Source organism: Bos javanicus, chromosome 27, assembly GCF_032452875.1.
Source record: "Bos javanicus breed banteng chromosome 27, ARS-OSU_banteng_1.0, whole genome shotgun sequence".
NCBI lineage: Eukaryota > Metazoa > Chordata > Mammalia > Artiodactyla > Bovidae > Bos > Bos javanicus.
The window spans coordinates 6,289,652-6,360,510 of NC_083894.1; the positions used below are offsets into that span (position 1 = coordinate 6,289,652).

Consider the following 70,859-nt stretch of genomic DNA (forward strand, 5'->3'; position numbering starts at 1 on the left):
TCAGATTGGCTTCTTTCTCTTGTGTGTGCTGTTACTTCACTCGTGTCCGACTCTGAGCGACCCCATGGACCGTAGCCCGCCAGGCTCCTCTGTCCATGGGATTCTCCAGGCAAGAACACTGGAGTGGGTTGCCATGCCCTCCTCCAGAGGATCTTCCTAACCCAGGGATCAAGCCTGAGTTTCATGTCTCTTGCATTGGCGGGCAGGTTCTTTACCATTATTGCCACCTGGGAAGCCCGGCTCTGCTCTTAACAATTATCTCAACAAACCCTTAAGCCTACAACTGATAAGGGCAGGGCCTCAGCTGGCTGGGAGATGGAAAGGCCACGTGTCGCTTTTCAGAGCTCGTGCTGCCGCCCATGCAGGGTGTTTGTGTGCATGACTGAAAGCAACGGATTAAAAATCAACCAACTAAACTTGTACATAAATGGATGAAGGATGGCGGGGCAAGAGCGCCACCTACTGAGCCCACGCCACCCTGCAGGTGCGGGGAGCCAGCCTGCGGCTTTAGTGAAATCCCCTATCCGCTGCCCCTGCTACCCAGGGTTGGGGATTATGTGATGCTAGCGCTTGCTCTTAAAACACGGATGTATAGTATGCTTAACTCCATAACACACATCTAGTAACAGCCCCACACAGCACGTCTTCATTACAAAAGTCAGCAAGATCTATGGCCATTTAATGCATTAACATGTCAGGGGATGCTCATCTCTGCACAGAACGGGCTTTTTGCAACTTAGAATTATGGCTAAACCTTGTCATGAACTAAGTGAGAGGAGAAAGCAGTTGGCCATTTATTTCAAACCCAAGTCAAAACGAAGCCAGATTAAGCTTTTTAGCTGATAGTTATTTAAAATAAATGACTTGAAATCCTAAAAGTTTGTATAACCTTACAAAATGCGACTTGGACCTTTGTCCACCTAACTCCATTACTCAGATTAATCACATTGCTTCCTGACCGCTGAGAAAAAAAATCTTGACCTCCAAATTCTTCAGACGTTTGAGAAGGGAAAGTGGGGTCTGAGTATCTAAGGAAATATTTATCCCTTGATTTGCAATGGCTGTGATTTAAAGCAAACACGGGACCTGCCACCAGAACCAATCTCGTTTCCTCTGGTGTTCCTAGAAGTCCAGGGGCTTTCAGAGGGGCAGGCTGGGACCGAACATTTCGGGAATTCCTGTTTTGTTTGTCAGTCGTTCATAAGGGTCAGTTGATCATTTCTAATGATCACCCTATGAGCCTACAAAGCCTGAGAAGGGTCTCTGCCCTCACCCCACAGGACTCTTGCAGGAGGCTGACCTTGTGACCCCACGAGGTCATAAGACTGTGGCGAGATGCCCTGAAGTGAGTTTATGGCTTTGGAGCAATTACTGTAAAACGTTTTAAGTCAAAACAAGCTTAAGACTCCATGAGGACCCAGGATGCACTGTCTCTGGGGTATGTCAGCGCCCTGCAGGTGGTGGCGTATCCTTTCCTCCATGGTCTGGGGAACAAAGTACCCCCAACCCCACCAAGTGACTTGGGCTCCACCCTCTCTGGAGGGCAGCTGGGACACTGGGCTTGGGAGAGGGGGCCCACGAACTGAAGGGGCCTGCCCCGGGGGTGGGGCAGGCCATCTCCGCTGGCCGTGAGGCCACGCACAGGGACTCTGTGAGGCAGCCAGGCTAGCTCAGCGTCTGATTCACAGAGGAGGAACCTGAGGCTCAGAACCCTGAACTGACTTCTGTCCAGTCAGACGTTACCTGGAGAAAGAGCAGAAGAGAGCCCAGGTCTCATCTGCTGCAGGGATCTCCCACCTCAGAGCTTCCCTCAGAGGTGCAGTGCGCCAAAGCTCATCTCTTTCAGGCATTAAAAAAAAAAAAGTGAATCTCCATTCTCTTACCAAATATTCCATCTCTTAAAGTAAATTAAAGGCCCGTATAGTCAAAGCTATGATGTTTCCAATAGTCATGTCCGGATATGAGAGTTGGACCATTAAAAGTCTGAGCGTCAAAGAATTGATGCTTTCAAATTGCAGTGCTGGAGAAGACTCTTGAGAGTCCCTTGGACTGCAAGGAGATCAAACCAGTCAGTCCTAAAGGAAATAAATCCTGAAAACTCATTGGAAGAACTAATGCTGAAGCTGAAACTCCAATACTTTGGCCACCTGATGTGAAGAGCCGACTCATTGGAAAAGACCCTGATGCTGGGAAAGATTGAGGGTAGGATGAAAAGGGGGTGACAGAGGATAAGATGATCGGATGGCATCACTGACTCAATTGACATGAATTTGAGAAAACTCTAGGAGATGGTGAAGGACAGGGAAGCCCGGCATGCTGCAGTCCATGGGGTCACAAGGAGTCAGACACAACTCAGCGACTGAACAGCAACAACGAAAAGACAAAATGTCGCCTTGAAATCCAAAATTCTCAGGTCTGGATGTCATTCTCAATAACACTGGTTATTTTTTGGTTGGTCTGTGTTCTTAGTTTCGGCTTGAAGGATACACTAAGAACAAAAATCCATACTGTTTATGCTGTTCCCCTCTTCCCATCCCCCCACCCCCAGCCTTGCCAATTTGTAAACAAATCAGAAAAAAAAAAAAAATCCCCAGTGGGCTGGAAACCTGTCCATGGTTTGCGCCAGCTGGAAAGAATTGCGTTCCACCAAGATTTAGACCCCATTTATAATGGAAACCCTGACGGGCAGTGTTGTAATTATAGTCTTGCCGTAATGAATGTATCTCTGTGGTCAGTCGTGGATTTTTCCATGGTATTTTTCCATGGGAGATTTCCTCCCTGGGAGATGTTAACTTAAAATCTGGACTATAGCTTTGACTTCAGAGCAGACTTCTCCTGGCATCGGCGGAGCTTAAAGTCGACCATCATATTGGCTTTGGTAGACAGCGTTAGCAAGGGGGACATTAGTCAAGTTGAGTTTTGCAAGATTGATGGGGCTGGGGGATAAGAGTTTGGTGCTGGAGGACTGTATTTTGGGAACCTTGCATAGTTGCCCAGATTTTTAAACCAGAGACTGTTTTCTCTGCTGAGTGGCTACATGAAGTAGGAAAAAGTGTCTAGAGTGGACAGGTATCAAGGTGACCAGTCATCCTGATCGGCCTGGGAGACTATCTGGTTTAACTCTAAAATCTCACATCTCAGGAAACCCCCAGTCTTAGGGAAACCAGGATGGTCGGTCATCTTAAAAAGTGGGTGAAATTGAATCAAAGTCTACAACGGAGCTGAGTTTTAAAGTAAAATCCTTTCTGTGTTTAAAAAAACTCAAGTGTCATCAGCCCTTAGCTTGAGAACTGAACTGGGGGCATGGGAGTGGGGTCTCAGAAGGAATAAGGTCTCAATCTCACGCTTGGCTCGGCACAATATAGTATGAAAAACCCAAGACGCCACCACGCTGTGTAACGATTTCTTACGCTGACCGATCCCACTCTGGAGGCATGAGCAGGACAAGGCGGCTCGAGGTTCGCTGGCCGTCCCAGGAGACGCTCCTGGGGCCCGCAGAGGGAAGGATGCAGGGGCGAAGGCGTCAGGGCTGGCGTGGGAGCCGGGGCGCCTCCTCTGGGCCCCGACTCAGTGCCCTGGGCCTGGAGGTGGCCTTCTGGGTTCGCTTCTGGGTGGCTCTCTCAGTTCGCTCTGATGGCCTTTTGCAAGGACTGCGGAAGCCTCCGCCTTTTAGGGACTGGGAGGCTGACTGGGGTAGGAAGAAACGGAAGAGTAAGGAATCAAAGCCTAGGCAAAAATGGCCAACACCAGGGACTTCCCTGGCGGTCCAGTGGTTAAGACTCTGCCTTCCAATGTGGGGTGGACGCAGGTTCGATCCCTAGTCAGGGAACTGAGACCCCACATGCTCTGGGGCCAAAACACTAAAACATAAGACAGAAGCAATATTGTAACAAATTCAATAAAGACTTTAAAAGTCATCCATATAAAAAAAAAAAATCTTAAAGAAAATGGCCAACACAAGATCCCAAAACATGAGGGACCTTTGCACAGGGATGAGAAGACACACGTGTCAAACCTCCTTCTGACTTCTAAAACCAGGCAGCTTGGGACACAAATATTAAACCCGTTTTGGGGGTTATAAATGCTGAGGTTTCGGGGTAGGAAGAGAAGCTGTTTCTATAAGCTCAGAGCCTTTGGTAGATGTGTGTTATCTCTGCTGTAGCAGATTCTATAGCTCTGAGGTCCAGCATCGAGACGGAGAAGCAGGGCACACTTAAAATGGCCACGTCCCTGCTTGGGGGCAACTGGTTTAGAGGCAAGCGCGCTACAGTTTGTGAAAGAAGCTGAGAGCGCTGCTGGGGGGAACTGGGCGGGTACTTTCAGTGCCCCCCGCCCCAGGATGGTCTCCCAAGCTACCGGGCTCGGGGCGCCCACTTTTGGAGAGTTTGTGTCCTCGGCCTTCCCTTTCTGGCAGTGGCGGTGGAGAGCGGGCCCAGGGCATTCACTCCTTGGCCTCCTGTGGCCTGCTCATGGTGGGTTGGCATTGGTCCTTACCAGCACCAACAGCACAGCACACCCAGGGCTCCACTGCAGCGAGAGGACCCTCCTGGGGCTGGTGCAACCCCCTCCTCCTGCAAGCTAGGGTGCTCTGGTTCCTGAGACTCCAGCCAGAATGGAGTCCCCATTCTGGGGACATTCAGCACACCACCCCCTGATCAGACTGTCGACCAGCCTGTGAACGTAAGAGCCACTTGTGCTCTAGGAGAGCAGGGACCTCAGCAATAAAGGCAGGCGCGTGCAACGGTTTTTTACAAAAACCCAGACAGTTATTCAGAGGCTTTGCTTACGACCGGCGCAATCTCTAGTCCTTCAGAAAAATCTAGAATTTAATTCCACATACGGGTGTTCTTTGCTTGCTGTAAGCTGTCTGCCAGCCAGGCCTCACCAGGCAAACAGCTGAAGAAAACAGCCTGTCCCAAGGAGCAAACCATCAGAGAAACATTCGTGGAGACCAAGCCTGATTTCCTCAGCTTCTGGAGAGCCCGTTTTCCCTCCTTTGTGTGGGACATGCGGGCAGTCGGTAGCAGCCAATTCTGCAAGTCCTTGCATTGCTTCCTATGCAGCTTCAAGGGAGAAGGGAGTGAGGTAGGCTTAAAGAAACAAGAAAAGAAGGTGCGACAGCAGATATGAGATAAATGTCCTCAAGCAAATATCTGGGGGCAGCCTGTACTTTCAAGTGGCCCAGGATGACGGCCACTCACTGAAGCAGGAACATCAACAGAATATATCCAATACGTGAGACTTAGCCTAACAAACAGCCGTGCAATGACTACCGATACCCTGAGGGAGCAGAGAGCAGCCCCTGAATCTGGGAGCTCATTGGATGCTCCCAGCTGGGCCATGTGTTCTGCCATTCACAGGGTCTCACAAGTTATCAGCTTCAGAAGAGGCCACCTAGAGACGGCGACAGAGAAAAAGCAACATTACTGCATGCACTGCAAGATCCACTCCTTCTACCCAAAGGGGCAACGGCTGGCCCGGTTTTCAAGCTCGGCTTCTTTCCCAGTCTGGTCTAGCCTCTGCAGGTGAGCGTGAGCCTCTGCAGGTGCAGGGGCCAGGTCACAGAACTGCACTCGAATCAGAGTGGACACCTACTCCCCAAGGTCCTTCCCAATTCCCGCACCTCGGTCCCAGCCTCGGTCCCTCCTCAGACTCGTCCTGAGATGCCCTGTGGCGCTCATTCCCCATCACCGTGATGAGTCCTGAACCTGCTGGTTCGAGCTCAGGTGGCTCCTGGTGGTCCTCCCCTGAGGACACGTGCAGTGCCATCTCCAAACGTCACGCTTGAGGTGCGCGTGTCCTGACCACGGAGATCCAGACAAGGAGGAGTCGAGTAGAAAGCTCCCTCCAGTGACCGCTTTCTCAAGGTCACACAGAGCATCCAGTTCTTGCCGAGCTTTCGATGTGGAGGGGAAAGGCCAGAAGCCCCGGGTGGAGCCACTGATGCTGTTTTCCGCGTCCTCCTGACAAAGATTCTCTTTGACCAAACCCTGCTCAGGCTCCCCAGAACTTTTCAGCCAAGTCCTCTTTCGTGTTCCTCTCTGCTTTGTCCAGTTCTAGCACGAATCCTGCTACATCAGCTTAGCCAGAACCTCCTACCCTCAGTATCTGATCACCTTCCATACCCAATCGGGTTCCTCACTCACCCGATCCTCCGACCCAGGATGTCTGACCTCACTGGCCTGCATTCAGCAAGCATCCTGTTACACTGGTTTAGCCAGAAGCCCCCTAACCCCGATGTTTCCTCTTTATAATTTTCCATCCACTAAGCCCCACCTGCTCCTCGGCTGTAAACCCCACTTGTCCACACTGAGTTCAGAGTTGAGCCAGTTTTACGCGGAGGCCTCTTCCCCTATTGCAACAGCTCCTGAATAAAATCTGTTTTCACCACTTCAACTCTGTCCAGCTCTGGCTTTTCTCTGACTCTCCTTCTACGGGACAGAGGCCTGAGGTGTCCTGAGGCTTACAAGGGATTTCATAAAATAACAGCTAAAATACATTAAAAAGAAGAGTGATTAATAACCACTTAAGTGTTATTAACAGAATAAAATAGGACTCTGGGTTTTACCCTTGAGTTTACTGGGGAAGCCACAGGAAGGATCATAGAGTTTGTCAGGGGCTTCCCTGATGGCTCAGATGGTAAGGAATCTGCCTGCAACGCAGGAGAGTCAGGTTCAATCCCTGGGTCAGGGAAGATCTCCAGGAGGAGGGAATGGCAACCCAGAAGCAGGCGATTGGAAGGAAGCTTTATCGTTGTCGACTCCCTCACGGTGTTGGAGAAGGACTCCTATGCGAAGTGTGGCGTGTGGTGCTTGCAGGGGACCTTAGAAACAATCTAATCCAGTTCCCTCGTTTTCAGGCTGAGCGGACAGACGTCCGGAGGGGCTGTGACATACTCAAGGGTGGAGGTGTCGGGAGTCCCCATCCCAGCGACCAGCCTGATGGGCCGGCCTGTGGGTCACCTACTGATCGTGCTCAGTGGAGAAAACCTCGGCCGTCAGCCTCGCCCTGCGGCCGCAGCCCCCGGCGGGTGCCGTGCACCGGGGTGGACGTGAGGCAGGGTGCGTCCGCGGGCCTCGGGTGCACCTCGGGCAGCGGCCTCTGGGTGCCAGCGGCGACAGGGCGACGCGGGGACTCCCGCTGCCCCCGGAACCCCGCGCCGCCCAGGGCCCGGCCGCTGGGCTGCAAGCGTCCTCCGGGGCCTAAGATGGGGCTGATGTCGGCCACGCTGAGGGGAAAGCGCTCGGTGGCTGGCTGGGCGGAGCTGCCCAACCCCAGCCCCCTCCCGGAGAGGGGCGTCGGCTCCGCGGGGGAGGGTAGCGCCCCTTCGGCGGTGGCGCTGAAGTACAGCGTGGAGCCGCCCTGCCCGCCCTCGCCCCCCGGGTGCCCCCCTGCACCCCTCGCCCCCGGGGCGGCCCGGGATCCCTCCTCTGAGCCGCCCTCCCACCGTGCAGCTGACAGCTGCTGGGCTGGAGCTCGGTCAGGACTCTGGCTGTCAAAAGACAGGTAACTTGAGGTCTCCTCAGCCTCTGCTTTGGGGACCACTGGAAACTCCGAGCCTTCCTCTGAGGTTAGAGGGTCCTGGGGTGATGAAGGGGGCTCCTGCTGCGGGGGTGGGGGCGTCCTCCCCTCGCTGTGGTGTTGGCTCAACCCCCACTCAGGGGAGCAAAAGCGGGCCAGGCCGTCTTCTCCAAAGGCTGCATTGATCTTTGACACGTTCCCTGTCTTCAGAGCGAGCTTCACCAGCAGCCAGTGGTGGCGGCTAAGCAGAGAGGCCTCCCCCGCTGTCTGGCTTTCCAGCCCAGCCTCTGGGGGTGTCCACTGTGGGCTTGGGGGTTTCTCCAGGCTTGGGAGCTCACTGGTTTCCTCTGGGCAGGGCCCCAGGCTGTCCAGTCCCTCCCCAGCTGGGCCGGGGGCTTGTGGAGAAGAGTCTTCTTCTGCTTTATTACCGTCTGTGGGGCCACAGGACGTGTGTACACAGCCCCGCCAGATGTCTGTGGATTTCGGATGCAGCAGGCTGTAGTAAAGGACCAGCGAGACACTGCCTGCAAAACAAGGTAGGGGAAAAAAAGCACAAGGTTACGTTCTTTGAAGTCCTACATCCTCCCTGTGGTTTGCAGAATTCTAGGGTCTGCAGTTTTGAGTAGAGTAATATCATTTGGGATCCAAAACAGGACTCTTGTTGGAGCATCAGAAGTGGGTATTTGGGGGAATTTACGTATGTTCCAGCTCCAATAGGGCTTCCCAGGTGGTGCTAGTGGTAAAGGATCCACCTGCCAATGCAGGAGATGCAAGAGACACAGGTTTGATCCCTGGGTTGGGAAGATCCCCTGGAGAAGGAAATGGCAACCCACTCCAATATTCTTGTCTGGAGAATTCCATGGACAGAGGAGACTGATGGGCTACAGTCCATGGGGTCGCAAAAGAGTCAGACACAACTGAGTGACTGAGTGTGCATCCATACACACACATACACACATACACAGTTCCAATAAACTGCAAATGTTTCTACCCTTAAAAAAATTTAAGAACAGAGTTTAAATCTTAGAGATTTTATGACTTCTTCCTTGAAGGAGGCTCCAACCGAGTCCTCTAGGTGTATGCGGGCATGTACGTGAGACAGAGAGAGAGGTTTGATAGAAAAGGTAATTTCACTTTCAGAAAACCAGGTCAAATACTCAGAATACAACCATCCACATACCGATGATGGATTCCAAAGTGAAGGGAGAGAGAGATAATCATTTCACAAACAAGACCCAAGCAGAGGTTAAACATACCCATCAAAACCCCCATATCAAGGAATTTCCACGAGCAGCAACAAAACTTCCTTTGTGCACAAACATCTGAATCACATTGTTGTCAGCTTCATTTATTTTGATCAGAAGTGTTGACTGCGGCAATAATTTATTTAGCAGAGCATTCCAGTAATCCTCCCACGTTATTTCCAGTTTCCTGTTGTACTGGACCAAGCGCCGGGTTTCAGGGAGCTTGTAATAAACAGTGTGAAGCCTGATACGGGGGCGGGGGTTAGGGGGTGGTGTGAGCAGGGCCAGGAAACGCAGCAAGGATGCAGCTAGAAGGAACCCAACAGACGTCCCTTCGCCTGCTCTCAGCATCTCTGGGGGAATGGAGTCAGAACTCCTAATGGAGGGTGACCCAGTGTTGTCTCTGCAGGGGACACGGCTCAGGCCATTTCCACCCAGTGTCTTGAGTCCTCACGGTCAGTGGGCAGGAGGGATTGTTCCCCTTCTGCTATGAGGAGCCCCCTGAGACCAAGAAAGGGGAGCTGACGCCGTCCGTACTCCATCCTGCCAGTCGCAGGGCTGTGTGTGTTCAGTGAAGACAGACTTTCCTCAAAAGTCTGCTGTTTAACTGGTTTCTTGGTGGCAGCCCCAGGCTGGCATGTAGTAGGCACTCAACAAATGTTTATCCAGGCAGCTCAAGATGGAAGCTGGAGCTGCTGCTTTATAGCCTGGGCTCCACCTCCCCACTGAAGACTCTAGTCCAGGGCACTGGACACTCGGGAGTTCTGCTGCCTCCGGAAGCTGGGGGCAAGGGCCAGTTGGCCTGGCTCTGCCTGAGCCCCTCCAGCCTCACCAACAGGCCACCTCTGGGGCGGCCCCTGCTTGGTTTGCGGCTCTGAGCACAGCTGAGCTAAGGAGACAAAGGCCGATCCAGGCCCTCACGCCTGCAGAGGTGGCCTGGCCACCCACAGTGCAGGGCCTGGCCCTGGTCTCTACCCAGCCACTTCCGAGCCCCAATTCCTACCCCTGGGGTGAGCTGACCGCAAAGAAGCAAGTTGTAGGAGGTGGGTGGGGACAGAGGGGCAGCGAAGGCGACCTCGGGGCTCACCGATCAGAAATCCAGACAAGACGCCTGCAACGGCCCCCAGGCTGGTCCACGAGGCCCCCTGGAGAAAGTCCGTCGCCAGCAGCACGAGGATGATATTTTCGAGCAGCATCACCTGTGAGAACAGCAGAGTCAGCACACCCGGGCAGTGCACGCGGCCTGGGCATGCTCCTGCCCTGCAATCTCCTGCGGCCCCCTTCAGGGCTGGGGGCTCCCACTGCTGACTGGGCCCCCCTAGCAGCAGGGCAGGGCCGAGTGAGCCTCTCCTGCCAAGGGGGTCCTCCTGTTCTCACTGCAGCTTGCTAAGTGTCTGCAGAGGCAGAAACGCACAGAAAACGGAAGGGCACGGTTCACAAGGCCGCAGGGGTCCCTTTGGTGAGTCGGGTGGGGCTGACAGGGAATTCTGTTTGCTGCTTTATCTGTTGCATAGTCTCATGTTAACTGTATACACATGTTAGTTTTATCATGAGATAATTAAAAGTATCTGCAGAGCTCACAGTGACACTGGATTCCAGTGAGTCACAAACGTTCATAACAATTTCAGAATTTTTTTTTTCCCCAAATATTTGCCCGAGACACCCATCTCCTCCCGGCCCTGGACACCGGAGTCATGGTTCTTGGTCTTTTGGGCCTGGACTGAATAATCACCAGCTTCCTGGTTCTCCAGCTTGTGGAGGGCGACTGTGGGACTTGGTGGCGCTGTAATTGCATGAGAAAATCCCTATACCAAATGAATTACGAATCTAGACATATCTCACTGGTTCTGTTTCTAGTGGTTGCGTTTGTCAGGGCCCTCCAGAAAAACAGAACCAACAGGAGGTGAATGCAACCACTTCCCACTGACAAAGATGCTCTTCTGAACCAAACTTGACTCAGACGGGCTCCTCTGAGTGCTCTTCTTGACCTATAACAACTGCAGACCTGAAGCAGAAACGACTGTTTGAAACCAACACTAACGTACTTTCTAATAGCTCAAGCCTGCATCCCCAGCGTGGTGACCCAGCCCCAAAGAAGTTCCTGCCTGAGAAAGCTCGGTGCTGTCCGGAGCACTTACTGTTTGTTCTGGAAAAAACCTGGTCATAAGGCAAGAGCGGCCCAGATCCCTCCACGCAGGGGAGCTACTTTAGAAAGCCTGCAATTACACATATTTTCTCTGCTCCTCTGAAATGTCAGTCTTTGACCGCCCAGAGCTGTCTTCTCCAGGACCTGAGAACCAGCCCTCGGAAACACAAACATCCCAGGAGACGACTCTCCCAGCTCTGTATATGTGTTAGTTGCTCAGTCATGTCCGACTCTTTGTGACCCCATGGATTACAGCCCACCAGGCTCCTCTGTCCATGGGATTTTCCAGGCAAAAATACTGGAGTGGGGTGCCAGTTCCTTCTCCAGGGGAGCTTCCCGACCCAAGGATTGAACCCAGTTCTCCCACACTGCAGGCAAATTCTTTACTATCTGAGTCACCAGGGAAACCCAGCTCTAAAGTGTGTTAACGCTGCCTCCCGTCATGAATACGTGGGAAGTGTGTTAACGATGGTGTGCAGATGGTGTGCAGTCACTCCCCGACTTTGGCGGAGACCACACCGTTCCCTCCCCCCGTTCCCCCTTTAAAACGTGCAGTCGCCTCCGTGTCAATGGAGGTGAGGGGTCAGTCCATGCAGGACGCCTCTGCTTGTTGCAGTTGAGTTATCAGCATCTGTGTCCCTCCCCTTTCCTCCGTGTCTGGATGTGTTATCTCAGCACCATCCACATGTGCTCTCCCTTGGGCGCCCCCTGGGTTCCACAGCCTTCATTGCGCTTCTGCGGCTTCTCCCCACTCGAAACTTCCGCACTGTCTAATTTCTGCCTCTCCTGCTTGATCGCTCTGAGCTCAGTGGCCCAGTGCCTAAGACGGCTGGAAAGAAGGAAGCACTTTTCTCCCTTCCTTGTATGATGCACGTGCGCTCAGCCACTTCAGTCATGGCTGGCTCTGGGCGACCCCTGCACTGGCGCCCGCCAGGCCCTCTGTCCATGGCATTCTCCTGACAAGAACACTGGAGTGCGTTGCCATGCCCCTCTCCAGGGAATCTTTGGGACTCAGGGGTTGAATCCGAGTCTCTTGCTTCTCCTGCATGGCAGGCAGATTCTTTACCCAGCGAGCCACCTGGGAAGTCCCCCTTCCTTGTATAATGGCCCCTGAAACTCCCAGGACACGATCTGCTGACGAGGGTGTGAATGTGACAGAAGCAAGCAGAACCAGCCAATGTGAAACGCTTTCTCATTTGGTTCTGCTTCTCAGGGCGCCTCTGGACATCAGCACGTGAGCGTGATGCTCCCACAAACGGACAATGAAATTCACTCTCTTGTATTCGCAGTGTGTGGGCTAAGCTGGACCACACACCCAGCCCTCAGCCCACACGGTGTGAGGGGCCTGGTTACTCCCCATTTCCAGATGTGGAGACTGAGGCCTGGCATGACTCACCCAGTATCGTGGGTCCTCTGTGGGCCTGTGGCCTCGGGGGTCAGCGAGCTCTACGGGGCTCTCCTAAACCCGGAGGTGACCACGCCGTCACCTGCCCTGGACCAGACCTGCCTCCCCGGCTTTTCCCTTCTTCACTCTGGTCTCTGTCCTGAAGCGCCGGCACCTCTGAAAGTCTCAACTTCTATTTTTGGTAAAGGCCACTCTTGGTTGCTTATTTCAGTCCAAGTTTATTATTTTATTTACTCTTCATAGGGACCCTGAAAAGTAGGTAGGTCTTAACATTATTCTCTCAGCGACACCAAGAGGTGAGTTTCTGAAGCGCTGATGAAAAAATAGGTCCAGAGAGTCTAAATTCTCAGTCACAGCTGGTAACGGTTAATGACAGAGCCAGGGTCCCATGGAAGCCGTCTGGTTCCAAAGCCTCTGAAGCTTGTGGCTGATCCAGGCTCTCCTTTGCCTTCTGCAATACAGCTCAACTTCCTGCCTCTCGTCAAAAGTGTCCCTGGTCATCCGAGCAGGAAGTGATAATCCTATGAGATTCAGACACTGCTTTCTCTGCTGGCATTGGTCCACATTCTGCCTCTCTATTATTATTTGGGTACAAATAATATACACGCATGCACGCCCACGTTCCATGTATACAGTAAAGTTAGGACCACTTGCCGTGTAGAACGTGACCATCCTGTTTCTGGAGGGGCCGTCCCAGAGGTTATTTATTATTATTTGGGTACAAGCTTATTTCCTCTAATGGACTAGAAGCTGCCTACAGATAAGCATTACGTCACCTTTGTGTTTTTAACACTATCTATGACCACAGCTATAACTCAGCAATTGAGCTGATTGACAAGGATGTCACACATATGACAAAGAATAGAATTGTGATTATATTTATCAGATGGGCTGATGTAGAGAGCCGCTGAAAAGCATCACCAAATACACCACAATCCTCGCTATGATAACTACGTGGAAACAGACATCTGCTTGCTCCTTACAGAGACCATCATCTCTGCTCAAGACTATAATTTTTTTTGGAGTTTTTCTGAAAATCAAGCTATTCCTTCATAATAGATATGTGTGCACAATTGCACACATGCACACACACACACATGCACGCCCACGTTTCATGTATACAGTAAAGTTAGTATCACTTGCCGTGTAGAACGTGACCATCCTGTTTCTGGAGGGGCCGTCCCAGACGTTGAGGTAGCAGAGGATGAACACGGCACCCATGAGCAGGTTGAAGAGCCTCCAGCGGCAGGTGCTGTCCACGATGTCGCTCTGCTGAGCCACGAGCCAGAAGGTCATCACCAGCCAGTGGGCACCTGGAGAGAGCAGCCCCGGGAGTTAGGGCCCAGAGAGGGGGCAGGGCTGGGGGAAGAAGGAGGGGTGGGGCAGGGACTCGGAATCCGGGGCCATAACCCTCCTCTCTGTTCTGACTGCGTGTGACTCGGCATCCAAGGAGACAGATGAAAACCCAGGAGAGATCCAAGGGACACAAAACATTTGCATGTTTAATGTCACGTGAGCCTTCGTGCATTCCTCTCTCCCTGGACACTCAGGGCATCCCTCCACATTCCTGAACCTGGGCTGGCCGAGACCGCTTTGCCGGGCAAAATTCAGCCAAAGTTGTGCTGATCCAGGTCTGGGCTAGATTTAAGAGGACTGGCCACTCCCACTCCCTTGCTCTTGGAATTCTCAGCTGCCACGTCTGAAGCCAGCTGGCTCTCCTGCATGGACAGGGTGGAGGGGCCCCGGGTGCAGGATGTCTAAACAGCCAGCCCAGGGAAGCCCCTCTGTGGGTCCAGATACCTGCAAGCCTACAGGGATGGTGTGAGGACCCTGCAGGCAGGAAGCCCCAGTGAATCCCGGTCGGCCCTCAGAGGCCGGGTCGTTGCTCACCAATGGTTCTTTTCAGGCATTAAGCTCTGGGGTTGCTTGTCATGCAGCAGTAGACTGTCGGGACAGAAGCTCAGCTTACCTGCGACAACCAGCACCCAGACGCGGTAAGCCCAGAAGAAGAGAACCAGGCTGAGGACGCGAGCCCCGACCATGCCCATCCTCCAGAGCTGCTGGCAGCCAAGGGCTGTCCAGGGTGCAGAGGAGTGGTCTGGCTTCATGGAGCACAGGGATCGGGCGTAGCACACCAGGGCCCAGGAGAGCGTGGTCCAGGAGCACAGGGCACTCACTCCTGGAAGGCAAGCGGGACCCTAGGACCGCTAACCAACAGAACCTGCTTTCACAGAGGGCACTGCCACCTCCATGCAAACATGCAGGTCTGTCTCCATGCAGAAGAAACGAGGACTTGGGTACTCCTCCCCACCAAGGCAGGCTGGGCTCTCCGTGGGTTCACACTTAAGAAAAAAGGCTCAAGGGCTTCCCTGGTGGCTCAGTGGTAAAGAAGCCATCTGCCAATGCAGGAGACATGGGTTTGATCCCTGGTCTGGGAAGAAGATCCCATGTGCTAGGGAGCAACTCAGCCCGAGCACCATGACCACTGAGCCTGTGCTTGTGAGCCTGGGAGCCGTACCTACCGAGCCCACCTGCCATGACTACTGAAGCCCCTTCACCTGGACCCTGTGCCCCACAACAGGAGAAGCCACCGCAACGAGAAGCCCACACCCCACCACTAGAGGGTAGCCCCCACTCAAAGCAACCAGAGGAAAGCCCACACAGCAAAACGAATACCCGGGGCAGTCAATAAATAAATAAATAAAATTATTAAAAAAAAAAAAAGCAGCCCAGCCACTTTCCCTCGAGCACCTCTGGTTTATGACGAAGCAGCTCTTAACAGCTCTGAACATGGTATTTCATCTCAGTTGTACTTTGCAGTTCAACCCATACGCATGCATGTATGTTGTGTCCAACTCTGCAACCCCTGGTGAGCCATAGCTCAAAAGGCTCCTCTGTCCGTGGGATTCTCCAGGCAAGAATACTGGAGTGGGTGGCCATGTCCTCCTCCAGGGGAATCTTCCTGACTCAGGGATCAAACTCACGTCTCTTCTATCTCCTGCACTGGCAGGTGGATTCTTTACTACTTGTGCCACTTGGGAGGCCCTCAGTCCATACAAAGGAGATGTAACCAGATAAACAAGACCAGAACAGTAGGGGGTGCCAGGCCCGGAGGAGACACCCTGAGCCCTGGCCTGAATGCCAGCACCTCTGCTGGCGCCCGAGGTGTTGATCCCACTGCTCTCAAGGGGTCAGGCTCAAGCTGCACAGAGTTAGTCCCAGGAGAAACAAACATACTGATCTCACAAGGGGCAGCATAGGCCTCCCCAAGGTGCTTTCAGGGTCCTCTCACCACCTGCAACTTTCCTCTCATGGACCAACCCCCACGAAGGAAGTCCACCCCCTGGGAACTCACCGCCCCAGACAAAAGCCAGTTTTAACCATCACCTTGGGCATTGTAGGTAACATCCCTGGTGGCTCAGATGGTAAAAGAATCTGCCAGCAATACAGGAGACCTAGATTTGATCCCTGGGTTGGGAAGATCCCCTGGAGGAGGAAATGGCAACCCACTCCAATGTTCTTGCCTGGAGAATCCCATGGACTGAACAGCCTGGAGGGCTACAGTCCATGGGGTCGCAAAGAGTCGGACACGACTGAGTGACTCACACTTTCACTTTTTCACTTTTGTGCACCATAGTGAGCTTGGGCTGCCCTAACTCTGCCTAACAGGGGACATCTTAGGTTGCCAGGGTTTGCTAAACAAGGAGTTAGCTTCTGTCCCCCATGAGAAGTCAGGCAGTCTGTGGTCTGGGGTGGAAGTCACTCACCTGGCACCGGAGCAGTGAAGTCAGAGGCAAGGAAAACGTACGTTTGGACCAGCAGGTGGGGCCCGACCTGAAGCAGGGCTTCGAGGAGGTGCAGGGCCGCCAGGTCTGCCTCCCACAGCAGCAGCTGGGCCCGGGGGACGGCCTGCCCTTCCTTCCAGAGGCTGGAGGACACAGCGTCCCAATGCCTGGGGCGGAGGAGGGCCAGGACTCAGAACCGCACTGCAAGGGCTCAGTTGGACCCCTCTCCTGGTGTATCACCTAGAGACCGAGAGCGTTCTAGGGCCTAGCCCGCCACGTCCGCATCCCAGGTCCCTGAGCCCTGACTCTAGGCTGAGGGTGGTGCTTCTGTTCCCAGTGTAGGAATCCTGCCCAGCTGACCTCACTCTGCCCACACATGGAAGGGCTGCTGGGTTGGGAGCTGGGAGCAGACAGGTTTGCTGGGGCTCTCTCTGAGCCCTGCGAATCCTGAGCTAAGCCTGAGCCCCCTCCCCGACCCCAGGGCCGCCAGTGTTAGTCGCTCTGTGTGACCCCCTGGACTGTAGCCCGCCAGGCTCCTCTGTCCATGGGATTCCCCAGGCAAGAATATGGGAGTGGGTTGCCATGCCCTTCTCCAGAGCCTCTCACGATGGGAATTAATGCAGTCCCGTTGGACGGCAGGGAGGGCAGGGGGCTACTGGAGGGTCTGCAAGACCAGGCTGACCCGGGCACAGGGACACACTGGCTCCTCCAGGGGGGTCCACATTCCTCACATCCAGGAAAAGGAGTCAACACAAGAGGAAAAAAAAAAAAAAGTCAGTAAGTGTTTCTGTTTCATTCTACTTTAGATAAGCCCACCCTTGAAACCTTTCCTGATGCTTCAGACTCATGCAAGCTGACCGGAGGTGCCATGGACCACCATCCTGTGCCACCTGGACAGTCATGCATGTATAAAAATGTCACTGGAGGCTCTGAGGACTTCAGGTTTTCATAACAAATTCCCCCTCACCCTCCCAGGGGCAGGAACAAGGTGATCCCTACACCTGCCTGCAGCGGGGACAGGCATGCCCGCCAAGTCCACGGGCGATCGCAAACTTCAGTCCTATCCAAGTTAAGAAAAACTGGAAATCATTTAAATTTACTGATTTCTGAACCAGAGCTGGGTGTGCCTTTCAAGTCACCCCAAACGCCCTCTCTCTCTGATCTCTGGCCAACGTTTCTTCGGCCAGAACAGGAGGGGGTCCTCTTTGAAATGTTCTTAATCAGGGTACCGAGAGCCCAGGAAAGGGGCTCAAGAGAAAACAGCTTTCCTTTTTCATGACTTGGATCCCGGAGTGAAGTGATTTCTCACTGAGTCTTTGAAGCTGTGATCTCTGACCCAAACAGAATGTTAAGAAAAAGCAGATGAAGCCAAACCTGTAGCTGCCCTTCGGGTCCTGAATCCTCAGTTCTGGGGACACCCCAGCCCCCCTTCCTACCCTCCCAGCTGCCCCTGTTCATTCAGCAGGCATCTTTATGGGCTGCCTCCACCTGCTGGAGACTGCAGAGGCCACAAAAGAAACTGAAGACCTCTAGAAGCCCAAGAATCAGTTATGGAAAGAATGCCGCACACACGCGCCAAGTTTTAAGCAGGAAGAAAGACGTGCCAAAACGAGAGGGGTGAGAGGGGTCCTGGGAGAGAGGACAAGGTGGGCATAAAACGCCCAGTGGCATGGTCATGGACCCTTCTCCCCCAGGCCCTGGCAACCACCATTCCAACTTCTCTCTCTATGGTTTCGGCCACTCTAGACACCTCATGTAAGTGGAATTATACAACATGTGTCTTACTGCATCATGTCCTCGAGACTCATCCATACTGTAGCATGTTACGGAATTTGCTTCTGTTTTCCATTGCATGTATAGACCACACTTTACTTATCCATTCATCCGTTAATAGACACTTGGGTTGCCTGATGTTTTGGCTATTTTGAATGATGCTACGAATGTAGGTGTACAAAGATCTCTTCAGGACACTGCTTTCAACCTGTTTGGATATTTACCGAGAAGTGGAATTGCTGGATTATACGGTAATTCTATGTTTAAGTAATTGAGGAACTACTATACTGCTTTCGGGAGCAGGCAATGGCACCCCACTCCAGTACTCTTGCCTGGAAAATCCCATGGATGCAGGAGCCTGGTGGGCTGCAGTCCATGGGGTTGCTAACAGTCGGACACGACTGAGCGACTTCCCTTTCACTTTTCACTTGCATACATTGGAGAAGGAAATGGCAACCCACTCCAGTGTTCTTGCCTGGAGAATCCCAGGGACGGGGGAGCCTGGTGGGCTGCCGTCTATGGAGTCGCACAGAGTCGGACACGACTGAAGCGACTTGGCAGCATACTGCTTTCCACAGTGCCTACACTATTTCAGATGGCCACCAACAGTACACAAGGGTTCTAATTTCTCCACATCCCTGCTAACATGTCCCCCCCCCCCTTTTTTTTTTTGTGGTGGTGGGGGATAGTAGCCATCCTAATGGGTGTGAAGTGGTATCTCATTATGGTTTGATTTGCATTTCCCTAATGGTTAGTGAAGTTGAGCATCTTTTCATGAGCTTATTGATGGGAATGTAAATTACAAACTTTTAAATGTTAAATTTTATACCCATCGATATTAAGCTTGCCTTACATATCCTTAAAGCTCATCTCAACTTTCTTTGTAATAATTTTTCCCTTCCACTAAACAAATATTTTTAACCCAAAACACAGGCTCAGGATGAGATGGATTAGGTATTCTTCTATGATCTCATGTTGAGTTTACAAATGCATTTGTTAACTTAAAAATTTTTTACTCGTTGGTAACATATAGCATTAGAGTAGAAATATAAAAACAAAATAGAAAAATGTAACTGACTTTGTTTAAACAAGTAGTTACTAATGTCAAGTTCTTTTGAGCAGTCAGACTTAACATTATCTGTATTATTTGGAATTAAACAAAACAATACATGGGACTTCTCTGGCAGTCCAGTGGTTAAGACTCTGCACTTCCAATGCAGGGGACACAGATTCAATCCCTGTACCTGATGGGGGAACTAAGATCCCATGACATGTGGCCGGAAAAAAGAAAAAAAAAGGAAAACATTTATGTTTTAACTCCTTGAACTTTTTATAAGCTACTTTACATCAGGAAGTTTTTGTTTAATTGGTTTCTCTGTAGTTAGTACAGTCTTCTGTATTGTATTGAGCCGCATGTGTGCTAGGTCATTCAGTCATGTCTGACTCTTTGTGACCCCATGGACTGTAGCCCATCAGGTTTCTCTGTTCATGGGATTCTCCAGGCACGAAATGGAGTGGGTTGCCATTTCTTCCAGGGGACCTTCCAGACCCAGTGATCAAACTGGGTCTCCTGCATTGCAGGTGGATTCTTTACCATCCAGGCCAGGATCCCTTTTTAAAAAGGTCTGTCTAGTCAAAGCTATGGTTTTGCCAGTAGTCATGTATGGGTGAGAGTTGGACTATCAAGAAAGCTGAGTGCCGAAGAATTGATGCTTTTGAACTGTGGTGTTGGAGAAGACTCTTGAGAGTCCCTTGTACTGCAAGGAGATCCAACCAGTCCATCCTAAAGGAAGTCAGTTCGGAATATTCATTGGAAGGACTGATGCTGAAGTTGAAACTCCAATATTTTGGCCACCTGATGCTAAGAGCTGACTCATTTGAAAAGACCCTGATGCTGGGAAAGATTGAAGGCAGAAGAAGGGGATGACAGATGAGATAATTGGATGGCATCACCTACTCAAAGGACATGAGTCTGAGTAAACTCCGGGAGTTGGTGATGGACAGGGAGGCCTGGTGTGCTGCAGTCCATGGGGTTGCAGAGTCGACCCGACTGAGCGACTGAACTGAACTCAACTGAGGATTGCGCAAACAGAGTTGCTTTGGCCCCACCTAGAGGCGCTTTTACTGAACTGCAGTTTGCTGAGAGGCTTCTTGACTAACCCTGATTGGGAGTCCATTACAAAATTCCGTGTGGATTTGCTTAAAGACAATTCGTTATCCAGTGTCTTCTTTGTGAAAGCCAGATATGCTGGTTGCAGGATGAGAAATAGATTTGTTTTCTACTTTAACTTTCAAAGCTTTCTTCTAAGGAAGTAGATTTCAATTTGTTGTTTTTTTTTTTTTTTTTAACACAGAAACCATAGAGCTTCTTATGTTAACAAAAGTGAAGTCACTCAGTCGTGTCCGACTCTTTGCGACCCCATGGACTGTAGCCTACCAGGCTCCTCTGTCCATGGGATTTTCCAGGCAACAGTACTGGAGTGGATTGCCATTTCCTTCTCTAGGGGATCTTCCCGACCCAGGGATTGAACCCAGGTCTCCCACATTGTAGACAGGAGCTTTACCGTCTGAGCTACCAGTGAAACTCAGACCCAAATTTGCGGTTCACCTGGAGTAACTGTATTTTGCCATTACCTTCTTTTCCTACACTCCCTTCTGCTTCCTGAATGTTCTCACTTCTTTTCTTTCTTCTTGCCTTTTTTTTGTCCTTTTAAATTATATATATATATATATATTTTAGTCACCTTAACTGATTTTTTAAAATAAGAAGAGATATAGATGACTGGTTGTTCTTTCTAATTTCTAATCTTCATGTCTCTTCACTTATTTCCATTTAAAAAATGTATTGAGTATTCATGACATCATTGGAGAGACTTGGGGAAGAGTAGGGGGTCAGCGTTGGACACCAGCATGAAAGTAGACACGTGAGCCTGACCCTGCCCCACTTCTGAAAAAGGTAGTGGATTGGATGGGCCAGAGGGTCCCCACAGGACTCCAGAAGGCAAACTTATCTGACAGTTATTCAGGAAGCTTCTCTCAAGTGACTGGCACGGACTTCACTCTTCTTCTGAGCTATGACATGTTTGCTTAGGGGAAAGCTGATTCATTTTTTCAAGAGGTGGTCTGTCTTTGAGGTCACATGCTTGTTGGCTATAACGTACCAGGTGGTCCCCAGAAGGACTCGAGCCCTTAATGGTTTTCACACCAAGCTGGGCTGAGACAAGCATCTGCACACGTGAGTAGTGCCCACGACAGGCTCCAATCCCCCCTGAGCCAGAAGGAAAAGCCGCCTCTGCTCTCTCCCCACTGGTCAGAATCTCATCTTTTCAGAGAAACCACACAGCTTGAACACAACGGTCCACCATTAGGCTAAATTGGTGTGGCTGAAAATGCTTTTGGGGCTTTTAGAGATGGAGGGATCTAGCTCAGAGAACCCCAGTGAAATTTGGCTAGCTGCATGATATCTTTATAAGAAGCACCCTCTGGGGTATTCCCTGGCAGTCCAATGGTTAGGACTCTGGGCTTTCTCTGCAGAGGCCCCAGGGTTCGATCCTTGGTCAGGGAACTAAGATCCCACATGCCTGGCTGCAAGGCCAAAAAAAAAAAGAAGCACCCTCTGCCTCCAGCTTGAGATGCACTCCCTCCTCAGAGTCTGCTGAGACACCATAAAACTCACTTCAGTTCCTCTAAAGAAAGCCTTGGGCTACAGCTTGAGGGCATAAAATACCCAGCAGCACAGCCTGAGATCTGAGACTAGACAACCACTCCTTGGACGGCCTTCCCACCCTGGGCGCCTTCCTGTACCCTGAGCTAAGGGGCTGCACTGGTCTGGTCTCCCACAGGCCAGCCCGCTGAGCACTCGCCTGTCCAGGCTGCTTTTTATGGAAAACTTTGTCCCTGGCACTCAAATGGTTTCTTCTTGCAATAAAAACTTAATGCAAATGTCACCATGCAGCCTACTGCACTGCTTCAATCTGTGCCGCCCTCCTCGGGTGAAGGGGTGGGGTTCACATGGGCTGCCCTGAACCGATTCACTTTCTATGGGTTTCTATGTGTAGAGTGACTCTCCTATCTCAGGTGTAAAGTCACCCAGCGGAGTGAAAGGGGCTGTCTGTTCTTACCGCTTCCACACACCGAGCTGGAGGAGGTGCAGGACCACCAGCAAGCAGCCACCTTGACGTCCATCTTCTCGGAACCAGAGATAGCTCAGGCCCTGGACCAAGAAGCCGGGCAGTAGCACCAAGAGGACCAGCCAGGCCCAGAGGAGGCGGCCTGTGGTGAAGTAGTAAATCACAGCGCAGAGGCCTGAGGCCAAAGAGGAAGGACCAGAGGGTTAGTGGGAGGCTGGGGGTGGGGGGCGGGGGGGGGGGGCGCCTGGGCAACGCTGCATCCCCAGAGTTAGCCGGGCTGCCTGCTAGACCCAGCCCGGGAGGCGGCAGAGCCCACAAGCAGCCTAGAGGGGAAGGAGGTTGAATGGAAGGGCCAGAGCTACCCAAAGGATCAGACATCATGGTCCGAGAAGGAGACTGCTGGTTCGCATAGGGCAGCATGCACAAAACACTGGGTACTTAGCACGGGCTCATGGGTGCATGAGGCTGTGAATTGCAACAGCAAGAGGGTACCAGCCCCGGGTACAGACAGGAGCCCTGCAGGTCTGGACTGAGAAGCCCCAGCTTGGGCAGCCCCTCCTTGGTTCACAGGCTCTGTGTTTTGTTGCGTTGCTAATTCCTGTCTGACTCTTTGAGACCCCCATAGACTGCAGCACACTAGGCTTCTCTGTCCTTCACTATCTCCCAGGGGTCTGCTCAAACTCATGTCCGTTGAGTCAGTGATGCCATCCAACCATCTCATCCTCTGTCGCCCTCTTCTCCTCCCGCCTTCAATCTTTCCCAGCATCGGGGTCTTCTTCAATGAGTGAGCTGTTCACATCACATGGCTGAAGTACTGGCGCTCCAGCTTCAGCATCAGTCCCTTCGATGAATATTCAGGGCTGATTTCCTTTAGGATGGACTGGTTGGATCTCCTTGGTTCTGTCCCCTGCTCTTATCACCCGGCACACACAGCAAACTAGGGTGCCCCAGGCAAAAAGCGTCAGGTGGAGTCACAGCTCCCCAAGCTGAGGAATGCCCAAGCCCTGGCTGGGAGGGAAGGAGGAGGCTGGTCTGCGGGACCCCCTGGAGTGGGTGCTGGGACTAGGGTCCTGTCTTATCGGGGGCGCTGGCCCCGGGCGGGAGTTTAGAGGCAGATCTCAGCCTGGCGCTTCCTCTGTGCACCTTAGAAACCTCAGGGGAACCGCACGGACCGCAGTTCATAAGGGCCCAGCTAACACTAGGTCGGGGGGAGGGGGTGGCGGGCAACTCGCTCCCAGGGGTCAAGTTCAGGGCCCGGCACTCAAACGTAGAGCGAGCTGGGGAGGGGCGACGAACCCTGGGGGTCTCGAAGCTGGAGCCCCATCAAATCCACTCCGCACCCGCCATCCGGGGGGACCCCGCGGAGGAAGAAGCGGCTGCAAGGAGCGGGGCAGAGAGGGGCGGAGGCCTTGGCGCCGGCACTGAAGGAGTTACGCGTTCAAACTGGAAAGGCGCGAAACCGCTCCCCGCGCTCTCTCCTCCGCGGCTGCGGGCCCGCGCTCAGCACTCGGCCTGGGGGTCCCCAGCCGGCCGCCTCCGGCCAGGAGGTGAACTGTCCTCCAGAGCTCCGCGGACGTCGAGCTCGGTCCCACCCCAACCCGGTCCCAAACGGCTCCCCGCGCCGCCCGGACCCCAGGCGGGCGAGGGAGCGGGCAGGGATGAGCAGGGCGCGCCAGGCCCGCGTGCAGCGCCCCGGCTCCGCAGCACCGAGAGGCCTTCTGGAGGGAAGGCGGGGGGGGGGGGGGGGCGGCGGGTCAGACGTTCTCAGACTCCCGGCGAGAATCGCCCGTCCGCTGGGGACGAGGGCTGGGGCTGGGGGTGGGGGGCAGGGCTGGGGGTCGGGGAGAGGATTGTGCATCCGCAAGGGAGAGGTCTCAGGCACCCGGAGGACCGTGCGTGCAGCGGGGCAGGGGTCCATGCATCCTCCGGGGGATTTACGCCTCCCCGGGAGGGTCACGCGTTCGCGGAGATCCCCGAGGGGCTGGGCGGGGGTGCGGAGTGCCCAGGGCTAGCACTGGGGCGCAGTGCTGGGGTGCAGGGCGCCGCCGTGGCGGGGCGGGGGTGAGGGTCCCCGGGCGTCAGGGTGGGTCGGAGGGGCGAGCATGGCCTGCCCCGCACTCACGCGCGCTCTGCTCGGCCGCCAGCAGCAGGGCGGACAGGCCCAGAACCCCCGCGTGCATCCTCCGCGCCGCCCGCCCGCCTCCTGCGCCCCCGCCCCTTCCCCTCCGGCCGACCCGGGACGGGGAGGTTTCCGGCCGGAGACCCCACTGCAGGTTGCGTTTGGGCTGGGCTCTTCGGCTCAACGTTTTTTCCCGGGTTTCCCTCGGGTTTTTCCAGGGTAACTAGACGGAGTGGAGGGAGGGAACAGAGGCAGCTTGAGTGGTCTGTTTGCTAAGTCAGGTGAAGCACCGATTACGCCCGGCCTCTGGATGTGCGCAGCAGCGGTCCCCCAGCCCTGTGAGCGGCCCTGGGACAGGACTCGGTGAGTGTTAGGGCCGCGGAAACCGGCCCCCGCCTCGAGCCGCTGAGCGGCAGTCTGGTGAACCACTAGTCTGACAGCACACGGGCGTCTGTGGGAGGAGCTGACTTGGAACCGTTAAGGAGTCTTTTCGAAACCCTGGAGGGCATGAAAGCTGGCATTTTCCCCGTTTCTCACTCTTAAATCCATCACGATCTCTGACCGCACAGTTTTTTTTCCCCCCACATGGACTTGACGGTTAATCAAGATTCACACGTGCTAGAAGTGAAACTGCTCTTTGGAGACACCTTCCCCCACGTGGTACGACCAGTCTTGGCCTTCTGCAATCTGCAGAAATTGAGTAGAGGGCAGAGGAGAGTTTCAGGCGAGGCTTTACTGGGGCTCCTGCTCTGGCCGAAGAATGTGTGTGTGAGAGAGAGAGAGAAGCAATAGTTCCCTTGCTAGCTCCCAGAATGTGTGTGTGTGTGTGTGTGTGTGTGTGTGAAGCAATAGTTCCCTTGCCAGTTCCCAGAAGGGTTAGGGTTGGAGCAGGGAGCTTCTTCCTTATTTGGGGTGAGGGTTGGAGTGGGCTCAGGCTGGAGGCGTGGCTTAGGTGGTTTGCCCACCTTTTTGTGGTGTTGAATGCAGAGGGCGCTCAGTGCCCTACTTTTGTTCTTACACTCAGTTTTTGCTCCTGGCTCTTCAGAAATGACTGCTGAGTTTATTTTTGTCTTTGTGTGTCTTTTGGGTTGAAGAATTCGCCCCAACTGCACATGCACACAGTTATTTTTAGTCTCCTACAGTTTCTTTGGATTTTGTAGGGTGCAAGCATTCCAGCACTGCAGCAAAGTGTCCCAGTCCCAGGCCTGTCTCACCAAGACATCTATCTGTGTGTGTGTCTTATCTATCTAACTGGGGTGTAGTTTAAGGAAGAAGTGATATTTAGGCATGGTGATGCTGATGATGCAGGTGGGCCCTTTAACTTTCAAAGTAGGCAGTTAGCCAAACTATTCCTCCTTTTTGGGCTTCCCTAATAGCTCAGATGGTAAAGAATCTGCCTGCAGTGTGGGAGACCCAAGTTTGATCCCTGGGTTGGGAAGATCCCCTAGAGAAGGAAATGGCAACCCACTCCAGTATTCTTGCCTGGAGAATCCCATGGACAGAGGAGCCTGGCAGGCTATAGTCCATGGGGTCGCAGAGTTGGACACGACTGAGTAACAGACACACACACATTCCTCTTTTTTATTTGGGCCACTTCCAAAGGACCTTGCTGTGCTGACCCGCTGATTTAATGAGATAGAGTACCCGCTCCTTCCCTACAAAAGCCCTACAGTAGAAAATGCACCAGCTGAAGGACTTACATTTTGAAGGGAAAAAAATAGAGGGGGGTGACCTTCTAAATCAAGTGAAGCTACAAAACATAGTTATTTTTTCATTTACCAAAATAAAACTGCAGAGTCAGACATCTTTGATTCTTCCCTATGGTTTGGATGCAGTTCTTAAAAAAAAATGCTTTATTTTATTGAAGGTAGTGTATTTGGCTTCCCTGATGGCTCAGTGGTAAAGAATATGCTTGCAGTGCAGGAGACACAGCAGACTCTGATTCAGTCCCGGGTGTGGAAGATCCTCTGGAGAAGGAAATGGCAACCCACTCCAGTATTCTTGCCTGAAAATCCCGAAGGACAGAGGAGCCTGGTGGGGTACAGTCCAGGAGGGTCCAAACAGTTGGACATGACTTAGCAACTGAACAGCAATGTTTATTTATCCCAAGAGGCTTCCCTCCTAGTTTTCCACTCACTTTTCAATGCATTTCTGGATTTCCCATCAGAATTTTGAATTCTGATCTTCTAGGTCTGTCCGCATTTCAGAGTCTCAGTTCTGTGATACAGATTTTCAAACCCCCTGTAAACCTTTGGTGACGCTTCTCTCAGGGCGTCCCTTGTGGCTCAGCTGGTAAAGAATCCCCTGCAGTGTGGGAGACCTGGCTTCAATCCCTGGGTTGGGAAGATCCCCTGGAGAAGGGAAAGGCTACCTACTCCAGTATTCTGGTCTGGAGAACTCCATGGACTGTTTGGGCTGTGGGGTCACAAGAGTCGGACAGGACTGAGTGACCTTCACTTTCACTTTCCCTCTATATCAATACAAGGGAGCAGGTTTAAGATCTGGGTTGCCATACGTTCAGCTTCATTTTCACCAAAACCGCCTTGTTAAAAGGCCCACTCCCTTTGGCTCACTATTACCTCCCCTTTTATTGGCTTCCAGTCCTCAAAACCTCCTTTTCCTGGTTGTCCAAAATGAAACCTGTCCAAAAGGAGTATGTCATAATGTGTTCACATTGGGAGCAGGACTCTCCTCTAGAAAAGAGAGAGAAAATTGAAGTCACTTACAGAATTTGGAATTGGGAGGAAAGGAATCATTGTGATATTCCATACTTTCCTCAGTGTTTCAAGTTTTGGAAAAAAAGAATGTTTCTCTGAATTCCTAAGTATTATTGGAGGCATAAAATATGTATTCTAGTTTCATATGTTAAAAAAGAATCCAATGATTTAGAGGTTTGGAGGAGGGTCGTTCTCCTGGGACAGCAGCAGTTTGAACAGGAGCTACAGTGAATGTCTTCCGCCCTGAAGCTATGGGAGGGTTTTTGTGAGGAAAAGGATATGGATATGTGTCAAAGGATAACTTTTCAAGTCCTACAGACAAGGTGGGGAGATCTGCTTTGTGACAACATTTTTTGGGGAGGAAAAGTACATTGCGCTAATTATTTTATTTATTTATTTTTTTGCGCTAATTATTTTAAAAACCTGCTTGTGTGATGGCTGGTAGTTTACACATTTTATATTCCTGCAGATTTATTCCATGAGCTTGTCCTGTTTAGTGAGACAACTGTGTGCATAATTCAGGAATTAGCTGAGTAAATTAGTATGATCATGGAAGGAACCCTCCATCCACTTGGCACAGTTCTGAGGCTTTGGTACAGAATAACAGAGATTTCTGAGGTCTTGGAGGGCAGAGATGTCTGTTTCTTGAGCCCCGGGTGGTTTCCATCTGCAGACATAGGTTTAAGGACCTCAAATAACGTAGGACCAGATGTCTCTGAGGCTCCCCAAGGACCTTGCCTGAGCAGGTTGTGACATTCTGGGAAACCTGGCCAGTGGAGCTGAAGATTAGAGCTGTGTCACCCACCAGGGCCTGAAGGGGTAGATGGGGGGTATGTTGGAATGAGTGGATCTGAGTTGTGAGGAAAGAGCAATGGAGAAAAGGGGACTCAAAGAGTGGGGCTGAGTCTCCGCCCACTTTTGCAGAGTGCAGACCTGCACCCCTGTGCTAAGTCTCTTCTGTCATGTCCGACTGTGCAACCCTGTGGACTGTAGCCCCCCAGGTTCCTCTGTCCATGGGGATTCTTCAGGCAAGAATACTGGAGTGGGTTGTGATGCCCTCCTCCAGGGGGTCCTCCTGACTCAGGCATCTACCTGCCCTGGCAGCCGTGTTCTTTACCACTAGTGCCACCCCCCAGCCCATCCCTGTGTTTGCAGGGGCCCAAGGAAACCAGACAGCAACACTAAGCTCCTTTAGCCACAGACTTTATTGTTTGAATATTTTCCACTATGACTTTTTTTGACAGACTTTAATTTTACAAAAACCTACATTCCATGTCGCTGGGTCACTTCACTCTCCATTTGATACCACATTTTCATGAAGCGGTATTTCCCCCAATCACAAACTGCCTGACTGTTACAGGATTCTTATAGGATTCTCCCTCCCATACAGTATCTTTTTTTTCTGATATGAAATCTAGCTGTAGATTCACTTTTGATTTTAGGATTGCTGCATCCTCAGTGTGAGAATTTAATGTTGACTGAGAAATGACAGTGATCCCTGAAGTCTTCCCTTCTGTCATGACCCTGAGAGTGTGTTCTATGGACTGAGCATGTGTGATAGAAAGAATTTCTCATACCTTTCCATGAAATAACTTCTCTAGGATGAATTATTTAAAAGTATGCTTGGTGTTGCTCAACCTACTTTGGTGTCTTTCAAGAGTCTTCATCTTTGTTCTTGTGTTAATTTTTTTTCAGGGTTTCTTGTGCACATCAACTGAATGGTTGTCAACAGTTATCACAGTCTTCGTGGTTCTCTCCATGGAGTTGGTTCACATAGATCAATAATTATCGAAGAAGTAGAAGGGGTTGCTTATCCTCTGCTCATGTCCTCTAAGGTCTTTAGAGTTGGGGGCTGTTGCTGGAAACACCCATATTGTGTTTGTAGAGTGAGTTCTGTTAAGTTACACAAGGTCAGGCTAATGACTAAAGGCTTAGTCACAGAGAAAGCACATGTGTGGATCCACATCCACAGGCAGTGCCTGTCTGGACTGCATAGCACAATGCCTGAAGGAACCTCCACATTGATTATGTCACCTCAGGTCAGAACATCTACTGAGGGTCCTACTGGTTTTCTCTCCTGTGCTGGGTTCCCTTGTGTCGTCTGAGGGAAGAGGCACGAGTGAAGTGTTCTCCACAGAGCTGACATTCATAGGGCTTCTCTCCACTGTGGGTTCTCTCATGTTCCCTCAGCTTAGCATATTTATTGAAGGCCTTCCTACACACAGAGCATACATGTGGTTTCTCTTTAATGTGGATTCTTTTGTGCACATGAAGCCCCGAACTATGAGTAAAGGCCTTCCCACACTCAAGACATACATGTGGCTTCTCTCCAGTGTGGACTTTCTTATGTGAACTAAGGCCAGAGCTTTGAAGAAAGGCTTTGCCGCACTGATGACATTCATATCTCTTCTCTCCTGTGTGAGTTCTCTCATGTTGTTTCAAGGAGGAATTTTGATTGAAGACTTTCCCACACAGATGACATTTGAATGGTTTCTCTCCAGTGTGAATCATGCTGTGTCTCCTGAGGCTAGCACATCTACTAAAGGCTTTTCCACACTGATGACATTCATAGGGCTTCTCTCCTGTGTGAGTTTTCTCATGTACTTTCAGGGAGAATCTTTGATTGAAGACTTTCTCACACAGTTGACATTTGAATGGTTTCTCTCCAGTGTGAATCATCTTATGTCTGCTAAGGCTAGAGCATCTATTAAAAACTTTCCCACACAGAGCACATTCACATGATTTACGTCTAGTGTGAATGTGACCCTGTCCATTGAGGAATGACCCTTGACTAAGTGATTTTCCATGCTGTTTGCTGACATTATGTTTGCTTCTGAAGGGAACTATTGAATATTGAAGTGAAGATGTAGGAGTAACTTCATCTCCCAAATCAGCACATTCAGCGGGATCCCCTTGTGGGTGAGAAACCTGCTTTGAGGGGAGGAGATATGAGGCTGTTACTGGTTTGCCCATGTCCAGGTAGACACTCATTGTCTACATATTCACCCTAGAGCATCAGCCGATAATAGTCTCCTGTTAAAGTGTCTCCAGTGTTGGCTACAAACACATGTTGTGTTATTCCCCTGCAGGCACAAACATTCTCTTTTCTAGTTTCCTGACCCCAGATATCACATTAATTTTGAAGATTTCATTGTGTTTTAAAGATTATAAGATGAGCAGTGTTTTAGCAACTGACTTTTTTTTCTTATATTATGGTTTTGAGCTCATACTATCTTATTAATTAGTTTCAGATATCTAAAAATTTGCCTGGAAAAAGCTCAATTTCAACTTACATACAGGAAATTGTGCTCAGTTACCAACTTATCTCATCACTAGGTCATTCAGTCGCTGCCTGGACTTCTCACCCATGAAACGTACCATTGTCCTTACTGGGGATGTGTGCTTCCAGTAGACACTTTGCATTAATGTCACTTCTTGTTGTCTAAAGAAACTTTCACTGCCTACAGAAATGGAAAAAATGTATAGATTTTAGAATGGCATTAGAGAAATAAAAACATAGATAAATACCAAGGTCTATGTGGCTGTGTTTCAAAAATTGGTACTTAGATGGAGAAACTGTGTATAACAAAGAGATCATGAGGTAGTAGAAATACTTTAAAGGTAATTGTCTAGGAGCTTCCCTGGTGGTGCAGGGGTTAAGATTTCACCTTCCAGTGCAGGGAGTGTGGGCTTGATCCCTGATAGGGGAGCTGAGATCCCACATGTCTTGTGACTGAAAAACCAAATCATAAAACTGGAGAAATATTCTAACAAATTCAATAAAGACTTTAAAATGGTCCATATTAAAAAATATATATATATATTTTTTAAGAGTCATTGTCTATTATGATGGAAAAAACATTAAATGGGAGATCAGGACAAGAATCACTATGTAGAAGTTTTAAGTTCAGAAAGCCCACAGCACTTTTTCCCTGAAAGAAGAGCAAGTGGCTGGAAGGAAGTAATATGAATTGTGGTGATAGATGCACAGGATGATAACAATGTGAGAAATATGCCCAAATGTCCTCACTTCCATTTTAGGATATGTCCCTCACTTCACTTTCATTCGGTATCTCCAAGGATGCTCACCTGGACTCTGACCTTGGAGGCCTCCTGCTGCTTGTGTCCACAACTCTTTCCCTTGTTCCAGTTGGAAAACCACATCTGATTTGCTGATCTGATAGCCTGTTTGATTAAAAAAAAAAAGCTGTGGATTTTGAGTCCAGGCTAATTACTCTTTGCTGTGCTCAAAACAGGTAAGGTACTGAGGAAAGTAAAGAGATAATTGAAGGTCAGTGCAGGCAGCAACATCTTTACCAGACAGAACAGTGAAGGTCCTTCAATGGATCAGGAGGAAACCCAGAGCAGCAGCAAGAACAGTGAGGCTGTCTAAGGCTGATGCCCATGCACCAGTTCAGAGAGAGTCCACAGAATCTTTTCCAAATGGGAAAGATCAAAAGACTCTACAGTGGGCTGAATATTTCTGTCAAACAGGATCCAGTAATGATTCACCTTACAGGAAGAATCAAAATTATGTCATATACAGACATGAATATGACATATACATGTACTCTGGTCTCAAGCCTTCATGCAGTGACAGGAACAAAAGAATTATTTAAAAAAAAATTTCATCCTTTATCCTATTATTTATGTATTACAATATCCATTGAATCCTCAGCTCTGTTCTGAATGTTGACACTGAGTAGCAACAAAGATATGAAACCTGGCCAAGATAACCCTTCCATGTGGTAATAAAAAGTACCTGGAAAGGAACAGCTTCCTTTTATATAGTTATGAGAACTAGCAGAGAATCAGGAAGCAGCTGGAGAGGGACACAGGATAGCTTGTTCAGTGAGTGAATGAACAGAATGGACACAGGTGCAGGCACATCCCTGTTGACAGACTCACCTATAGAGACCAGGTGGGTGACAGTTTCCAGCATCACATTTCTAAACAGGTTTTTCTGGGACTTGTCTAGCAGGCTCCACTCTTCCTGGGTGAAGTCGATGGCTACATCTCCAAATGTCACTGATTCCTAAAACATCAGGGATATTCTGGTTTAGACAGAGCAGCCCTACCACTGTCCAGAGTGGGCGGCTGAACTGAGGAAGGATGGGGACTGGGTGCAGCTGCAGGAGGAAGCATCACTACTCACCAGGGGCTCCATCCTTAAGCTCAGTCACCGGGAGCCTTTCTCGGGATCTCACTCACAGCCGATCAAGCACTAGGCAGGCCAACCTGAGGATGGAGAAGCCACGAGACCCCAGTCCTGTGCTTCCAGACCCACCTGAATTCAAGCCCCAACCTTCACCTGGGTGTAGCCCCAGCCCAGCACTCGGAAGCCAGTGGTGCGTCCAGGGAATACTATGCAGCTTCTTCTCTCCCAGATCCCATGTGAAGAGCTAGAGCTGCGGTTGCTAACACAAAAAGTCAGAGTCTGCAAATAAGAATGTGCTAAGCATTGACTTTGTGTTCATCAGCCCGTGGCACCCAGAATCGCTCAGTGTCCTCCCTGATTCCCACCATCAGGGACCCTGACTCTCGCCAGAGAGGATGGTGGTTTACAGCTGTAGGTAAGCACTCTGGAAGCCCCCAGATCATCTCCTGCCTTATGCGCCCACAGTGCTTCTGCAACAGCCCTGGCAGTCCTCTGGAAACACACTGCCTTCCAGTTCTCCCTCAGCCTTGAGGTTAGTTCTGTCCTCCATGGATGTGATATCAATTACCCTAGGACCTCTTTTAGGATGGAGTTAGACTGAGGACTTCTTCCATTTGGAGGAAGCATAGCACCCACCCTGCCAGCCCCGTCCTTAACGTCCCTGCACCAGGAAGCAGCAGGAGTCCAGGAGTCACAGTGTTACTGTCAGACTGTCTCAATCCTCCTGCTTGAGGATGGTCAGAAATAAGGAGGTTTAGAAGGAAATTGCTTTACTTACCAATTTACAATGGACACCCAGAGGTTCCAAAATCTTGAATATATGACAGGGTTACACTAGAGGAAGGAGCAGCTGTCATTTAATTTTGCTCAGTCTGTGTCTTGTGATCAAATACCTTTAGCCTAACAAAGATCAATAGGTTCTGTAAGATGACTTCTAACAACAATAATCAGAAGAAACTCCTGTTATTTCTCTCTTTGTATTTATCGCTTAGTTTGGGGGGAACCTCTCCATATATCCAAAGTCAATCTCCTCACCACATCCCCTCTATCTTGAAACAGAAATCTCCCTGGAGATATTTGCTCTCAATCTTCTGCTCTACGGTTCTCTCTTTGAAACCAAAATGAAAGCCTAGGGATCATTTCCTATCAGAAATGAATTCCTGGATCCACGCCTCTGCTCACTGTGGAGAGAAATCTAGTGTCCAGGACAAAACACAAATCCCAAAATCCACTCAAGGAAAAGTGACTGGATTAGTGATTAGAGTATGCAGAGAACCTGGGGAAACCCAAGCTGGGAGGGACTGTTCAGGAAAACCAGTCAAGACTTGACCCTGGATTGCCTTTGGTTTCGATTCAACTTAAGACAATTTCGAAAGTGAAGTGAAGTGTTCTTTTTCACTCTTAGAATATTTCTTCTACTGATAATAGGAATAGGTAAATTACTATGATATCCAGGGAAACCCCAGGCATATGTAACAGGCTGCCTACAATAGAAAGAAGATGGAACCTAGGCAACTTTGGCTTGTTCAGCTTAGATGTCATAAGAATCAAAGGAAGTTAATATATATTAATTTTTTGGAAGAATTAAAATAAGTATTTCAAGTGATTTATTCCATCTTGAGATAATTATTTCAACATAAAAATAGATCTCAAGACACATAAATAAAGTGAGGAAAATCACCTGATGAAATCCATTAAAGGAAATTAATTCAGAGAAGCAGAAAATGAAAACTTAGAAGATAATCACCTAAATATTTAGAAACAAATATTTAAAAACATCAGATGTAGATCAATGACCAATAAAACTTTTCAAGACGAAGGACACTGTATCTGCATTGTGTGATACAGAAAGTGTCACACACGTGGGATGAAGTTTGGCTGGCAGTACCAATGACTGAAATTTAGCTATTTAATTGGATTAATTTAAATGTTCAAGCCACATGGTACTGTATTTGAAAGCACAAGATTAGGATCTTAGGTTAGGTGGATAAATAGATTCAAGACAGAAATGTTGGAGCTGAAAAAAGGGATGTGAACAGTCAAAGGTTGGAATGAGAGTGGCAGAGAAAATGTTGACACAGTACGATTCAGAGACCATGACGTGTCTAGAGACAGATAAGACATAACATTAAAGGAAGGAAGCACAGTCCTTTCTCACAGTTTGGAGCACTCACCAAAATCCTAAATTGGAGGAGCGGGTCAAGCCAAATGGATTCTGAGGATTCCATAGCAAGCAACTGATTCCTCTTCCTCCAACCTCCTAAATGGTCCAGCTTCTCTGAACAAATGCCTCCCTCTGTCTGTTTAACTTCCTTTTAAACCTGAATAGCAGTTTATAACCCAACCTGATCCACCCTATCAAGATCCTGAGCTTGATAGGGTTTCAGTCTGTGAACCGGTTTGAAAGTCTGGATTTTCCAGATTAATCAAAATTGTAACCCACACCCAGTGTTGGAAGAGCAAAGATGTAATGACATTGTCCAGGGACAGTGAGAAAATCCATCGTTCTCTTCTTCATTCATAAAAAGTTTTGAGTGCATTCTCTGTACTGTCTTCAAAAAACAGGGCATCAGACACACTGGGATTCTGTGGAAATGAAGCTAGGGTTCCCTGGGAGAAATTTGGAATTAAAAATGAAGTGCAAGATGAAGAACTATGAACATTTGAAATATAAATAATGAGGTGACAGCATAAAATCTATTGCTGGGTGGCAGAGCGTGACTTTTTAAGTACTGACAACACAGTACCTTCAAGAACATGTTAAAAATCTATTAACTGTGTAAAGAAAATGGGAAGACAACTTTATACTTTGCTTCTTGGTTAATAGGAAAATCCATACAAGTGTTCCTACACGGTAAACTATCATAAGTAATTTTATTTCCATTGTATGCACAGCTGATTTAAATATTTGAGTGGAAATCTTATGGATGTGGAGATGGCTCTTTAAGCTTAAAATTCCTGGTTCCCAAGTGGAAAAAATTTAACCAAGGGACACAGTATTTCACTGTATCCGAGGACATTTTGCTTATACCTCATACAATGCCTGGTGAGCCTATTATCTTGTGCATTTCAATTCCATCTCCCATATTCATTAAAGAATATTTCACCTGAAACTAGTATATTAAGGTAAATCCACTGTACTTCAATTTTTTAAAAAGAATATTTTAAACTTATGCCATTACCATTCAGTCTCCATGGACTCATCCTTTTCCTTTACATTCATCAGATTATGTACAGACTGTTTCCAAAATGAAATAGATAATTTTGAGTGTGGACTCTTTCTACCACAAGATCATGTATTAATTATGCCATCTTCCCACTGTAACGAAAGGAATTGCCTTTCATCTAAGCTTGGGAATTTATTTCTACACTTGTGTTCTTTCCTATTTTCTCCTGGCACATTAGAATGTATGTTTTGACTCAAAATGTATATACTTTATTTTATTTTCATTTAATTTTTAAAGTATAGTTGATGAACAATATTATATTTGTTTCAGATATACAACTTAGTGATACAGTATTTTTTATACATTATACCCCTCTTGAAATGATTATAAAATATTGTGTGTATTCCCTGTGTTGTACCATATATCCTTGTAGTGTATTTATTTTATATATGGCAGTTTGTATCTCTTAATCCTTAACCCCTAACTTGCCCCTCCCACCTCCCCCTCCCAATGGTAACCACTAGTTTGTATTGTTGGAGAAGGCGATGGCACCCCACTCCAGTACCCTTGTCTGGAAAATCCCATGGATGGAGGAGCCTGGTGGGCTGCAGTCCACAGGGTCGCTAGGAGTCAGACACGACTGAGCGACTTCACTTTCACTTTTCAGTTTCATGCATTGGAGAAGGAAATGGCAACCCACTCCAGTGTTCTTGCCTGGAGAATTCCAGGGACGGGGGAGCCTGGTGGGCTGCCGTCTATGAGGTTGCACAGAGTTGGATATGACTGAAGTGACTTAGCAGCAGCAGTTTGTATTGTATACCTGTGAATCTGTTTCTGTTCTTTCTTTCTTTTTTTTTTAGATTAACATATATGTGATAGCATACAGTATTTGTCTTTCTCTGACTTATTTCACTAAGCACTGTATGCCTAGGCTCATCCCTATTGTTTCTAATGGCAAATTTCATTCTTTTCTTTTTTGCTAAGTAGTATTCCATTCTAATATATACCACATCTGCTTTCTCCATTCATCTGTGGATGGACACTAAGGTTGCATCCCTGTCTTGGCTCTTATAAGTAATAATTCTGCAAATATGGAAAGTGCATTGTATCTTTTGCTGTTCTTTCCTTTTCTTCAGATATGTACCCTGGAGTGGAATCACCTTTGTTCCTTGAGGGTTTTGACAGATGATTTTTCTTCTGAAAATATTATGTGGTTTAATATTTTCTGTCAAGTATGTATAATGAGCTTTGTGTTGCCCCCCAAGTTCATATGTTGAAGCGGGAACACTCAGTGCATCAGAAGGTGACTTTACCTGGTGAGCCTGCAGTGAGAGCCAGGATTAGATTAAAGTGATGGCCTTCTGGTGGGGCCCTAATCCAATCTCATCTGTGCCCTTAGAAGCACGAGAAGACACCAGGGGTCTGAGCAAGAGGAACGGCCGTGTGAGGACACAGTGAGTTGATTCGTGTCAGCTGTACATGGACACAGGCCTCTGGGACAAACAAACCCATCTGTGCCTTGATCTGGGAAATTCTGGCTCCAGGAAACCTTGATGGAAACTAATGGGAAACTCCAGACTAGAGTAGGAGGGAATGTGCTATTTCACATTAAAGACTTCAGAACACGTTTTCCATGTCTTTTGTCCATTCCCTCAGGAGGCAGAGACTTAACATAGAGCTCTTCTCGGGGATTTCATGAGACCAGAATATGGTCAGTGAGGATGAAGGGCTTAGGAATTCCTTGAAAAGAACTTCAAGATGCTGTATGCATCTAATGTCTATATAATGTCAGCCTATGTACATTCTTTCTCATTCTTCATTTGTCATGAGTTCTATTTCACACAGCTTGAAATGATATATAAATTCAAATAAGTTTTTAAAAACATGTTATCTCATTCTTTTTCAATTTTTTGAAATATATTGTCATTACACATTTTTTTTTGTTATCTTTCTTCCCTAGACTATTTAAATGATTATTTTTGTTTTGAAAGTAGGAAATTGTTGAACCCCTCTTTGCTTACTCTAAATATTTTGGGGCAAGTATGGCTAAAAAGCTGTGTGCCATCACCTGGGCGGATGGAGGACCATCTTCTCACAGCTGACAGCACGTGTTCTGATGGAGCCCAGATCTGTGCCATCTCACTAAAATTGTCCTGTGTCCTAAACCCCTGCCTCCTGGAGGCACAGGCCCAAGAATATCAGCCCACCCAATCCCAATAATTCCAATCTCACCTGGCTTCTGTGACAGATTCCTCTCTACTCCTGTGATGCTCAGAGGATCCCATAAAATACAGCATTTCTCAGGCCCATTCAGAGCCTTTGAAATGAGAAAGTTGAAGATCAGACGATATTTTGTTTTGTGAGAATCTAAGAATGTAATGAGGAGGATTTAGATCCTGAGACAAGAGCGTAAAAGGAATAGGCTGTGACCCAGGTCACAGAGAAAGACCGTCTCAGAAGTTTTGGGAGGTCTGGGCACAGCCCCAGTGTGCCAGCCGTCTCCCTGATAGTTTCATCCCCTTTCGCCTTCAGCCAGCAGCCCCCTGCCCCTGAGGTGCAGGGCTCTGCAGAATGAGGACATTTCCCCAACCGTTGCTCTGCAGGAAGGAAGGAGCACAGTTTGCTCTTCCAAGGAAGTCCTCTCCACGAGGCTCAGTGGCTGTTCTTGGACGTACTCGGGTCTTTTCCTGCTGGAGAAGAGAGGCAGCCGGTGAGGTGGGTGTTCTCTGCCCACCACCTCCAGTGCTTCTCAAACCCTGCTGCTCATTTGATGACCTCAGAGCAGCGGCAAGCCCGGTGCCCAGGCCTCAGAACAGACAATGAGCTGTACCTGTAAGGAGGATTCGGGCATGTGTACACATTGCAACTCACCAACTGAGTGCAGTGTGGCCAGAGTGAGAATAAACCAGTACAAACGCTTATTATATTCTCTATGCACGGGACTCACACGGTGCGTTGTTAATGTGCACATGTTGGGGCTGGGAGGGCCTGATTCTGCATTTTTATAAGGTCTTCTGAAGCTCTTTCCCTCAATTACAAAATCTATCTTGAGTAAAAATAATATTCAGATCCTCTTCAAGACATAGAGGTAAAAACCACATAAAACATGTCTTATATGGTAGAACTTTATTAAAATTTAAAGAAAATTTTTTATTCTATGGTAAATTTTATAAAATTTTTGAGACACATTATATCAATCCTGGAAATATTATCATTAAAAAGGGGAAGGTGGGGACATTAGGACACAGGAAGGCCCTGCTAGGGCTGAGTTCAGGGTCTGCCTGCCACAAAATGCTCTTTCTACATCTCTTGATATGATTGTATAGTTTTTCTTGTTTATTCTATAAATATAGAAAAAATTTAAATAAAGCTTTATAGTAACACCCCTGGTGGCTCAGAGGGTAAAGAATCTTCCTGCTACAGGAGACTCAGGTTTGATACCTCGATCAGGAAGATCCCTTGGAGGAGGGCATGGCAACCCACTCCAGTGTTCTTCCCTGGAGAATCCCCATGGACAGTGGAGCCTGGTGGGCTACAGTCCATGGGGTTGCAAGAGTCAGATATGACTGAGCAACTACCACTAATAAAACATAATAAGCACAGCCATGGGAAGGTCTCCCCACCATGATTTACAGTGAAAGACTCCACAGAGTCCATGAGTCTCATCTCAGGACAAGGCACTGCTGACCTTCTGCAGAGCAGAGTCCGGCCCTTTAGGCAGGTTCCAAATGTTCAGATACAGATACTACCATCCAACACAGACACTACCATCATCAACTACAGATACTACATCACTTCCTATCTACACAATGGTTAAAGTCACTCCTAGAATTTGCCTCCATTACTTCTAATAGATTGAGGTTGACAGCTTGCCATTCGGTTGGATGAGTGCCATGGGACAGACTCGGATTCCATGAGGAGACAGGGCAGTGTGTGCAGCTGTGTGTCCCCAGGGTGGTCCGGTCTCACTGCTGTCTCGCCCACCAGGGTGGGGAGTCCTGCTTCACCGGGAACAGCTGCTCCCTCTAACACCCAGCCAACCTGCCAGAGTCACAGTCATGTCAGGGCACCAGGCGCTGGAGGATGAGTCTCAGTTGCCACTGGTGTCTTCATCCCAGTCACTTTCTTCTGAGGAAGAAGACACCTGGAGGTCATCGTAGAGGACGCTCCGGGGCCCGGGGACAGCGTGTTCCTCGGGCTCCTGGTTGACGGACGGGCTCTGAGCAGGAAGGGCTGGCTGCTCCGCAGGCAGCGGAGACGGGGGTGCAGTGTACCTGCAGCTCCAGCAGCCTTCGCCGTCTCTCAAGAAGAGCATCCTGAGAGGCTGGGCCGGGACGCGGATGATGGGCGGGGGGTGGGCTGCGGAGACGGCACCCACGCTCCTGGAAGGAGATCTGTCCGCTGGAGGCTGGAGGTCCAAGCATTGCCCCTGGGCAGGTGTCTCCCTGGATACACGGGCAGCCACTCTCGGTCCACGTCCAGCTGTGCTGGGTGGAGGAGGGAGATTCAGGAAGGCCCCCAGATCTGCTGTTGGAGTGCTCTTCTGGGGGGTCTGGACGGGGCTGAGTCTAGGTTTCTTTGGGGGGTTCACACGTGTCAGGGTGGGGATCTGAGCACATCTCTTGCCTGGAGCCTCAATGTGGCCCTTGGAGGCCGGGGCCAAATTCCTGCTGATGAGAGCCACTGTGGGGAGGCTGGATTTCACATCATCTCTCCTCGTGGGTGACCCTCTTGGGTGATCTGGATGCTGGAGGGATTTCCTCTTGGATATGTGGATAAGCAGGGGCATGTTTGGGTGCTGTAAGACAAGACCACACAGAGAGGCCAGGTGTGAGAATCTTCTCTCCATCCAGTAAAACACCTCACAGGCATTAGTTTACATGATAAGATCCTCAACATCAGGTTTGCTCATAAAAAAAGAAAATTACAGTATGACATTGATACATTTATAGATCTAATAGGTAAATGGAAATGTTATAAAAATATATCTTGTTAAGCAAGGGGAAACAAGCTTTTGGTACACACTCTTCTTAGGACTGTACACAGCTTGGTGTTTTGCAGGCACTATGATGGCAAAATGACTTTTCATGGTCATGGAGGATGAATCACAATTCACAGATTCCTGTTTTAACTTCTACTATGGAAGCTACTTGAAGAAGGCAATGGTACCCCACTCCAGTACTCTTGCTTGGAAAATCCCATGGGCTGGGGTCGCTAAGAGTCGGACATGACTGAGCGACTTCACTTTCACTTTTCACTTTCATGCATTGGAGAAGGAAATGGCAGCCCACTCCAGTGTTCTTGCCTGGAGAATCCCAGGGACTGGGGAGCCTGGTGGGCTGCCGTCTATGGGGGTCCCACAGAGTCGGACATGACTGAAGTGACTTAGCATAGCATAGCATAGCATGGAAGCTACTGATAAAATCACTTCCATGTCCCTGCCAGCTTTTTCTTGCCAGACATGCAAGTAAGAATGCAAAATCAAAGACAGCAAGAAAAATGGCATCTGAAAAATAAATGTGACTTTGGTCAGGAAAGAACATGAATGGTTTCCTCCCACAGACAGGACTGAGGCCAGTGGATTAAAGAGGGGGCCCAGCAGAGACTGACCCTCAGGCAGAGGCCGGGCTCCAGCTCCTCCTTCCAGCTCTGCGGCTGCCGACCGTGGGGCCTCCTGGGAAATCGCTGCAGGAGCTTCCTCTGCTGCTCCTCTTTCCTGCAACACAAACATGTCAAGTGTCAGAAACCCAGTGTCCTTGCCAAAGTTGGGGCCAACGGTGCTGTGGCCCAGCCCCTTTTCTAGTTTGGGAGTGACACAGGACCCGAACCCCTCTGCCTTTGTGCAGACCCCCATGTCCTTCCCCGACTCCAGAGACCCCTCCAGGGTCTCCCAGGAAGTCCTGTCTCTTCATCTCTATGGCTTCGGGGCCGGTCAGCTGCAAAGTTGTGTGTGTTCCCCACTCTCCTTAGTGACTTCGGGGCCTAGAGTGAGCCCCCGAGTGTGGCCTCTGAGGACAAGGCTCCTGTCTCTGTCTGCCCAGTTTCCCTGTCCTTTCTAGAGATGACTCAGCTCAGTGTCGACAAGGAGAGGAACCGTCTCCAGATTGCAGCCCAGACCTTGGGTCCCACCTCCCCGCCACTCACCTCTGCCTTTCCTCCTCCTCTCTCTCAGCCGTGTTAGGGGTCCCTGGGGTCGGTGGGTCCTGCAGCTTCCACGCCAGGTTCTCCTTACCGAATCTGGACCCCAAGGGCAGGGGGACCAGCGCCCCTTGCCAGAGCTTCATGGGGCACCTGAGGCTCCTTGCTGTGTGCCCAAAGGCTCCACAGTCCTTACACTTCACCTGTGGGTGGAGGAGAACCAGGTCAGTGAGTCAGCAGAAGCCACAGGCACGAGTCCAAAGGGAGTGCAAAGATGGATGGAGAGCGTTGCATGCTGGTTCTGGAGAAAGGACGCGGTCCCTTAGGTGCCAGGATAGTTACAATATTGTGGTTCCCAAAGCCCTCATCAGGAGCATCAGAGGAGGAGGGGCTGGCGGTCTAAGGTGAACAGTAAGAGCCCCATTGAAAGATCTGGATGAAGCCAGGGCAGACATAACCCCAAGGAGCCCCGATGGTTCCTCCCAGGCTCTGAGTGGCCCGATCTGCTGGGGAGGGAGGTCGAGGCAGCTATCTTTGGATGGGAATGCACTAGTGAGTTATGGACCCAGAATATTCCAGGTCTAAACCCTGTCTCCGCAGTTCATGCCACCCACAGATTCCCTGCAGGTCCAAGCCTCCACTCACCATGGAGTCTTTCTCCTGTGGTGGGGGAGCCGTCTGCCTCCCAGGTCCTGGGTTTTGCTTCCTCACTTTCTGGTCTTGAAAGAGTCGGCAGGCTTTCAGCCATCCATAATGACCAGCCATCTTCCACACCTACTGGAGGTTCTCCTGAATCTTAATTTTTAGTTCACCTCTGTGAAAAGAAAAAAAAAAAACTGTCAAATTGATGCAGAGACACAGAGACATCCCTGCCCTATCGACCCTAAATGGAGATCATGACATCGCGACCAGGTTTCTGACAATTTGACTTCTCCTGCCCAGATCTTTCTCGTCACAGAAAGTGAAGAAGAACTAAAGAGCCTCTTGATGAAAGTGGAAGGAGAGAGTGAAAAAGTTGGCTTAAAACTCAACATTCAGAAAACTAAGATCATAGTAAATGGATAGGGAAACAGTGACAGGCTTTATTTTGGGGGGCTCCAAAATCACTGGAGATGGTGACTGCAGCCATGAAATGAAAAGAAGCTTGTTCCTTGGAAGAAAAGCTATGACCAATTTAGACAGCGTATTAAAAAGCAGACATTCCTTTGCTGACAAAGGTCCATCTAGTAAAGGCTATGGTTTTTCCAGTCGTCATGTATGGATGTGAGAGTTGGACTGTAAACAAGGGCAAATACCGAAGGATTGATGCTTTTGAACTGTGGTTGGAGAGGACTCTTGAGAGTCCCTTGGACTGCAAGGAGATCCAACCAGTCCATCCTAAAGGAAATCAGTCCTGAATATTCACTGGAAGGACTGATGTTGAAGCTGAAATTCCAATACTTTGGGCGCTGATGTGAAGAACTGACTCACTTGAAAAGACCCTGATGCTGGGAAGGATTGAAGCCGGGAGGAGAAGGGGATGACAGAGGATGAGATGGTTGGATGGCATCACCGACTCGACGGACATGAGTTTGAGTAAGCTCCCGGAGTTGGTGATGGACAGGGAAGCCTGGTGTGCTTCAGTCCATGGAGTGGCAAAGAGTCCGACATGACAGTGACTGAACTGAACTGAGGGAGGAAGCTTCAGGGGAGAGGGCAGGATAGTCACGGTGGTCAAATGTGTCGTGGCAGTGAGAGAGGAAAATCTGGGTGGTGAGCATGAATAAGGTTCAAAAGCTGAAATGTGGTAATGTACAAAAGGGCAGAGTCGCTGCCGTCAGCATGACATGAGGTAGCCAGCAGGAGCTTGCCTGCCAGAAGAATAAGAAAAGGCAGAGCAGCTCAGTTAAGGGAAAGCACTGAGCTGCTGGGGCGATTGTCCCCCAAGCAGAGGGACATGCAGATCACACAGCAGAAGCTGAGAAAGGTAAAAGGGAAAGGGGAAGCCAAGTAGCTGTGGGGCTTTGTGTGCAACCCTCTTGCCTTGGCCTGTGCGCCTGAAGCCAGTGCCCCCACGCTGGGGTTTCCTGCCACAGGGCTCCCGGGCCCCAGGACCCATGGCGTTCCCTTTGCCCTGAGTCTGCAGCGGGTCCCTTTTGTGCTTCCTTCCCCTCAGGTAGCCTCTCTTCCTTTCGGCCACTCCTAGAGGGTGAGGGGGTTATCCATTCCTAGTCTTTTCTATTCCTGTGTGGTTCACCCCAAAGTTTTAAAATTAGCTTTGTAATTGCAAAAAAAAAAAAAAAAGTACAAATGAAACATCTAATATTAACATCAATGTTTACTCAATTTAAAAAATAAAATTATAAATTTAAAGACACCTTACCCTCTTGCCTGGCCAAACCACTACATAAGTTTACTATGGACTTTTTTTCTGAGCGATATGCTGAACACCAGGTTTAAAAAGCAAACCATCTTAAAATCCAGTTGTGCACCTCCCCTCTGTAGGAGATGATTAGAGAGGTGGGGGAGGAATGCCCTCACTGAGGGAGATGCAGCTTTGAAGGTGGCTGAGGACCAGTCAAGAAGGAATGTCCCTTTCCCAGCTGACCTGAGGCTGTTCCAAGGTCGCATGAGCTTGTCGAGAGTTTCTTAGCCAAGTGACATCATCTATTCCCTTTGGTCTAACCACATCTGAAGACATGTGAAGAGAAAGAAATTATTCAGAATTTCACTCATGTGTGGAACACAAAAGACAAACAAAAAGAAAACAAGAAAAAAGAATTTTAAAGAAGACAATGTTGACATGATAGCAAATACAAAGATACACAGACCTGAGTAAAGGAAATCAGAAGAGGAACCTCAAAGAAAATGGGGCAGCAAATAGTAACAGAGGAAAACTGCAGTTTTTGGTGCTGAGAAGGTGTGTGGTTCACAGAAGCTGAGATGTATGGCGATGCACATAAAACTTCACTAAAGTTATAATGGGATAATACCAAAACTTAAAACAAGTAAAATAAAATTCAAAAGAAATTACAGAATCGATCCCAGGCTGCCTAAAGCCACATCACTACATGATTTCTCTCTTGTCCCATTTCCCTGAGGGACAGGCCAAACACCAAATTTAAACCACACAACCTGAAATTCAGCTGTGAGCCTCTAGTCTGTCAGCAGATGCTCAGAATCATGAGTGCTGGACACTCGAGCTGAGGAGATGCAGCTTCCAGGGTGGCTGAGGAGGGTCAGAGGGGAAATTTCCCTTTCCTGCTGACTTGATACTCCCCAAAGGTCACATGACCTTGATGAGGTTTTCTTTCCTTTTTTTTTTTTTTTTTTGATGAGGTTTTCTTAACCAATCAACGTTATGTAGGCTACAGTTCAGGGGGGTCACAAGGAGTCCGACACAACTGAGTGACTGAACAGCAAACCTCACCCTGTATCTCTCAGTGTCTTGAAGACCCATTTAGAATAGAGAAATATCTTGTGAATTCACTTCGATGTGGAACACTAAACACAAATTTCAAAAGCAAATAAGTCAAAACAAAAAGAAAGGAAAGTAAATGACACAAAAACGAACATTCTCACAGAACAGAGCAGGGCATGTCAGAGGATAGTGGTAAGGGGATGGCCGAGGAGTGAAACGGGTCCACAGGATGGTCACAAAACTCCCAAGTTGTTGGTGCTCACCAATTGTATGATCTACTGGAACTGAAATATATTTGTGTACATGTAAAACTTATCTAACATTTTCACTGAATGATACCCAGAAAAATAATTAAATTAAAAAATTAAAATATTCATGCCCATGGCCTAGATTACACTGGTACCTATTTTGTCTAATATCCCATTTCTCTGATGGACAAACTGAACATCAAATTTAAATCAACCTGAGCCTTAGTCACATGCCTCTTACCTGTCAGTAGATGCCCAGAATGCTGGGTGCTGGGCACTCTGCACCTTTGAAGATGACCGAGGAGGGCCAGTGGGGTAACTTCCCCTTTCTGCTGCCTTTGATTCGTCCCCAAGGTTACCTGACCTTGATGAGGTTTTTCCTAATCCAATCAAGGTTATATATCACCTTTGATCTAATAATGTCTTGTAGACACCTTTAGAAAACAGAAATACCTGATGAATTGATTCATATATGGAACACTAAATACATGGAAAAAGAACAAATAACTAAAAAAAAATATTAAGACAGCAAATGACATGCAAATAAACACATATTCACAGAACAGAGCCGTGGATGTCAGAGGGCACCAGCCGGGGGATGGCTGATGAGTGAAATAGGTCCACAGGATGGTAAAAGTTAAAAACATTGAAGTTTTTGGTGCAGGTCAGTTTTATGGCATACTGAAATTGAAATATATTTTATATAAATAAAACATATAATATTGTAACCAAATGAATGATACTCTAGAAAAATAATTAAGGGCTTCCATGATGGCTCAGACAGTAAAACATCTGTCTGCAATGCGGGAGACCGGGGTTCGATCCCTGGGTCGGGAAGATCCCCTGGAAAAGGAAATGACAACCCACTCCAGTACTCTTGCCTGGAAAATTCCATGGGCAGAAAAATAATTACATGAAAAATTATCCATGCCTCAGTGCATAAAGCCACTTGTGTACATATTTCGTCTATGTCTTGTTTCTCTGGGGGATACACTGAACACCAAATAAAACCAAACAACCTGAAATCCAGCTGGGTACCTCCAATCTGTCAGTAGATACTCAGAATGGTGGGCGCTGGACTCCGTCCACTGGAGGAGATGCAGCCTCGGAGGTGACTGTGGGTCCGTGGTGGAATTTCCCTCTCTTAGCTGACTTGTTACTGCTTCAAGGTATGTGACCTTAAGATTTTCCTGACCAATCCAAGTCGTATATCAACTTTGTTCCCTCTGTGTCTGAAGACAAATTAAGAGAAGAGAAACACTGTATTGACTCTACTCATGTGTGAAGTAGGGAGAAACCAAGAAACAAAGAGAAAACAAGTGAAAAGAAAATTAAGGAACTAAATAAATGACACAAGAACACATACACAGACACACAGAACTGAGTGGTGGATGCAGCGGGGAATTGGCAGGTGGGAGGGCCCAAGGGTAACACAGTCACGGAGAGTAAAGGAGGGAAGATAAAGTGTTGGTGCTGAGCAGGTGTACAGTATGCAGGAGCTGAAATCCACTTGTAAACGTAAAACTCACCTAATATTATAACTGAATGATAGCTCAGTATAAGATAGAGATGAAATAAAAAAAATTAAAGAATCTTTACTCCATTGTCTAAAGCCACAACATTACATATTTTGACTGCTGTCCTATTTCTCTGGGGGTTTAGCTAACACCACATTTATTTCATACCAACCTGAAATCCAGCTGCACTCCTCCTACCTGTAACTAGAATCGCAGAAAAATGGGTGCTGGGCAAACTCCACTGGATGAGATAAAGCTTTCAAGGAGGCTGAGGGAGTGTCCATGTGTAAAGTCGTCTTTACAAACTGACCTTCATACTGCTCCAAGGTCACGTGACCTTGTTGAGCCATTTGTACCCACAGAATGATACGTGTCACAATAAACAGTAGAATTCACTGCTCATCACCTTAACCCAGGACTTGTTTTCCCATCTTGACCACCCCCAGAATTCCTTGCGGAAATTTTGAAAACCAGTGATGGAGTTTCTCTGGTAGGTCAGTGGATAAGAATCCTCCCGCCAAGGTGGGAGACACAGGTTTGATCCCTGCTCTGGGAAGATCTCACGAACGACTAAGCCCCTGTGCCCACTGTTGAGCCTGTGCCCTAGAGCCCCAACTACTGAGTCCAGGCACCCTAGAGCCCAAGCTCTGTAGCAAGAGAAGCCACTGCCATGAGAAGCCCACACACTGCAATTAGAGAGAAGTTCCTGTTTGCCACAAGTGGAGAAAAAGCCCTCCCAGTGATGAAGACCCAGCAGAGCCAAAATTAAATAAAATTTTTTTAATTAAAAAAAAAAAGTCATTATGGATCAGTACCATCCTTGTGAGTGTTTCTGTGAGTGGACTCAGGCCTTGGTTGGGGAATTGTGCTGCTTTGGCAGGAACACACCTCATCCGAGTGGATATCCGGGAAGACTCTCTGGAGATATGGGTTCAATATGGATGTGTGTCAAAGGATAACTTTCCAAGTCCTGCAGACAAGAGGGGAGATTTGCCCTGTGACAACATTTTATTTGGAAAAAGACATTGTGCTAATTATTTTAAAAACATGCTTGTGTGATGACTGATAGTTTTAGGCATTTTATATTCCTGCAGATTTATTTCATGAGCTTATGTGGTGGTAACAAGGCTGGGTTCCTGTTTAGTGAGACGGCTGGGTCCAAAATTCAGGAATCAGCTGAGTAAGATAGAGAGTACAATCATGGAAGGAACTCTTCATCCACTTGGCTCAGTTCAGAGGTTTTGGGACAAAATAACAAAGAGATTTCTGAGGTCTGGAAGGGCAGAGCTGTCTGTCTCTTGAGCCCCTGGTGGTTTCCATCTGCAGACAGGTTGTGCGTGCCAGTGTGCTAAGTCGCTTAAGTTGTCTCCGACTCTTTATGACCCCATGGACTGTAGCCCGCTAGGTTCCTTTGTTTGTGGGATTTTCCAGACAAGAATACTGAAATGGGTTGCCATGCCCGCCTCCAGGGGATCTTCCCCACCCAGGGATGGAACTTGAGTCTCTTATGTCTCCTGCATTGGCAGTCAGGTTCTTTACCACTAGCGCCACCTGCCTGCAGACATAGGTTGAGCGGCTCAAATAATGTAGGACCAGATGTCTCTGAGACTCCCCCAGGATCTTGCCTGAGCAGGATCATGACATTTTGGAAACCTGGCCAGTGGAGCTGAAGATCAGGGCTGTGTCACCCCCAGGGCCTGAAGGGGTGGATGGAGTGGGGGGCCGTTGGAATGAGTGGAGCTGAGTTGTGAGGAAAGAGCAGTGGAGAAAGGGGAGACTCAGTGAGTGGGGGTGTGTCTCTGCCCACTTTTCCAGAGTGCAGACCGGCGTCCCTGTGTTTAGAGGGGCCCAAAGAAACCAGACAGCAACACTGAGCTCCTGTAGCCACTGACTTTATTGCTTGAATATTAACAACTATTATTCTATACACACATTTTAATTTCTTACAAAACTCTACATTCCACGTTGCTAGGTCTCTTCATTCTCCATTTTATGCCACATTTTCATGGAAAGGTATTTCCCTGAATCATAATCTGCCTGATTGTGTGTTTGTTGTTATGGTTGTTGTGGTCTAATCGCTAAGTTATGAACTCATGGATCATAGACCCCCAGGTTTTTTTGTCCATGGGGTTCTCTAGGCAAGAATACTGGAGTGGGTTGCCATTTCCTTCTCCAGGGGAACTTTCCAGACCAGGGATTGAATCCATCTCTTGCACTGCAGGTGGATTCTTCACCACTCGGCCACCTGGGAGGGCTGATTGTGTGTTACAGGTTTCTTTTGCAGGCTCCCCCTCCTACACAGGGTCATTTTTGCTGGTATGAAATCTATCTGTAGCTCCACTGTGACTTTAGGATTGCTGCATCCTTAGTGTGATAATCTTGTGTTGACTGAGAAGTAAGTCCCCAAAGACTTCCCTTCTTCCTTCACAACACCGAGGGTGTGTCATACAGACAGCATGTGTGGAGCAGAGTGGTTGATCTATGGAGAAAGAATTTCTCAGAACCTTCCATGAAATCACTTTGCTAGGATAAATTATTTAGAAGTATGCCCTGGTATTGCTTAACGTACTTTAGTATTTCTCAAGAGTCTTCATCTTTGTTCTTGTTTTAGTGTTTATTTTTTTCATTGAGTTTCTTGAGCACATCAAGCCTGGGGCTCCGCTGAATGTTAACAGTGATTACAATCCTACTGGTTTCCTTCATGGAGTTGGCTCATGTTGAACGATTAATTATGAAAGAACTAGGGGTTGCTTATCCTCTGCTCATGACCTCTAGGGGCTTCAGAGTTGGGAACTGTTGGTGAAAACACCCATATTGTATTTAGAGGGAGTTCTGCTAAGTTACCTGAGGTCGGGCCAGTGACTAAAGGCTTTGCCACAGAGACAGCGCACATGTGGACCCATGTCCACAGGTGATTCGAGTCTGGACCGGGGAGTGCGATGCCTGAAGGAGCCTCCATATTGATTACAGACAGTTACTTTAGTGAGTGTGAACTTGGTGAGTTTAAATGCCAACGCTATGGCTGCTGTTCCTCTCACATTCCTCATGTGTGGAATGTGGAAGGAACAGCGTGTCACCTCAGGTGAGAAAGTCTACTGAGGGCCTTCCTGGTTTTCTCTCTGGTGCTGGGTTCCCTCGTGTCGTCTAAGGGAAGAGCTGTGACTAAAGCACTTCCCACAGAGCTGACACTCATAGGGTTGCTCACCTGTGTGTGTTCTCTCATGCCTTCTCAGGTTTGCATATTGACTGAAGGCATTCCCACACCGCTGACATGTATAGGGTTTCTCTCCTGTGTGGGTCCTTTTGTGCCGAGTCAATTCAGAACTCTGACTGAAGGCCTTCCCACACACAAGACACACGTGAGGTTTCTCTCCAGTGTGGATTCTCTTGTGCTGACTCAGGCCAGAGTTTTGGCTAAATGTTTTCCCACACTGATGACATTCATAGTGCTTTTCTTTGGGGTGGATTTTCTCGTGTTTTCTAAGGTAAGAGATTTGATTAAAATTTTTCTCACACAGACGACATTTGTAGGGCTTCTCTCCTGTGTGAATTTTCTCATGTTGTTTCAGGTAGGACCTTTGACTAAACAGTTTGCCACACACATGACATTTAAATGGTTTCTCTCCAGTGTGGACCCGATTATGGTTTCTAAGGTCAGAACTTTGAAAAAAGCCACTTCCACAGAGACCACATTTGTATGGTTTCTCTCCAGTGGGAATCATCTTGTGTTGTCTGAGGCTAAAGCAATTGCTAAATACTTTCCTACACAGAGGACATTCACACAACTTGCCTCTACTGTGAATGTGACCCTGTGCATTAAGGGATGACCCTTGACTAAGTGATTTTCCACACTGACATTTGCTGACATTACGTTTCCTCCTTAAGTGAATTGATGAATGTTGAGGGGAATATCTAGAAGGAACTTCATCTCTCAAATCCGTGCATCCAGCAGGATCCCCTTGCGGGTGAGAAACCTGTTTGGGGAAAGGAGATATGAGGCTGTCACTGGTTTGCCCATGTCCAGGCAGACACTTATTTGTCTACATGTTCACCCTAGAACATCAGCTCATAATAGTCTCCGGTTAAAATGTCTCCAGTATTAGTTGCAAACACGTGTTGTGTTATTCCCCTGCAAGCATGAACATTCTCTTTTATGGTTTTCCCAATCCAAGATATCAGATTAATTTTGAAGATTTCAGTGTGTTCTAGAGACTAGGAGATGAAAAATGTTTGTGCAACTTATCTTTTTCTCCCTTACATTATGGTTTTGAGCTCATGTTAACTTCTTAACCAATTTCAGAGTATCCAAAAATTTGCTCAGGAAGAGCTCAGTCTCAACTTACAGGCAATTGAGCTCAATTACCGACTTATCTCACTGCAGGTCTTTCATTTGGATGACTGGGGTTCCCACCCATGAAACTCACCATTGCCATGGTAGGGGATGTGTGCTTCCTGTAGACACTTCGCATGAACATCATTTCTTGTTGTCTAAGGGGTCTTTCACTGCCTAAAGAAATGTGAAAAGTAGAGATTTTAGAGTGGCAATAGGGAAATAAAATGTAGACAAACACAAAGGTCCATGTGAGTATATTTCAAAAATTGGTACTCGGAGAAACTGTGTGTATAACAAAGAAATACTCAATGTAGTAGAAATACTTTAAAAAGCATGTCTATTAGAAAAAAGCCCAGGCTTAAAATATAAAAACATAATGTGGTGAAGAGATATTGGGTCAGAAAATGGTAGACAAAACTTTTAAGTGGCAGGATCAGGACAGGAATCACTATGCGAAAGTTGAAGTGTGGTATAGTCCACAAGCACCTTTTTCCCTAAAGGAGAGAAAATATCAGGAATATGAATTGTGATGATAGGGGCCCAGAATGATAACAACTCGAGGAATATGCCCCAGTGTCCTCACTTCCACTTTGGAATATATCCCTGCCTTCATCAGACTTTCATCTGGTGTCTCCAAGGACTTAACATACCAGCTGAAACTGTTTTGCCCTGAAGCCCAGGCCCCTGACGCTCACCTGGACTCTGACCTTGGAGGCCTCCTGCTGCTGCAGTCCACAGCTCTTTTCCTTGTACCAGCTGGGAAATCACCTCTGATTTGCTGATCTGATTGCCTGTTTGATTAAAAAAAAGAAAGGCGTGGGTTTTGAGTCTAACTAATCAGTCTTTGCTGTGCTCAAAACATGGGTAAGGTACTGGGGAAAATAAGAGAGACAACTGAAGGTCAGTGCAGGTAACAACATCCTGAACAGGCAGAACAGTGAAGGTCCTTCATCAGACCAGGAGGAAACCCAGAGCAGCAGCAAGAACAGTGAAGCTGTCTAGGGACTGATGCCCGTGCACCAGTTCAGAGAGAGGCCACAGAATCCTCATTCTTTTCCAAATGGGAAAGATTACAAGACTCTACAGTGGGCTGAATATTTCTGTCAAACAGGATCCAGTAGTGATTCACCTTACAGGAAGAATCGCAATTATGTCATATACAGGACTCTGCTCTCAGCCTTCATGGAGTGATTGGAACAGAAGAATTAGTTTAAAATATTTGATCCTTTTATTTATGCATTAAAATGTCCATTGAATCCCCAGTCCTGTTCTGAACGTTGAGACTAAGTACCAATAAAGATATGAAACCTGGCCAAGGTGACCTTTCAGTGTGGTAATGAAACGTGCCATGAAAAGGAATGTCTTCCTTTAAGTAATTATGAGGACTATCAGAGAATCAGGAAGCAGCTGAGTGGGACACAGGGAAGCTGTTCTAAAGGCTTGTTCAGTGAGTGAATGAACAGAATGGACACAGGTGCAGGCACATCCCTGTTGACAGACTCACCTACAGAGACCAGGTGGGAGACAGTTTCCAGCATCACATTTCTAAACAGGTTTTTCTGGGACTTGTCTAGCAGGCTCCACTCTTCCTGGGTGAAGTTGACGGCTACATCTTCAAATGTCACTGATTCCTAAAACATCAGGGATATTCTGGTTTAGACAGAGCAGCCCTACCGCTGTCCAGAGTGGGTGGCTGAGCTGAGGAAGGATGGGGACTGGGTGCAGCTTCAGGAGGAAGCATCACTACTCACCAGGGGCTCCATCCTTAAGCTCAGTCACCGGGAGCCTTTCTCAGGATCTCACTCACAGCTGATCAAACACTAGGCAGGCCAACCTGAGGATGGAGAAGAAGCCATGAGAAATTACTCCTGTGCTTCCAGACCCACCTGAATTCAAACCCCCAATTTTCACCTGGGTGGAGCCCCAGCCCAGCACTTGGAAACCAGTGGTGCATCCAGGGAATACTGTGCAGCTTCTCTCTCAGATCCCATGTAAGGAGCTAGAGCTGGGGTAGCTAACACACAAAGTCAAAGTTCAGAGAGTCTGCAAATAAGAATGTGCTAAGCGTTGACTTTGTGTTCATCAGCCGTGGCACCCAGAATCGCTCAGTGTCCTCCCTGATTCCCACCATCGGGGACCCTGACTCTCGCCAGAGAGGATGGTGGTTTATTGCTGTAGGTAAACACTCTGGAAGCCCCCAGATCATCTCCTGCCTTATGCGTCCACAGTGCTTCTCCAACAGCCCTGGCAGGCCTCAGGAAACACACTGCCTTCCAGTTCTCCCTCAGCCTTGAGGTTAGTTCTGTCCTCCATGGATGTGATATCAATTACCCTAGGACCTCTTTTAGGATGGAGTTAGACTGAGGACTTCTTCCATTTGGAGGAAGCATAGCACCCACCCTGCCAGCCCCGTCCTTAACGTCCCCGCACCAGGAAGCAGCAGGAGTCCAGGAGTCACAGTGTTACTGTCAGACTGTCTCAATCCTCCTGCTCAAGGATGGTCAGAAATATGAAGGTTTAGAAGGAAATTGCTTTACTCACCAATTTACAATGGATACCCAGAGGTTCCAAAATCTTGAATATATGACAGGGTTACACTAGAGGAAGGAGCAGCTGTCATTTAATTTTGCTCAGTCTGTGTCTTGTGTTACCCTAAACACCTTTAGGATAACAAAGATCACCCAGATTTTACCTGTAATACAGCCTCTAACATTAACAATCAGAAGCAGCTCCTTGTTATGTGCCTCTTCATGATTATTGCCCAGTCTGGGGGAAACCTCTCTGTATATCCAGTCGATCCCCTCATCACATCTCATCTATCTTGAAACAGAAACCTTCCTGAATATATTTGCTCTCCAGTTTCTGCTCTCCAGTTCTCCTTTCACCAGCAAAGTGAAAACCTAAGTGTCATTTCCTATCAGAAATGAAGTCCTGGATCCATGCCTCTGATCACTGTGGAGAGGAATCAAGTGCCCAGGACAATGAACAAATCCAAAAATCCACTCAAGAAAAAGTGATTGGATTAGTGATTGGATTATCTGAAACTGGGGAAACCCAAGTTGGGAGGGATTGTCCAGGAAAACCAATCAAGACTGGGCATAGATTGCCTTTGGTTTAGACTTCAATTTCTGCGTGAAGTGAAATGATCTTTTTTATTCTTAAACTTCTTCTTCTATTGATAATAGGAATATGTAAATTCCTATGATATCCAGGGAAACCCCAGGCATATGCGAAAGGGCATTCCTACTATAGAAAGAAGACAGAACCTCAGCAACCCTGACGATGTCCCTTTTAGAGGTCATAGGAATCAAAGGAGGTTAATATTAAATTTTTGGAAGAATTAAAATAAATATTTGAAAATATTTATTTTATCTTGAGATAATTATTTTGACACAAAAATCCATCTCAAGACACATAAGAAATAAAACGAAGACAATCACTTGATGAAATCCATAAAAGAAACTTCAGCGAGGCAGAAAATGAAGTATTTAAAAACAAATTCGTAAAAGCATAGTTGTAGATCAAAGGTCAGCAGAACCTTTCAAGATGAAGGACATGCTCTGTATCTGTATTGTGTGAACAGAAAGGGCCACACACAGAATACCTGAAATCTGGCTGGCACTACCAAGGATGTGAAGTTTAGCTGTTTAACTGCATTAATTTAACTGCATTACTGTACTGGAGATCACAAAATCTTAGTTTAGGTATATAAAATAGATTCAAGACAAGAATGTTGGAGTTGAAAAAAATCATGAACAGTCAAAGTTTGGAAATGAGAGTGGCAAGGAAAATGTTGACACAGTATGATTCAGAGACCATAATAGAAACAGATAAGACTTATAACATTTAAGGGAATGAAGCACTCCTATCTCAGTTTGGAGGACTCACCAAAACTCCAAATTGGAGGAGCCCGTGAAGCCAAGTGGATTCTGAGGACTCCACAGCAAGCAGCTGATTTCTCTTTCTTCAAGGTCCCAAACAGTCCAGCTTCTTCTCTGAACAAATGGATCCCTCTGTCTGACTTTCTTTTATACCTGAATAGCAGTTTATAACACAATCTGGGCTACGATCCACCCTATCGGATCTTGAGCTTAATAGGGTTGCAGTCTGTGAGCCACACCCTGTTCAATTTGATTGGATTTTCTAAACTAATTTGAAGTTATAACCCACACCCAGTGTTGAAAAGCAAAGATGTAATGACATTGAGAAGATCCATCATTTCCTTCTTCATCCATAAATACTTCTGATGGATGTATTACTGTATTGGAGATCACAATATGGTGCTGTACTGAGAACCATTCAATGTCTTCAAGTAATAGGGCATCAGACACCCTGGGATTCTGGGGAAATGAAGCTGGGACTCTCTGGGAGAAACATGGAATTAAAAATAAAATGCAAGATGAAGAACTATGAACATTTGAAATATAAATGATTGAGTGACAACACAAGATCTATTGCTGGTCTGCTGAGCGTGACTCTTAAAGCACTGGCTACACAGTACTTTCAGGAACATGTTAAGAATCTATTAACTGTGCAAAGAAAATGAGAAGACAGTTTTACATTCCAATATTAATCAGTGGGGAAATGAACACAAATGTTCCTACATAGTGAACTATTGTAAATTATTTCACCTCCATGCATCATGTACAGTTGATTTAAATATTTGAGTGGAAATCTTACAGGTGTGGTGATGGCTCTTTAAGCTTAAAATTCCTGGTTCCCAGATGGAAAAAAATTAGCCAGAGGACACAGTGAGTATTTCATTGTTTCTGAGGACATTTTGCTTATACCTCATACAATGCCTAGTGATCTTATTGTCTCATGCATTTCAGTTCCATCTTCCATATTCATTAAAGAGTAGTTTGCCTTAAACTAGTATATTAAGTTAAATCCACTATACTTCAATTTTGAAAAAAGAGTATTTTGAACTTTCATCATTATCATTCAATCTCCATGGAATCATCCTTTTCCATTAAATTCATCAGATTATGTGTAAACTATTTCCTAAATGAAACAGATCATTTTGGACATAGGCACTTTCCACCACAAGATTTAAAGAACTCCTGTAAGGTCATTCATTACTTATGGCATCTCCTACATAGCAGGGAAGGAATTACATTCATCTCAGCTCAGGAATTTATTTGTTTTTTTTCCTATTCTCTCCTGGCACATCAGAATATATGTTATGATTTAAAACATGTGCACTCTCTTTTCATCTAGTTTTTAAAAATATAGTTGATGTACAATATTTTATTTGCTTCAGATGTAGAACATTGATACAGTATTTTGTAGATTATGCTCCACTAAAGTTATTGTAAAATATGGTCTGTATTCCTCGTGTTTTGCAATATGTTGTTGTTGTTGTTGAGTTGCTAAGTCATGTCCAACTCTTTGAGACCCTATAGACTGCAGCATGCAGGCTCCTCTGTCCTCCACTATCTTCCAAAATTTGCTCAAATTCATGTCCATTGAGTCAGTGATGCTATCTAACCATCTCACCCTCTGTTGTCCCCTTCTCCTGCTCTCAATCTTTTCCTCAATTGCAAAAGCATCAGGGTCTTTTTCAGTGAGTCAGCTTTTTGCATTGCTGGCCAAAGTATTGGAGCTTCAGCTTCAGTCCTTCCAAAGAATATTCAGTTTTGAGCTCCTGTATATTTGACTGGTTTGATCTCCTTGCTGTCCAAGGGACTCTCAAGAGTCTTCTCTAGCCCCACAATTCAAAAGCCTAATTTACTCAGCACTCAGCCTTCTTTAAGGTCCATCTCTCACACCCACAATATATACTAGTAGCTTATTTATTTTATACATGTAGGTTTGTTCTTCTTAATTCCCAACCCCTATCTTTCCCCCCTCACCTCCCCCTTCTAAATGGCAACCACTAGTTTGTATTCTGTGTCTGTCTTTTTCTGTTTGATTTTGTTTATTTGTATTTGTTTGGAAAAGGTCAGTTTTCATTCCAATCCCAAAGAAAGGCAATGCCAAAGAATGCTCAAACTACTGCACAATTGCACTCATCTCACACACTAGTAAAGTAATGCTCAAAATTCTCCAAGCCAGGCTTCAGCAATACGTGAACCGTGAACTTCCTGATGTTCAAGCTGGTTTTAGAAAAGGCAGAGGAACCAGAGATCAAATCGCCAATATCCACTGGATCATGGAAAAAGCAAGAGAGTTCCAGAAAAACATCTATTTCTGCTTTATTGACTGCCAAAGCCTTTGACTGTGTGGATCACAAAAACTGTGGAAAATTCTGAAAGAGATGGGACTACCAGACCATCTGACCTGCCTCTTGAGAAATCTGTATGCAGGTTAGGAAGCAACAGTTAGAACTGGACATGGAACAACAGACTGGTTCCAAATAGGAAAAGGAGTACGTCAAGGCTGTATATTGTCACCCTGCTTATTTAACTTACATGCAGAGCACATCATGAGAAATGCTGGGCTGGAAGAAGCACAAGCTGGAATCAAGATTGTCGGGAGAAATATCAATAACCTCAGATATGCAGATGACACCACCCTTATGGCAGAAAGTGAAGAGGAACTCAAAATCCTTTTGGTGAAAGTGAAAGTGGAGAGTGAAAAAGTTGGCTTAATGCTCAACATTCAGAAAACGAAGATCATGGCATCCGGTCCCATCACTTCATGGGAAATAGATGGGGAAACAGTGGAAACAGTGTCAGACTTTATTTTTCTGGGCTCCAAAATCACTACAGGTTCGTCTAGTCAAGGCTATGGTTTTTCCTGTAGTCATGTATGGATGTGAGAGTTGGACTATGAAGAAGGCTGAGAGCCGAAGAATTGATGCTTTTGAACTGTGGTGTTGGAAAAGACTCTTGAGAGTCCCTTGGACTGCAAGGAGATCCAACCAGTCCATTCTGAAGGAGATCAGCCCTGGGATTTCTTTGGAAGGAATGATGCTAAAGCTGAAACTCCAGTACTTTGGTCACCTCATGTGAAGAGTTGACTCATTGGAAAAGACTCTGATGCTGGGAGGGATTGAGGGCAAGAGGAGAAGGGGACGACAGAGGATGAGAAGGCTGGATGGCATCACTGACTCAATGGACGTGAGTCTGAGTGAACTCCGGGAGTGGGTGATGGACAGGGAGGCCTGGCATGCTGAGATTCATGGGGTCACAAAGAGTCGGACACGACTGAGAGACTGAACTGGACTGAACTCAACAGAGATTCACACATATACGTGATAACACATAATATTTGTATTTCTCTGTTTGAATTATTTCACTTGGCATAATATACAATGCAATATTACTCAGTCATAAAGATGAAAGCAATTTACCATTTGCAAAAACAAGGATGGACCAGGAGGGTGTTTTCTGTTCATCTGTGGATGGACACTTAGGTGCTTCCATATCTGGGCTGTTGTAAATCATACTAGTGTGAAATGAGAGGTGAATTCATCTATTTGAATTTGTGTTTTCCTTTCCTCAGATTTTACCCAGGAAAGGAATTTTGGATCATAAAGTAGTTCTGTTTTCAGGAACCTCCGTACTGTTCTCCACAATGGCTACACCAATTTGCATTCCCATCAACAGTGTAGGACGGTTCCCTTCTCTCCATATTCTAGCCAACACCTGCTAGCCATAGAATTCTGATGATAACCGGGACAGGTGTGAAGTGAAATCTCATTGTGGATAGGACTTCCATTTCTTTGATTAGCATTGTTGAGCTTCTTTTCATGTGCCTGTGGCATATTTCTTCTTTGTAAAAATGTCTGTTCAGACCTCTGCTCAATTATTTATTACTTTTTTTTTTTGGATATTGAGTTGTATGAGTTGCAAACCAACCATACACACTTTAAACTGCTCCTTCTCTCTGAACCCTCCTCTTGGCATTTAAATATATTATGACATCACCCAACCTGAAATTTGAAACGAAACAAAAAAAGATGAGCAAACAATTTGGATTCCTTTTATTTCTAATGGTTTCCCTCTCATACCCTTTTTAATCCAGGTTGAGGGTAGAGCTTATTAGCATTTTTCCCCATCTCGAACAATCTTGTGTTTTGTCCCCGTTAATTCATAGACGTGATTCTTGCCAGCAAAGCTCACATCCGATCAAAATTCAAGTCTCATGAGATGTCATCAGTCTTCATGTTATTTCTATCCTGAGCAGAAGTTGATTCCTTCTATTGTGAGCCTGATTTTCCCTGGAATCTTATCACTTTCATCACAGTTTTGGATACCAGAGGGCAGAGGAAATGGAGCTTCATGTGCTGGGTATTTATTAGGAAGTGATCTCAAGATAAACATATAGGGAAAAGATGAGGAAGAAATCCACGCAATCAGAAACCTGGCTTCACCTCAGCCATCAGTAAGCACTGTCCAAGCACACATGCAAGCTCAGCCAGGGTGGATGGCAGGAATGCGGCCAGCTGAAAGAGGAGAGTGAAAAAGTTGGCATAAAGCTCAACATTCAGAAAACTAAGATCATGGCATCTGGCAATTAGATGGGGAAACAGTGGAAACAGTGGCAGACTTTACTTTTTTGGGCTCCAAAATCACTGCAGATGGTGACTGCAGCCATGAAATTAAGATGTTTACTCCTTGGCAGGAAAGTTGTGACCAACCTAGACAGCATATTAAAAAGCAGAGACATTACTTTGCCAACAAAGGTCCAACTAGTCAAGGCTATGGTTTATCCAGTAGTCATGTATGGATGTGAGAATTGGACTATAAAGAAAGCTGAGTGCCGAAGAGTTGATGCTTTTGAACTGTGGTGCTGGAGAAGACTCTTGAGAATCCTTTGGACTGCAAGGAGATCCAACCAGTCCATCCAGAGGAAATCAGTCCTGGTGTTCATTGGAAGGACTGATGTTGAAGCTGAAACTCCAATACTTTGGGCACCTGATGTGAATGCACTGACTCATTAGAAAAGACTCCGATGCTGGGAAAGATTGAGAGCAGGAGGAGAAGGGGATGACAGAGGATGAGATGGTTGGATGGCATCACAGACTCAATGGGTTATTAAACTCAATGAGTTTGGGTAAACTCCAAGAATTGGTGATGGACAGGGAGGCCTGGCGTGGTGCGGTCCATGGGGTTGCAAAGAATTGGACATGACTGAGCGACTGATATGAACTGAACTGAGGGGGAGTGACACTGGGAGCTGACAGTCAGTACCGAGTGGTGCTGCTGGGCAGGTGTGGATCAGGACCCTGCCTCCCAGAAGGCAGCCACCCTGCCAGCCAGCTGTCCTCACTCTGGAGAGCTGGTGGTGTCCTGTGGGGGACCTGGACCAGGTCTCTCTGTGCCCAGAAACCCCTCCATATAAGGCTGGCAACGGGGTTAAGTGCCCTGTGTCCTCGTGTGTAAGTGGATTCCTTTCTCTTCCTGCTCCTAGGCTGTGCCCCCAGAATGTATTTCCCTGTTAAATTTAGAGCTCTGCTGCCCCTGAGAACTGATGTCATGACCCTGCCACTCACTCCATAAAAACCTGTCTCTCATCTCCCATCACTGTAGGTTTATTATCATCATTAATATAATGAGTACATCTCCCTCCCCATGTTCATTGTTGCCTTAATTGTTATTGTTGTTAATCTTCTTTATTTCCATTATTGTATATTATAGTACATTGTTATTCAGTCAGTTCAGTTGCTTATTTGTGTCAGACTGTTTGGGACTCCATAGACTGCAGTACACCAGGCCTTCCTGTCCATCACCAACTTGCTAAAACTCATGTCCATTAAGTTGGTGATGCCATCCAACCATCTCATCCTCTGTAATCCCCTCTCCTCCTGCCTTCAGTCTTTTCCAGCATCAGGGTCTTTTCCAAGGAGTCAATTCTTTGCCATTGGGTGGCCAAAGTCTTGGAGCTTCAGCTTCAGCATCAGTTCTTCCAATGAATATTCAGGACTGATTTCCTTTCAGATTTATGGGTTTGATCTCCCTGCTGTCCGAGGGACTTTCAAGAGTCTTCTCCAACACCACAGTTGAAAAGCATCAATTCTTTGGCACTCAGCATTGTTTATGATCCAACACTCATATCCATACATGACTATTGGAAAACCCATAACTTTGATTAGACAGACCTTTGTTGGTAAAGTAATGTCTCTGCCTTTTAATATGCTGTCTAGGTTTGTCATAGCTAGTACATTGTGGTTGTTGATACAGAACATTGAGGTGAGATGCTCTTTGGAAAAGTGTTTCCAGCTATACCACAAGGTATCATTTTCTCCTGAGGAGCTTCCTGAAATATTCCAATTCTTGATTCTACCAGGTGTGAAATAGATAACTAATAGTGATGTAATGCACAAGCCATAGGGAATATGGCCAATATTTTATAATTATTTTATATGGAGTATGATCCATTAAAAATATTGAAGTACTAAGTGCTGCACTTGAAAGGTTTATAATCCTGTAAATTAACTGTACTTCAACTAAAAAAATCAATAAAAAATAAAAGCCAGTTTTTAAAACATAAAAAACACAAAAAAGAATGAACTTTTAGAAGCCAGATTTTATCTCCTACCAAATTCATATGTTCAGCTATTCGGCTGTATATTGTCACCCTGTTTATTTAACTTATATGCAGAGTACATTATGAGAAACGCTGGGCTGGAAGAAACACAAGCTGGAATCAAGATTGCCGGGAGAAATATCAATAACCTCAGATATGCAGATGACACCACCCTTATGGCAGAAAGTGAAGAGGAACTAAAAAGCCTCTTGATGAAGGTGAAAGTGGAGAGTGAAAAAGTTGGCTTAAAGCTCAACATTCAGAAAACGAAGATCATGGCATCCGGTCCCATCACTTCATGGGAAATAGATGGGGAAACAGTGGACACAGTGGCAGACTTTATTTTTCTGGGCTCCAAAATCACTACAGATGGTGACTGCAGCTATGAAATGAAAAGATGCTTACTCCTTGGAAGAAAAGTTATGACCAACGTAGATAGCATATTCAAAAGCAGAGACGTTACTTTGCCAACAAAGTTTCGTCTAGTCAAGGCTATGGTTTTTCCTGTGGTCATGTATGGATGTGAGAGTTGAACTGTGAAGAAGGCTGAGTGCTGAAGAATTGATGCTTTTGAACTGTGGTGCTGGAGAAGACTCTTGAGAGTCCCTTGGACTGCAAGGAGATCCAAACCAGTCCATTCTGAAGGAGATCCGCCCTGGGATTTCTTTGGAAGGAATGATGCTAAAGCTGAAACTCCAGTACTTTGGCCACCTCATGTGAAGAGTTGACTCACTGGAAAAGACTCTGATGCTGGGAGGGATTGGGGGAAAGAGGAGAAGGGGACGACAGAGGATGAGATGGCTGGATGGCATCACTGACTCGATGGACGTGAGTCTAAGTGAACTCCGGGAGTTGGTGATGGACAGGGAGGCCTGGCGTGCTGCGATTCATGGGGTCACAAAGAGTTGGACACGACTGAGAGACTAATCTGATCTGATCTGATCACACTGAAGAGACCAGAATGGAGGATGTTCCTTGTGGTCCTGTGGTTAAGACATTGCCTTCCAAGGCAGGGAGTGCAGTTTCCATTCTTGGTTGTGGTAACATGTTGCAAAACGTGGCCCCCGAATTAAAAATAAATCAATAAAACTTGAAGAGACCCTAATGTGGCTGTCTATGGAGACTGCTTGTGAGCCCATGGACTATAGCCTCTCAGGCTTTCGGTCCATGGAATTTCCCAGGCAAGAACACTGGAGTGGGTTGCCATTTCTCTCATGTCTATGGAGAGGGGGCAGATAAAGCAGTGTTTAGGTTAAAGTCATACCCTCATCTCAGCAGACTGGTGCCTTTAGAAGAAAAGCAAGAGACCCCAAAGTCTAAGGACGGGCAGGCCACTGGAGGACACTGGTCACACTCTAAAAACAGAGGCCTCAGGAGAAAACAGAGCAACTACACTTGATCTGGAAACTTCATGCCTCCAGGACTGAACCTCTGCCTGCAGTTGGAGATCTTTATTTAGATAGAAACTGGAGTGTGGACCTCCGGAGGTGCGGTTTCACACCAAACCCCTCAGAGCATGTTTTCCATTTCTATAACCCAGTAACTCCGGAGGCAGAGACCAAGCCTTGGGCTCAGATCTGGGGACTCCCAGGACCAGACCTGGGGTTCAAGGACTGAAGAAGTGCTCTAAAAGAATAAATGTCACTAGAACTCCTACCGTCAAATATCTATGATTTGTCCAACTTCTTTCTCATACCTTTCATTTCAGGTGTTCTTTTTCATACATCTTGAGTTGACTTCTACTTTCAAATACTTGGGATGAATGTGGATGATTCCCAATAAGTTTTCATCTTTCTAAATATATTATAGTTTCACCATTAAAAAAACTATCTTTGGGGAATTCCTTGGCAGTCCAGTGGTTACATGTCAGACATGCACAGCTGTGCATCAGGGCACCCAGGATATCTCACTTTCTTGTGCATTTTGTCACCTGTGAAATCTGAGACCCACTTCCGAGCTGAAAGAGACATGAGCTGGGAGTTGGGCTTCGAACGTGGGGAACACCTGCTCTATGAATGCAGTGCTGTAGTGCCTGACCGACACGCGGGCCCTGGACAGCTCATGCTGTTTCAGCAGCATGGACCATCTGTCCCTACCATATCTGTGTGCTGTGTGCTATGCAAGCTCACATCACCTGAGCCCTCCTTCATTCTGGAGAGGTGATCTGGCCCTGGAAGGACCTGGTTGCTAGTTTCCACAGATATAAGCAGGAAGATGCCCACGAGTTTCTGATACTCACCCTGGACATCATGCAGCAAGTGTGTCTGAGTGCCTATGAGCTGTTAGACCATGCCTCTGAGGACAGCACCCTCATCTGTCAGATCTTTGGAGGGTCCTGGAGATCTCAGATCCAGTGTCTCCACTGCCTTGGTGTCTCAGACACTTTTGACCCATGTCTGGACATCCACTGGATATCATGGCAACTCAGAGTATGAACCAAGCTTTGAGAGAGCTGGTGAAGCCCAAGAAGCTAGACGGTGGCAATGACTATCATTGTAGCATATGTCTCCAGGTGCAGGCCACCAAGAGGTTGACTCTGCACCACGCCCCCGCAAGGTCCTGATCCTCGTGCTAAAGCGGCTCTCAGGTTTCACAGGTGACAAAATGCACAAGCAAGTGAGATATCCTGGATGCCTTGATGTTCTACTGTACATATCTGAGCAGAAAGTAGGACACCTGGATTATGTGCTCTATGCCGTGCTGGTCCACTCCGGGAAGAGCTGTCACCAAGGACATTACTTTTGTTGCATAAGAGCTGGAAATGGCCAGTGGTACAAGATGGACGATGCTAAGGTCACCCCCTGTGCCGTGCATCTACCCAGAGTGCCTATGTCCTCTTTACATCCAGAAGAATGAACTGGAAGCAGGTAATGGGGGTAGCGCCAGGAGGTCCCTGGGGGTTGACCCCGCAGGTGTGGATGCAGCCCATGGCGAGCCTGCAGGAGATGCCAGTCCTGGAGCTCCTGGGTCGGAGGAGCCCCTGGAGGAAACTGATGTTCAAGAAATCAGCTTAAAAACCATATGATTATCTCAATAGATGCAGAGAAAGCCTTTGACAAAATTCAACATCCATTTATGATAAAAACCCTCCAGAAAGCAGGCATAGAAGGAACATACCTCAACATAATAAAAGCTATATATGACAAACCACAGCAAACATTATCCTTAATGGTGAAAAATTGAAAGCATTTCCCCTAAAGTCAGGTACAAGACAAGGGTGCCCACTCTCACCACTACTATTCAACATAGTTTTGAAAGTTTTGGCCACAGCAATCAGAGCAGAAAAAGAAATAAAAGGAATCCAGATTGGAAAAGAAGAAGTAAAACTCTCACTGTTTGCAGATGACATGATCCTCTACATAGAAAACCCTAAAGACTCCACCAGAAAATTACTAGAGCTAATCAATGAATATAATAAAGTTGCAGGATATAAAAATCAACACACAGAAATCCCTTGCATTCCTATACAATAACAATGAGAAAACAGAAAGAGAAATTAAGGAAACAATTCCATTCACCATTGCAATGAAAAGAATAAAATACTTAGGAATATATCTACCTAAAGAAACAAAAGACCTATATATAGAGAACTATAAAACACTGGTGAAAGAAATCAAAGGGGACACAAACAGATGGAGAAATATACTGTGTTCATGGATTTGAAGAATCAATATAGTGAAAATGAGCATATTACCCAAAGCAATCCATAGATTCAGTGCAATCCCTATCAAGCTACCAAGGCTATTTTTCAGAGAACTATAACAAACAATTTCACAGTTTGTATGGAAATACAAAAAACCTCGAATAGTCAAAGCAATCTCGAGAAAGAAAAATGGAACTAGAGGAATCAACCTGCCTGACTTCAGTCTCTACTACAAAACCACAGTCATCAAGACAGTATGGTACTGGCACAAAGACAGAAATATAGATCAATGGAACAAAATAGAAAGCCCAGAGATAAATTCATGCACATATGGACACCTTATTTTTGACAAAGGAAGCAAGAATATACGATGGAGAAAAGACAATCTCTTTAACAAGTGGTGCTGGGAAAACTGGTCAACCACTTGTAAAAGAATGAAACTAGAACACTTTCTAACATCATACGCAAAAATGAACTCAAAATGGATTAAAGATCTAAACATAAGACCAGAAACTATAAAACTCTTGGAGGAAAACAGGCAAAACACTCTCCGACATAAACCACAGCAGGATCCTCTATGACCCACCTCCCAGAATATCGGAAATAAAACCAAAAATAAACAAATGGGACCTAATTAAAATTAAAAGCTTCTGTACAAAAAGGAAACTATAATCAAGGTGAAAAGACAGCCTTCAGAATGGGAGAAAATAATAGCAAATGAAGCAACGGATAAAGAATTAATCTCAAAAATATACAAGCAACTCCTGCAACTCAATTCCAGAAAAATAAACAACCCAATCAAAAAGTGGGCCAAAGAACTAAACAGACATTTCTACAAAGAAGACATACAGATGGCTAACAAACACATGAAAAAATGCTCAACATCACTTATTATCAGAGAAATGCAAATCAAAACCACAATGAGGTACCATTTCACATCAGTCAGAATGGCTGCTATCCACAAGTCTACAAGCAATAAACGCTGGAGAGAGTGTGGAGAAAAGGGAACCCTCTTACACTGTTGGTGGGAATGCAAACTAGTACAGCCACTATGGAGAACAGTGTGGAGATTCCTTAAAAAACTGGAATAGAACTGCCATATGACCCAGCAATCCCATTGCTGGGCATACACACTGAGGAAACCAGAATTTAAAGAGACACTTGTACCCCAATGTCCATTGCAGCACTGTTTACAATAGCCAGGACATGGCAGCAACCTAGATGTCCATCAGCAGATGAATGGATAAGAAAGCTGTGGTACATATACACAATGGAATGTAACTCAGCCATTAAAAAGAATACATTTGAATCAGTTCTAATGAGGTGGATGAAGCTGGAGCCTATTATACAGAGTAAAGTAAGCCAGAAAGAAAAACACCAATACAGTATACTAACGCATATATACGGAATTTAGAAAGATGGTAACAATAACCCTGTATAAGAGACAGCAAAAAAGCCACGGATGTATAGAACAGTCTTTTGGACTCTGTGGGAGAGGGCGAGGGTGGGATGATATGGGAGAATGGCATTGAAACATGTAAATTATCATATGTGAAATGAATCGCCATTTCGATGCATGATACAGGGTGCTCGGGGCTGATGCACTGGGATGACCCAGAGGAATGGGATGGGGAGGGAGGTAGGAGGGGGGTTCAGGATAGGCAACACTACACCCATGGTGGATTCATGTCAATGTATGGCAAAACCAATACAATATTGTAAAGTAAAAAAAAAATTAATTAATTAATTTAAAAAAAGAGAGAAAGAAATAATCTTAGGGGAGTGGAAGCACCTCCAAGAACACCATCGACCTCGGCTTGAGTTCCACCTCCGAAAGGTTGAGTCAGCCCCACCTCCCGCGGCAGTCCTGATCCACCTGTCAAAATATGGAGATGGGAGGAAAATGAAACTTCCTGAGCAGGAAAACTACCGGCTCAACAATTCAACCAGGGATCCCCCACCTCAGGGGCCAATAAACGTTGGCAGTGACCCTTGTTTCTGAGGGGGCGCCAAAGGAAGAAAAGTAGCAAGAAGAAGCATAGGCCTCTGGATGCACTGCAGTAAGTGCTGCTGTACATGTCTGCATGCACACTCACATAGACACACACACACACACTCACATAGGCACACACTCACAGACTCAAATATACACACACACTCACATAGACACACACACACACATAAACACACACAATCACATACAGAGACACACATACACTCACATAGACACACACTCACAGACACACACTCACACACTCACATAGACACACACACTCACATACACACATACACACACACACACTCACATACATACACACACTCACATACATACACACACACTCACACACACACACACACACACTCACATAGACACCACACATTCACACACTCATTCACTTACAGACACACACAGAGTCATGTATAGGAACTAGTTGGTGTTCTGGGTGTGAATAGTGGAAGGACTGTGTGTCTGGACAGTTCACGGGACACAGAATTCAGTTTGAACTTTCCCTCCTGAGAAAGTAAAATTATTACAAGTGGTCATGTTAATATAAAAAGAAAGCCCAACCCAGTGAGCAACTGTGAAGTTGTTGGAGGGTGGCATTGATGACTAATTTATTTTCTTTTCCTCACTGGGTTGGGCTTTCTTTTTATATTAACATGACCACTTGTAATAATTTTACTGTTAAATGTATGTCTGTATGCTCTGTGCCTTTGTCATCTGATTGGTTTCCCATTTGCTTGAGAGGAAATACTAATACCTGTTTCATTTGTGGCATGTCCTTTCTTACAGTGTGTGCAGACCGGGGGCCCTCCAGACACCAAGGTCACATCTGTCCGAGGCCGTGTTCTCACATGGACGCTGCCCTGTGAGCACTGCATTGGGGACATCACTGGGTCCCCCGCCTACCATCCTGCACTCTGCCCAGGACCTTCCGTCCCTGCCCAGCTCACAGAAGCAGGCCTCCTTGGCCTCAGCCCTGCCCTCACGTTGCAGGTTCAAGCCCCGCATCCTGATGTGCCCACCAAGCCACGCCCCCGCCTTGCCCCCCAAAGACTGAACCAGGACTCCAGACTCTGCATCCTGGCCTCAGACGAGGGGGTTTGCCTTGGTCCCCATTCAGGATACAGGGTCCCTTAACAGGCAGAGACCCCCAGCAACTTCCAGACCCACAGAAAAGCACTCAGCAGCTCCACTGGGAGGCTGACCAGACTGTCTGTCTCCACTCAGCACAGACGGCTGTGGACAGAGAGACATCTGCTCAGGTGACCAGCCCTGACCTCGGCCTCCCCACAGGAGGACTGCTCTGACCACTGCCTGTTCCCCATCCAGCTATTCCAGGCTGGCACCTAGAATGGTCTTTACCAGACTGACCGACGGATGGTGGAGCTTCAGGTTCAGAAGAATGTCCTTCCTCCAGCCTCTGGAGATGCCACCCTTTTCTGTCAAAGCCCTCGTACCCTCAGTGACCCTGGAGGGCATGCCCCCTGGGTCCCGTGGCCTTTCCTCTTTGATGACTCTGTGCTCCGGTTCTCCTTTGAGCAAAGTGACTGGAGTGAGAAGCTCACATAAAAACTGAGATGTGGTTTTCTGCCCCAAATGACTGAGGAGGGGTGAGCACAGGGCATTCACCGCTCCCTGTGTGCGAGTGGAGGAAGAAACCCGGAGCGACATGGGAGGTAGACACGCCACACAGCCTCTTCTAACTGTGGACATTCCAGGAGAAAATAACATGGAACTTATAAAACTGGCATAGGAAAGCTTTTTTAACTTTTAAAAATTTTATCATGAGGTAATCTGAGTAAACTAATTGAACAGGAATTTAATTGGAAATAAAGAGCTTTGAAATTAGTCTGAATTTGGGGACTCTGGTTAAAGGACTGAGCTATGGGCTCTGTGTCTTTTAAGAGTTGCCCTGTCCTGAAACAAGAGTTTTGTTTTATAAAAATGATTGTAATATCTAGAGAACTATATGTAACTTTGTTCTGTATTTTCCAAGTCTCCTGTAAATGTGTTATCACACTTTCATCATTTAAAAAATTAAAAAAGAAGGGAAAAAGTTTTGTTTTATAGAAGATGAGAGTTTTGTCTCTGTGGAGGTGTTTTATAGAAACCACTACATTTCGTTATTCAATAGCACTGTGTTTTAAAATGTCTTTCAATGTTACTAAATCCACAAAATATGATATACCGTGCAGGTATTTTGATTTCTAAGTTGTCACCAGTTGACTTTATGTTTTATTTATTAAGTTTATATTACTGACATGTTCATATGCTTGGTCGTGTCCAACTGTTTTGCAACCCTATGGACTGTAGCCCAACATGATCCTCTGTCCATGAAAAATTTCCAGGCAAGAATACTGGAGTGCGTTGCCACTTCCTCCTCCAGGGGATCTTCCTGACCCAGGGAACAAACCCGCATCTCTCGTGTCTCCTGTATTGGCAGGAGGATTCTTTACCACTTCGCCACTTGGGAAGCCCATATTCCTGATTGTAGGGTAAGGGAGTTAGAGAAGGCGAGGTTTGGAAAAAGAAGACCAGCACTTTACAGGAACAGATCACCTTTAATGAGGCGAGAAGGGGCAGCAGTCAGATTAATGAGCTGCTGCACTAACCCAAGAAAAGAGTAAGCATATATAGGCATATATGTGGAAATCTACTGTCTTAAGGGGGCCGTTCTTCCCCAAGGTTGTTTGGAGTAGTTATCTCTTAAATGGCTGGGGCAAGGAAGTCTGGAGATCGCCCAGAGGATGGGGCCAGCTGGGAGCTGGGCGTAATCAACCTTAATGTCCATTTTTTTTCTTCCTGTGAGAGAGTTCTTTGTTTTGCATAGAATGGTGGGGAGGACCTGAAGGGGAGTTTTAACTCCAGGCTATTTTGAGCCGTGGAACTTTCCTTCACTGATATAACCTGTGGCTTAATAGAAATGCAGTCCTTTGGGTATCCAGGACTCAACTCTAGGAAAATGAGATTCCACAAAGTGGATGGACCCAGGAAATTGCATTTCTAGCGAAACTCTTAGGGATGCTGAACATGGTCCCCAGACCTCCCTCCAGCGAGCACTAAGGTAAAAGGCAAGCACAGAACCGCCAGTCCCTGAGACCCACTGAGTACATCTTAACACAGGACTTCTTGTTCCTAGGGAGGCCACCATCACTTCTCAGATAGATTACAGCTTGCACTGAGCTAACCAAGCAAAGACTGGAGGGGAGAAGGGGGTCGGTTCTGAGCAAGGTGGCATCTGAACAACACCCAGCCTTCATTCAGTAACACCAACTGCTTTGAGCAGCTATTCTGCTCTCCTGGGTGGGCTGGGGGCCTTCTACGCTGGACCCTGTGCTGGGAACCACAGTTCATGATATAAGCACATCGTCATGCACTGCAAGTACATGTACACACTGGAGTGGAAACCTTCGGATGTGCAGATGGCCCATTCAGCTTAAAATTCCTGGTTCCCAAGCAGAAATAATTAAACCAGGGGACACAGTGTTTCACTGTATCTGGACACTTTTCTTATTCTTTCCCATAAAAGGCCTGGAAATCTTATGACAGCAAGCATTTCAGTTTCATCTCCCATGCTCAGTAAAGAGCTTATCTCCTGAGACTAAGATAAATCAACATACTACTTCAGTTTTTTTAAAAAAGATTATTTGAAACCTTCACCATTGCCACACAATCTCCACAGACTCATCCTGTTCTCTTACTTTCATCAGATTATGTGTAAACTATGTCACAAGTGAAATAATTAACTTTGGATGCAGGCACTTTCCACCCCAAGATTTAAAGGACTCCTATAGAGTCATATACAGAAGAACTGTACAAAAAAGATCTTCATGACCAAGATAATCATGATGGTGTGATCACTCACCTAGAGCCAGACATCCTGGAATGTGAAGTCAAGTGGGCCTTAGAAAGCATCACTACAAACCTAATGGAG

At 47.1% G+C, this 70,859-nt stretch overlaps 3 protein-coding genes and 1 pseudogene across 3 annotated transcripts; 1 reads left to right on the forward strand and 3 right to left on the reverse strand.

Annotated features, from left to right (window-relative positions):
• Nucleotides 1-4,805: 4,805 nt before the first annotated feature.
• On the reverse strand, nucleotides 4,806-24,699 carry XKR5 (XK related 5). The gene is made up of 7 exons (XM_061404074.1): nucleotides 24,127-24,699; nucleotides 21,996-22,179; nucleotides 16,084-16,268; nucleotides 14,286-14,495; nucleotides 13,460-13,629; nucleotides 9,853-9,964; nucleotides 4,806-8,045 (listed from the first exon to the last, which is right to left on the reverse strand). Exons 1-7 carry the CDS (start codon nucleotides 24,182-24,184, stop codon nucleotides 6,976-6,978), a joined length of 1,989 nt encoding a protein of 662 aa, XP_061260058.1. The 5' UTR covers nucleotides 24,185-24,699; the 3' UTR covers nucleotides 4,806-6,975.
• Nucleotides 24,700-28,707: 4,008 nt separating this feature from the next.
• Nucleotides 28,708-32,007, reverse strand: ZNF596 (zinc finger protein 596). The gene is made up of 4 exons (XM_061404023.1): nucleotides 31,996-32,007; nucleotides 31,749-31,875; nucleotides 30,930-31,025; nucleotides 28,708-29,683 (listed from the first exon to the last, which is right to left on the reverse strand). Exons 1-4 carry the CDS (start codon nucleotides 32,005-32,007, stop codon nucleotides 28,902-28,904), a joined length of 1,017 nt encoding a protein of 338 aa, XP_061260007.1. The 3' UTR covers nucleotides 28,708-28,901.
• A 9,165-nt stretch (nucleotides 32,008-41,172) lies between these two features.
• On the reverse strand, nucleotides 41,173-42,116 carry LOC133240122 (putative protein FAM90A8). The gene is made up of 2 exons (XM_061404738.1): nucleotides 41,949-42,116; nucleotides 41,173-41,506 (listed from the first exon to the last, which is right to left on the reverse strand). The coding sequence occupies exons 1-2, from the start codon at nucleotides 42,066-42,068 to the stop codon at nucleotides 41,306-41,308; spliced, it is 321 nt and encodes a 106-aa protein (XP_061260722.1). The 5' UTR covers nucleotides 42,069-42,116; the 3' UTR covers nucleotides 41,173-41,305.
• A 21,206-nt stretch (nucleotides 42,117-63,322) lies between these two features.
• LOC133239758 (ubiquitin carboxyl-terminal hydrolase 17-like protein 6) lies at nucleotides 63,323-64,291 on the forward strand (annotated as a pseudogene).
• The last annotated feature ends 6,568 nt before the right edge of the window (nucleotides 64,292-70,859 follow it).

Excerpts from the sequence above, each read along its gene's own strand:
- XKR5 (XM_061404074.1), bottom strand. The coding sequence starts at position 24,184 with ATGCACGCGGGGGTTCTGGGCCTGTCCGCCCTGCTGCTGGCGGCCGAG. Across the intron at positions 16,269-21,995 it reads CAGCTCGGTGTGTGGAAGCG|GCATTGGGACGCTGTGTCCT; the intron begins GTAAGAACAGAC and ends CCTCCGCCCCAG. Across the intron at positions 13,630-14,285 it reads CTGGGTGCTGGTTGTCGCAG|GTGCCCACTGGCTGGTGATG; the intron begins GTAAGCTGAGCT and ends TGCTCTCTCCAG.
- ZNF596 (XM_061404023.1), bottom strand. Across the intron at positions 31,026-31,748 it reads CACCCACCTGGTCTCTATAG|GCTATCAGATCAGCAAATCA; the intron begins GTGAGTCTGTCA and ends TTAATCAAACAG. Across the intron at positions 29,684-30,929 it reads CCTCCAAGGTCAGAGTCCAG|TTCCCTTCAGAAGCAAACAT; the intron begins GTGAGCATCCTT and ends AATATTCAATAG.
- LOC133240122 (XM_061404738.1), bottom strand. The coding sequence starts at position 42,068 with ATGGCTGGTCATTATGGATGGCTGAAAGCCTGCCGACTCTTTCAAGAC. Across the intron at positions 41,507-41,948 it reads CACAGGAGAAAGACTCCATG|GTGAAGTGTAAGGACTGTGG; the intron begins GTGAGTGGAGGC and ends CTCCACCCACAG.